The sequence below is a fragment of the Homo sapiens genome, chromosome 6, assembly GCF_000001405.40.
Source record: "Homo sapiens chromosome 6, GRCh38.p14 Primary Assembly".
NCBI lineage: Eukaryota > Metazoa > Chordata > Mammalia > Primates > Hominidae > Homo > Homo sapiens.
In genome coordinates, this window is record NC_000006.12 from 156,469,866 (window position 1) to 156,541,954 (window position 72,089).

The 72,089-nt window shown below is 40.6% G+C and overlaps 1 long non-coding RNA gene across 2 annotated transcripts, besides 1 other annotated feature; it reads right to left on the minus strand.

Moving 5' to 3' along the window:
- Positions 1-23,360: 23,360 nt before the first annotated feature.
- LOC105378073 (uncharacterized) lies at positions 23,361-35,154 on the minus strand. Of its 2 annotated transcripts, none has more exons than NR_187999.1 (6): positions 35,115-35,154; positions 32,368-32,434; positions 31,186-31,286; positions 29,869-29,972; positions 28,980-29,171; positions 23,361-23,663 (listed from the first exon to the last, which is right to left on the minus strand). It is a non-coding gene; the product is annotated as an uncharacterized LOC105378073 (long non-coding RNA). The 2 variants fall into 2 exon arrangements; NR_188000.2 differs by lacking the exon at positions 23,361-23,663 and adding an exon at positions 27,881-28,158.
- Positions 33,179-33,693: an enhancer, noted in NCBI's record as "NANOG hESC enhancer chr6:156824178-156824692 (GRCh37/hg19 assembly coordinates)". NCBI's record gives its function as "activates a minimal SCP1, AML or CMV promoter by ChIP-STARR-seq in naive H9 embryonic stem cells {active_cell/tissue: H9 hESC(naive)}" and the evidence as "EXISTENCE:reporter gene assay evidence [ECO:0000049][PMID:30033119]".
- Positions 35,155-72,089: the final 36,935 nt, after the last annotated feature.

Below are 72,089 nucleotides of genomic sequence, written 5' to 3' on the forward strand. Positions count from 1 at the left end.
AAAAACAGACAACAAAAACAAAAATAGACAAATGGGACTATATTAAACTAAAAAGCTTCTGCACAGCAAAGGAAGCGATCCACAGAATGAAGAGACAACCTACAGAATGAGAGAAAATATTTGCAAACTATTCACCCAACAAGGGGCTAATATCCAAAATATACAAGGAACTCAAACAACTTAACAGTAAAATAAACAAGTAATCCCATTAAAAAGTGGGCTAAGGACATGAATAGACATTTCTCAAAACAAGACACACAAATGGCCAACAGGTATATAGGAAAATGCTCGGCATCACTAATCATCAGGGAAATATAAATCAAACCCACAATGAAATATCATCTCATTCCAGTTAGAATGTCTAGTATCAAAGAGACAAAAAATAATAAATGCTAGTGAGGATGCAGAGAAAAGAGAACTCATACACTGTTGGTGGGAATATAAATTAGTACCGCCATTATGGAAAGTAATATGGAGATTTCTCCACAAACTAAAAATAGAAATACCATACAATCCAACAATCCCACTACTGGGTATTTATCCAAAGGAAAGAAAATCAGTATATCAAAATGGTACTTGCACCCCTATGTTTGTCGCAGCATTATTCACCATAGCTGAGATATGGAATAAACCAAGTGTTCATAAATAGATGAACGGATAAAGAAAAGGGGTATATATAGACAATGAAATATTATTCAACCATAAAAAAATGAAATACTGTCATTTCCTGCAACATGGATGGAATTGGAGGTCACTATGTTAAGTGAAATAAGCCAGGTACCGAAAAACAAATGTCACACGTTCTCATTCATATATGAGAGCTAAAAAAGTGTATCTTATGGAGTAGAGAGTCCAAAGATAGATATCAGAGGCTAGAAAATGTTGTGGGGAAGGAATGAAGAGGGGTTGCTTAATGGGTACAAGCATATAGTTAGAAGGTAGGAATAAGTTCTAGTGTTCAGTAGCACAACAGTGACCACAGGTGACAACAATGTATTGTATACTTCATCGTAGCTAGAAGATTTGAAAAGTTTCCAACAAAATAAATAATAAATGTTTGAGGTTATGGATATTTTCAATACCCTTATTTGGTCATTACACATTGTATGCATGTATCAAAATATCACTTGTATCCTGTAAATATGTAAAAATATTATGTATCAATAACAAACATTTTAAATACATTTTTAAGGATAATTAGTGATGTGAGAAAATGCCCTTGATATATTTTACAGGGATTTAAAAACAGGCTACCCATCAGACTACATTATATGATCTGATTTTTTTTTTCAAAAAATAGTCTATTCCATAAACACCAAAAAGTGCAATCCCAGCAAATTACATGCATTCTTTGATACCTCTTTCCTTGCTGCATTTTGTTTCCTGCTCTGTTACCTGTACTTTTGTCAGCAAATAATTTTAAGTTGGCCTACATCTAAATACTTTTAAAACTAAATACTGTCTTTACTTGTTTATTGAAGAAAATATGGAATATAATAGACAAATTAAGGGAAGAAACTGTGCCCCCTGACCCACTCCTCTCCTCCCAAGGAGCACAAATGGGGCCTCCAGCTACCCACCGACTCAAGAGAAAAGTGTGGACACCAGCCTGAGCCCTCTCCTCCCCCTGATTTCACATCTCCAAGTCTTACTGCTTCTTCTTCCAAAATGTCTGGCATCTGTTCTCTTCTGGCATCACCACTGTCACCACCCTGAGCCACCTCACCTCCATTGCCTCTACCTCCCGCCCTTCCCAGCCCAATGCCTCCTTCCAACTCCACATCCCCTCACCCTCATCTCCAAGGCCACATGGACTCCAGAACTGGAGTGATCCTCAAAAGGAAATCAGGCCACATCCCTCCCTTGCTGAGACTCCTCCAGAGGCTCCCTGTGGCCCTGGGATAAATGCCACCAGACACCCTCTCCCCTCTATCAGGCCTGTCCTACAGTTCCCCTTTCTCTGAACCCTTGGATCTCTGGACTCCAGCACCCTAGCCCCGCCCCACCTACCCTGCACCCAGCTCTTAGCCTCTCAGGGCTTTCACAGACGTGCTGCTCCTCTCCTCATCCAACGTGATTCACATTTCAAATCCTAGATTGAATGCCACTTCTGCCTGGAGGCATGCTTTGACTCTACAGTCTAACTAGGTTCTCCCCCAATTATTCTGTCTAAAAACACCATATTGTTTTTCTTTACAGCGTTGATCATGCTTTTTCATTATTGATCTATGTGATTATTTGGGGAATATTTGTTTCCCCCTCCAGACTATGAGTTTTCTACAAACGAGGCCTTGCCTTTTCCATTATCAATGTATACCCAGCACTTAGCACCATGCTGAACACATAAAAATAATAATAGTGATAAAATTTATGTAGCATTTCTTATGCACCAAGCAGATTTTAAAGACTTCAAACACAGTAACTCATTTAACCCTCAAAACAGCCTCATAGTGTAAATGACATTAATTCCCACCTTACAGGTGAGAAAACTGAGGCACAGAGAATTAAATAATTTGTCCAAGGTCTTATTCATAATGAATGGTTGAGCCTGGAGTTGAAGCCACACAGTTTGGCTGCGAACTCCATGCTCTTTATCATTACACTGTACTGCTCCTCATGCTCGATAATTTTTTTCAGTAAATCCTGCCACCCTAAGGAACTACTGTTATTCCAGTCTTCTTCCCATGCATACAGAGAGAGAGAGATAGTGTTTTTTTCCCCATAGGATCGCATTCTGTACAACTTAGACTTCCACTACTTTTAATTAATACTATATAAGTATCAGGATTTTAATGGAGACTTATTATTCCATGATAATAATCTAAATTTATTTCATCATTGTCTTATTTTTTGAGCAAAGGGTACTTTTTCAATTTATTTCTATTTTATTGCTATGTTAAATGACTCTGTAATGACATTCTTAAACATAAATATTGTGTAATGCCTTTTGATAAATTCCATGAAGTAGTTCAAAATATATGAATTTCAAGGATTTTTGAGGTGTATTGAAAAATTGCCTTCCCAAAAGGATGTTGCAGGAGACCCATTCCCCACAGTTAGGCCAAATGAGGCCAGTAAAAGAATGAGTGTTACCCAAAACACCTGTGGGCAGAAAGTATTTACAGCATATTTGGGCTTTCTCCAAATTTAGGTTCTGATTTGAATAATATCAAAATTAATTTACATTCATTGATTAACTGGTTTAAGGAAATGACAACATAAGAGTTTACACAGATAACTAAAGAACTGACTCTACACTAGTATTTGAATAGTACTTATGCTATTAATGATTCTAGCTGCCACCTTTGGGGAGGGTTATCAATTTAGATTTAAACTAAAATTCAAGTTTAAAATTATAATCCAAAATCAGATCTTATTCTTTCCCTTTTCATGTAAGAAACCAAATATACATTTTTATCACCTGCTGCTAGTTCTATACTCTCTCTAAAATTAAGCATTATTTAAAAAGAATTTCCAAAATAGAGACCCAAACAGAAAAACAAGCTGTGTATGTAGGCTAGACCACAGCAATAACACTAATAGGAAGGTATAATTAGACTACATTTAGAGGGTCTACTTGCTTTTCTCCTATATTTCTTTCTGCAAACAACAGGAGGAATATTCCTTGATTGCATTTAAAAAACTGCACCTTTTTATTGCATTGCATTCCTGATGGACTGCAGTGACATCTTGGATCTGACAAGACAGATAGCTTATCCCAGCATCAGATTATGATAAAGTAAGTTTAAAGAAAGTCACCTAAATTCAATATATCCCATAGTAAGAGACAATATAGAAACCACAAATGGGCTGGGTGCGGTGACTCACGCCTGTAATCCCAGCACTTTGGGAGGCCGAGGTGAGCAGATCACTTGAGGTCAGGAGTTCAAGACCAGCCAGGCCAACATGGTGAAACCCCGTCTCTACTAAAAATACAAAAATTAGCCAGACATGGTGGTGTGCACTTATAATCCTAGCTACTGGGGAGGCTGTAGCATGAGAATCACTTGAACCCGGGAGGCAGAGGTTGCAGTGAGCCAAGATCACGCCACTACACTCCAGCCTGGGCGACAGAGCAAGACGTCTCAAAAAAAAAACAAAAACAAAAACAAAACACACACACACACACACACACATACACACACAAATGGAGTAAATTGGAACATAATCAATTAGTGAGGAAGGAAAGAATTAACCCAGAAAAGTTAAGAACTTGACTATTTAAAGTAAACATAAAACAAACCAGAGAAATGGAACACCATGAAAAATGGCATGCCTGTTACATAACATGTTACTTATTTAAATAAAAGTTAGTTGCACAAATGAAATTTTATTATTTGGAATTTTCAATGGCTAGATTATAAATACCAATCCATTTATATGACAAAGAAATACATTATTTATAATACACATGGATTATATCTGTATAGACTTTGTAGGGTTTCTAATCAATGAAATCGGTATTTAGACAGTTTCTGAATTCTTAGAAGTAGAAAGATTTTATTTTAAATGTGCACACCAGCAAAAGAAGCTCCCTGGCACCCCTTGACTTATATTATGACTTCTCATTCAACTCCTCCGTCCAGGTGGCAGCAACTTGCAAGTGAGTTGTACAAATAGAAGGTGCAGGTTAAATCATCCAGAATAGAATAAAGATCTGCTTTCTGGGTATGAAAAAGCATTGTGTTTAAAAACTGTGTGTTAAGAATGATTAAAAAGTTGAATCCTTTTTTAAGAAAAAAAGTCTATATATGAAAGAGTTGTCAGCAGAAATTTGGAAAACCCTAGGAACTGAAGCCTAGAGAGATTTAACTGGATGCTTAAACTCTATGAGTCATAATGGATGTAGATAAATCCCCTGTGTCTATAACAGTCATTCAGGTAAAACTGTCTTTAAAAAAAAAAAAAAAAGGCGAGGACAAGAAAGGGATGAAGGGAAAGGAAAAGCCATGGTTTCCCTGAGATCATATTTTAGTGCCTCTATTTCTGACCACATAGTTTTAAAAAGGGGTAGAACGTCAAGGCCCTGGGGACAACGTGCTGGAAAAAGAAAGACTTCTGAAATGAGTGGGTGCCGCTGAACTCTGTGTGGAGGTGGGAGCCAGAAATTTCTGGTAAGGGCTGTGACTGTGGCTCCAATAACACCTGACCAAAGTGTCTTGAAGCCTGCCACGCTGAGCCTGCTGCAGAGTGTGAAATGCTAGAAATACTGACACAATAATTGCTTTACAGAGCTTGGAAACTCTGCAGGTGAATTAAAGTTAAAAACTGGAGTTTTTCTTTGACTAAGACAAGCAGTAATTGATAACATGGATGATTAGTAAGTGATCTTGCTTAGGCACCTGCCTAAAAACTGTCGTGGTGCTCAAACTGGGCTTTCAGATTACATAGTTTAGTGTTTTCATTATTTTAGCTACAAACATATGTTTTTCAGAAGAAATCTTATGCAGAAAACCATGATAGGTTCGTTAATGAAAAAGAAAACGGCCCAGTTGAGAACTGAAGGCCCAGGCTGGGTGTGGAGGCTCATGACTGTAATCCCAGAATTTTGGGAGGCCCAGGTGGGTGGATCACTTGAAGCCAGGAGTTCGAAACCAGCCTGGGCAACATGGTGATACCCTGTCTTTACTAAAAATACAAAACTTAGCCTGGTGTGCTGGCTGGTGCCTGTAATCCCAGCTACTCAGGAGGCTGAGCCAGGAGAATCACTTGAACCCAGGAGGCGAAAGTTGCAGTGAGCCGAGATAACACCCCTGCACTCCAGCCTGGGCAACAGAGCAAGACTTTGTCTTAATTAATTAATTAATGGAAGACCCAGAGCTCATCCACTTGGCCCCAACTAGTTCAACAGTACCCAACTTGACTCCACGAACACAGTTTGAAAGCCACTAATCTGGTCCAGAACTTTCATTTTATGAATGAAGAAAAGTCAGAGAGACACAGAGAAAGACATGTTCAGTGCGGTACCCAGGCCCACACAGGTAGAACCAGAGTTGGAAGTTAGTAACTCTAAGCCCTGGCTGAGTGTTTTTCCCTATAACACAATTCTGCTAACAAAGGTATTTCTTCATGTCTTGTTTCAGTTTCTATTTCCTCTTCTTATCCACATGTAGAGATATCCAATTCATATATGGGCAATATTTTCAATATTTTAATATGGAAGCTTATTTTGAAAAATGTTAAGCAAATACATGACAAATTCTTTGAGTCACAAACATTTCTGTGACAACTCACCTTGATACTTGACGGAAAATCCATTGACGAGGTGCCACAGACACGCTGGTGAGGAGACACTGTGGACCTCAGCAGGGCTTACCTTGCAAATCCAACCTATTTTAGTGTCCAAAATTGTCAAACTTAGTTACTTAGCTAAAGAAATAAATTAGCATCTTTTTTCTAAAAGTATAAAGACAGTGAATTAATGTCTTCAATATGCTGAGGGCAAAATAACTGACAACCAAGAGAACTGATACTCATCTGCTATGGTAAATGTGTTGCCTCCAAAGTCCAGGTGTTGCCACTGTGATGGTAGTAAGAGGTGGGGCCTTTAAGAGGTGATTAGGCCATGAGGATTCTTCCCTCCTGAATGTTATTAAGGCCCTAATCAAAGAGGCTTCAGGCAACGTTCGGCTTTCTTGCCCTTTCGCCTTTAGCCATGTGAGACCCTGTTTCTCCCCGCCTCAGGATGCAGCCCTCACCAGGCAACTGAACCTACTGGTACTTTGATCTTGGACTTCCCAGCTTCCAGAACTGTAAGAAACAAATTTCTGTTCTGTATAAATTACCCACTCTGTACTATTCTATTATAACAGTACAAATGGACCAAGACATCATCCAAATTATCATTTAAAAGTAAAGACAGCTGGGTGCGGTGGCCCACACCTGTAATCCCAGCACTTTGAGAGGACAAAACAGGAGGATTGCTTGAGGCCGGGAGTTCAAGACCAGCCTGGGCAAGATAGTAAGACCTCCACCTCTACAAACATAAGAAAATTAAAATTAATTACAAAAAAGAGTAAAAACAACATAAAGACATTTCTAGACATATGAAGACTAGGGGAATGTACCATCCAAGAACATTGTTTAAAAAAATAGAAAGAAAGAAAGAGGCTGGGCATAGTGTCTCATGCCTGTAATCCCAGCACTTTGGGAGGCTGAGGTGGGAGGATTGCTTGAGACCCTGTGAAAGGAAAGAAATAAAAGAAGGAAGGAAGGAAGGAAGGAAGGAAGGAAGGAAGGAAGGAAGGAAGGAAGGAAGGAAAGAAAGAAAGAAAGGAAGGAAGAAAGAAAGAAAGAAAGAAAGAAAGAAAGAAAGAAAGAAAGAAAGAAAGAAGAAAGAGGGAAAGGGATTCAGCAAGAAAAAAAGCAAATGTTGAAAATGTAGTATAAAACTTTGCTAAAAAGTTAATAATTCAATTCAATAGTAGCCATAGAAATAACAACTAATCACTCTACATGTGTTGAGCCTGTTATTGTAATTGGCAGAAGGAAATAAAGAATAACTGCAGCCTATGGTTAAGCAAGTACCTGTAAGATTAAGAGTAATCACTAAACACCAGAAATGTACTTTGCAACTTTCAAATAATCTGAAGCAAAAGAAATATTAAAAACTGTATTAATACAAAAAAAAGGTAGGAAAAGGAGAAGGGAGGCAAAGAAAAAAGATAGTGAACAGGAAACACAAAATAAGATGGTATAAATAAATTTGAATACACAAGTAATCATAAAGGTTGTACATGAATTAAGCTCATCAATCAAAGACAATATTCTATAGATTTTTTTAAAACTCTGATAATATACTGCTTCTAAGAGATATATCTAGAGCAAAACCACACGGAAAAATAAAAATGAGGGACTATAAAAATATATACCCCTCAAACACTACATGTTCTCACTCATAAGTGGGAGTTGGGCAATGAGAACACATGGACACAGGGAAGGGAACATCACACACCAGGGCCTGTTGGGGGTGGGAGGCAAGGGGAGGAAGAGCATTAGGACAAATACCTAATGTATGCGGGACTTAAAACCTAGATGACGGGCTGATGGATGCAACAAGCCACCATGGCACCTGTATACCTATGTAACAAACCTGCACGTTCTGCACATGTATCCCAGAACTTGAAGTATAATAATAAAAAAAAAATATGTATACCCCTCAAATACTAGACAAAATAAAGTTGACATAGCAATGTTAATATCACACAAATAGATCTAAAGTCCAAAAGACATTCATACAAATACATAGGGATAGTGTATAGTAACAACAGACATAATTCAACATAAATATAATAAACATGAAATTATTGTACTTATCATTTCTTTAAAATATATAAAGAAAAATTGGTGAAATTACATGGAAATACTGATGAATGTATAATCATAGGGGGGAATCAGTACCAGTTAGAATGTAGAAGTTTGGCACAGCAGAATTAACGAGCTTGATCTCATAACTATAAAGAGATTTCTACACCCAAAGACTATATTATCTTTTTATAAACATATAGAACACTTACCAATATTAACATGATACCGGGATTTGAAAGAACTTAAGTCATACATATAAACCCCACTGATAGCCATATAATTAAATTAGAAGTCAATGTTGCAAAGTGACAAAAACATAACTAAAGTACGTGTTTGTATACCTTAAAATGAATTTTTATATAAAGTCTGAATTGATAAAAAATTACTACATATTAAAACATGGACAAAGCTAATTTACTATTTAAAAATAAATTCAATAGCATTAAATTCATTTACTAGAAAACAGAAAGATTAAACTAAACCCAAGAAGCTAGAAAAATAACTGAAAAGTAAATCTAAAGATATAAAAGCTAGAAAATAATAAGACTGTAACAATTAAAGAAACAGAAACAATTTATACAAAGGATAACATAAATTCCAAAGCTGATTCTTTGAAAAGCTAATAAGCAGACAGATTGCTAGCAAGTTGGATCAAAAATAGAAGATGAAGGTAATACAAAAAGGAGACAAAAATACAGAGTAGATGTTAAATATTATAGGAGAGCACTATAAACGTTATGAAATAAATTTGATACTTAAAAAAAAGACACATTTCTAGAAAATTTTAAATGTCTAAAGTTGACCCCAGAAGGAACAGAAAAGGTGAAAAAACAAATAATCATGGAAGAAACTGCATTGGTAATAAAAAGTTCCTCAAATCAAGACTCTGGAGCCAAAATATAAGAGAATTTCCCTAACCTTTAAGAAACAAAGAAACAAACAAAACTTTTATCATCCAGTAGATTCTGAAAACAGAAAACGAGAGAAATTATCCAATTTATTTTATGAAGTTAATAAAATGAGAATATCAAAACTGGGTAAGTCAGTATAAGAAAAGAAAGTTATGCAGCAATCATTTTAGTAAGCATAAACGGAAAGACCCCCCAAAAAATCAGAAAAATTAATTCCAGCAGTGTATAAAATAATTATTAACTTTTAAATATACACCATATTAAGAGTTTTTTAAAACTCATCATTTCAATAGATGCAAACAAAGAAAAGTAACACAATTCAACCAATTGTCAATAATTGTTGACAAACATGCTTAGCAAACTAAAAATAAGTAAGTTGTCTTTCTAGCAGATACACTTTACTGGGAAGTTACACGAGCATTATACCTAATGGTAAGACTTTAATACACATTTCTACCAAAATCAAAAATGATACAAACGTGGTTATCACCACTTCCATCCACCATTATGCTAGAGGTCGCAGATTCTTAGTAAAGCAATAAACTGTATCAAGTTTATTCACAGGTGATATGATTATCAGCCAGGCTTGGTGGCTCACACCAGTAATCCCAGCACTTTGGGAGGCCAAGGTGGGTGGATCCCCTGAGGTTGGGAGTTCAAGGCCAGCTTGGCCAACATGGTAAAACCCCATCTCTACTAAAAATACAAAAATTCGCCGGGCGTGGTGGCGGGCGCCTGTAATCTCATCTACTGGGGAGGCTGAGGCAGGAGAATTGCTTGAACCTGGGAGGCGGAGGTTGCAATGAGCCGAGATCTCACCACTGCACTCCAGCAAGGGCGACAGAGCAAAATTCCATCTCAAAAAAAAAAAAAAAAAGAAACCTGAAGGATTTCAAAGTTAAACACATCAGTTATTTCTATTTTCCTCCAAATAAATCTATAAATTCAAAATTAAAGTCCCAAGCAAGGTTTATCATGGAACACTATGGAAGATGCTTAGATTTGTTTCTAGAGAAAACTGAAAGGCCTAAAATAGGCAAGAGAGTGTTGAAGGCTAACAAAGTTGGGAGACTTCCTTACCATATATCAAGAATTATTAAAAAACCATAATGATTAGGAAACTTGGATATTTGTGTAGGAACAGACAAGTGATCTTATGGAAAAGAATAGAGAGCCTAGGTAGAGAAACATGCCTATGTAGAAACCGGATTATTGTAGAGGTGGCAGCACAACTCTATGAGGGAAGGATAAACAAGTTACTAAAAGGTACGGGGATAATTGATTATAACTGGAAGGATGTCAACCCACAGCTCACACTAAATACTAAGTTCAATTCAAGACGATTACAGATCTAAATGGGAAAAGCAAAACTCCTAAAAGTTTTAGAAGAAAATATAGAAATAAACATATGTGGACTTGGAGTAGAAAAGAATTTCTTAGACAAGATAAAAAACATAAAATCAAAAAGAAAAGATTCATGTCAGATCGATTTGAAATAAAAATGTCAGTTCAACAAAAAATATAATAAATTAAAAGACGAGCTGCCGTCTGAGAGAAAATATTTGCAACATATAATTGACAAATCATTATAAATGAAAAAAATATAAAGAACTCCTAAGAAATTCTTTTCCAGAAAGAAAAAAAAAGGCAACCTAATGGAATGTGAGGAACGGTGAATCACCAAACAATATGAATAGTTAATTCATTGAAGAAGACAACCAAAAGTTGAATAAATATGTGTAATGATGCTAAGCTCACCAGCAATCAGGGAGGCATACGTTAAACAAGGTATTATTTCCCACACATACAATTGGCAAACATTTTATAGTCGGACAAACAAAATTCTGGTGAGAAAATGGAAAAATAAAGCTCTCCTATTCTATAAGTGGGAATGTAAATTATCAACATTCAAAGAGCAATTTCAACATATCTACACTCATGACCCAGCAATTCCACTCCTGTGGCTATTCCCTAAAACAGTAGTTCCAAATCTTTTTTTATCTCAGGAATCTTTTACATTCTTAAAAATTATTGAGAGTCCCAAAGAGCTTTTATTTAGGTGGGTTATATCTAATATTGTAATATTAGAAAGTAGAAATGAGAAATTTTTAAATATTAATGAGTTTGAAAATACCAGTAATATACCTATTACATGTTAAGATAAATAACATTTTTATGAAAAATAATTATATTTTTCAAAACCAAAAAATTTAGTGAGATTTTTGCCAACCTCTTTAAATCTGGCTTAATTAAATACAGCTGAATTATCAGATTTGCTCCTGCATTTAGTCTATTAAATTATGTTGTTTTTGTTGAAGTAGATGAAGAAAATTTAGTCTTGTATTTGGAATAGATCTTTTACCCATGCATAATTTTGTAACATCATGGATTGATCATTTAGGAAATAATTGGTTTATTGAGTTACACAAATCCTCCAAGTGTGGACATACTTTATCATATGATATCAGAAAGTAATGTTCTTTGTTAATATTATCACTGATCTCATCTGAAAAAGTCCTTAAGTACTAGGAAGCCATCAGGCTATGGTGGCAGGTTTTACCAAAACCCCAATTTTTTTCTTAAGAGCTCAAATTTTATCATTGGAAACAAACATTGCCAATTTTCCTTGAAGTGAAACTCTCACTTCACTCATTTTTGAGAAAATGTCTGTGATACAGTCTGAATGTGTCTCCCAAAATACATGTATTAAAACTTAATGCCAATGTGATAGTATTAAGGGGTAGGCCCTTTAGAAGGTGATTAAGTAATTAGGGTGCAGGAATATAAATAAGATTGCTTCAAAGAGAATAAAATACTTAGGAATCCAACTTACAAGGGATGTGAACGACCTCTTCAAGGAGAACTACAAACCACTGCTCAATGAAATAAAAGAGGATACAAACAAGTGGAAGAACATTCCATGCTCATGGGTAGGAAGAATCAATATCGTGAAAATGGCCATACTGCCCAAGGTAATTTATAGATTCAATGCCATCCCCATCAAGCTACCAATGACTTTTTTCACAGAATTGGAAAAAACTACTTTAAAGTTCATATGGAACCAAAAAAGAGCCCGCATCACCAAGTCAATCCTAAGCCAAAAGAACAAAGCTGGAGGCATCATGCTACCTGACTTCAAACTATACTACAAGGCTACAGTAACCAAAACAGCATGGTACTGGTACCAAAACAGAGACATAGATCAATGGAACAGAACAGAGCCCTCAGAAATAACACCGCATATCTACAACTATCTGATCTTTGACAAAGCTGAGAAAAACAAGCAATGGGGAAAGGATTCCCTATTTAATAAATGGTGCTGGGAAAACTGGCTAGCCATATGTAGAAAGCTGAAACTGGATCCCTTCCTTACACCTTATACAAAAATTAATTCAAGATGGATTAAAGACTTAAACGTTAGACCTAAAACCATAAAAACCCTAGAAGAAAACCTAGATATTACCATTCAGGACACAGGCATGGACAAGGACTTCATGTCTAAAACACCAAAAGCAATGGCAACAACAGCCAAAATTGACAAATGGGATCTAATTAAACTAAAGAGCTTCTGCACAGCAAAAGAAACTACCATCCGAGTGAACAGGCAACCTACAAAATGGGAGAAAATTTTCGCAACCTACTCATCTGACAAAGGGCTAATATCCAGAATCTACAATGAACTCAAATTTACAAGAAAAAAACAAACAACCCCATCAAAAAGTGGGCAAAGGATATGAACAGACACTACTCAAAAGAAGACATTTATGCAGCCAAAAGACACATGAAAAAATGCTCATCATCACTGGCCATCAGAGAAATGCATATCAAAACCACAATGAGATACCATCTCACACCAGTTAGAATGGCGATCATTACAAAGTCAGGAAACAACAGGTGCTGGAGAGGATGTGGAGAAATAGGAACACTTTTACACTGTTGGTGGGACTGTAAACTAGTTCAACCATGGTGGAAGTCAGTGTGGCGATTCCTCAGGGATCTAGAACTAGAAATACCATTTGACCCAGCCATCCCATTACTGGGTATATACCCAAAGGACTATAAATCATGCTGCTATAAAGACACATGCACACGTATGTTTATTGTGGCACTATTCACAATAGCAAAGACTTGGAACCAACCCAAATGTCCAACAATGATAGACTGGATTAAGAAAATGTGGCACATATACACCATGGAATACTATGCAGCCATAAAAAATGATGAGTTTATGTCCTTTGTAGGGACATGGATGAAATTGGAAATCATCATTCTCAGTAAACTATCACAAGGACAAAAAACCAAACACCGCATGTTCTCACTCATAGATGGGAATTGAACAATGAGAACACATGGACACAGGAAGGGGAACATCACACTCTGGGGACTGTTGTGGGGTGGGGGGAGGGCGGAGGGATAGTATTAGGAGATATACCTAATGCTAAATGACGAGTTAATGGGTGCAGCACACCAGCATGGCACGTGTATACATATGTAACTAACCTGCACACTGTGCACATGTACCCTAAAACTTAAAGTATAATAATAATAAAAAAATAAAAATAATAAAAAATAAAAAAATAAATTTAAATGTGAGATTAAAAAAAAAAGAAAAAAAGAAAACTTACCTTGAGTAGGGGAATATATGGCTCTTAGTAACAACATGGGAAGTTTCATTATTACAATTCAGTCACAACAAGAAAAGCCAACAGTACAGAAGCAAGTTATATGGGAGGAAGACATTGTTTTTCTAGGCCTTCAGTATAAACATTTCAGGGCTGGGCACAGTGACTCATGCCTATAATCCCAATGTTTTGGGAGGCCAAAGCAGAAGGATCACTTGAGGCCAGGAGTTTGAGACCAGCCTGGACAATATGGAGTGAGACTCCATCTCTACAACATATATTTTTTTTTTGAGACGGAGTCTTGCTCTGTCGCCCAGGCTGGAGTGCAGTGGCACAATCTCAGCTCACTGCAAGCTCCAACTCCCAGGTTCATGCCATTCTCCTGCCTCAGCCTCCCGAGTAGCCGGAACTATAGGTGCCTGCCACCATGCCTGGCTAATTTTTTATGTTTTTAGTAGAGACAAGGTTTCACTGTGTTAACCAGGATGGTCTGGATCTGCTGACCTCATGATCCGCCCGCCTCGGCCTCCCAAAGTGCTGGGATTACAGGCGTGAGCCACCGCGCCCAGCACAACATATTTTTAAAACACAAGTTGGGCATGGTGGAAAGCGCTCTAGTCCTAGCTACTGAGGAGGGTGAGGTGGGAGGATTGCTTGAGCTCAGGAGTTTGAGGTTACAGTGAGTTGCATTCTAGCCTGGGCGACAGAGAGAGACTCTGTCTCTATTTTTTTAAAAAATGTAGCATCGGGCCATAATAGCAGAGTTAGAACCAGAGAAAAAGATACAAAAACTGACAAAAAGTTTGAAAGTGAGAGTTATCACCCTAGCCAATCAAAAAGATACGCCTTTTAAGGGGAGAAAGCAGAGATGAAGGCAATAACGCATGCCCTGCAAACCATGTGCAGCAAGGTACAGCAAGTGGTGAACCCCTGAGATACGAATGTGAGAAGTCTCTAAAAGAAAAAATTTACCTTGAAAAACTAAATTACCATTCTGAATGGAAAAGATAGCATTTCCAACCTGAAACTAGGGAAATCAAATAAGATCTCAGGAAATGTGGCAGAAATAGAAACTGCAGTTTAGAAGACGGCCGTTAAAGAAACACATTTCAGTGGCCAGGCACGGTGGCTCACGCTTGTAATCCCAGCACTTTGGGAGGCCAAGGCAGGCAGATCACTTGAAGTCAGGAGTTCAAGACCAGCCTGGCCAACATTGTGAAACCCATCTCTATTAAAAATATAAAAATTAGCTGGGTGTGGTGATGGGTGCTTGTAATCCCAGCTACTCAGGATGCTGAGGCAGGAGAATCACTTGAACCCAGGAGGTAGAGGTTGCAGTGAGCCGAGATTGTGCCACTGCACTCCAGCCTGGGTGGCAGTGAGTAAGCCTCCATCTCAAAAAAAAAAAACACATTTTAGAATTTAAAAACCTCTTGCAATCTTACTAACAGCACATCAATACATTAAAAAAAACTTGTTCTAACATAAGGCACCAAAGTTTTATTTTTGTATTAGTGTATTTTTAATATCAAAACTGTCTTTAGAAAGACATAAATAATTCCTTTATAATTAAAGCCAACTCAATCACACACACAATTCCTTACACAAAGTTTTCTTCATGAACCTTTTTATGACACTCAGACCTCAACAACATGCTTGGACTTTCTGCTTTGTCCTATACTTCCTCTTTTTTAAAATAACCAGTCATTTGACATTAGAACAAAAATTTATCATAAATTTATTTTCTTTTCTTTTTTACCCTCCATACCAAAAATACATCTTTATACCCATAACTTTCTTCACATCTTTCCTACTTACTGGTTCCTATTTTGTTTCTTTTTTTAAAAAATCCATATTTTGAAACAACTTTTACATAACCTCTAGATTTGAAAAATAATTATTTTTTTCAATAAAGAACATATTTCATGCCCTTCTTATAGTGTTTGTGATCAAAAACATCTTTTGGGACATATTTTATATAGACAGTTATATATATTAATTAGAGCTTTAACACTTGAGAACCTTAATTTTTAGCAAGCAATTTAGAACTATTTGTCACATGGTAGTATTTTATAGATGAGAACCATTTCATAAATTTTAAAAACATGTTTTCCCATAGCATAATTTTTATGAGTATTAATAGATGCAAATATATTTAATCTTTTTTCATTATACTTTAAGTTTTATGGTACTTGTGCACAACGTGCAGGTTTGTTACATATGTATACATGTGCCATGTTGGTGTGCTGCACCCATTAACTTGTCATTTAACATTAGGTATATCTCCTAATGCTATCCCTCCCCCCTCCCCCTACCCTACAACAGGCCCCGGTGTATCAATGAGATACCATCTCACACCAGTTAGAATGGCGATCATTACAAAGTCAGGAAACAACAGGTGCTGGAGAGGATGTGGAGAAATAGGAACACTTTTACACTGTTGGTGGGACTGTAAACTAGTTCAACCATTGTGGAAGTCAGTGTGGTGATTCCTCAGGGATCTAGAACTAGAAATACCATTTGACCCAGCCATCCCATTACTGGGTATATGCCCAAAGGATTATAAATCATGCTGCTATAAAGACACATGCACACGTATGTTTATTGTGGCACTATTCACAATAGCAAAGACTTGGAACCAACCCAAATGTCCAACAATGAAATTTAATCTTTTTGTAAAATGTAAGAAGCCAAGAACAAACATATTTATGTTCAGTAATTCATTTTAGTTATTTTTATCTGATTTGGAAATGACCCAGGCAGTTAATGAGTATCTATTATTTAATTTAACATAACTTTAATATTTTAAATTATATGAAAAGCTATAGGTATTCATCCTATTTACATTTATCTAATTTATTTAATTTTTAACAGCTTACCTAGATTACATATGAAAACTGAGATATTAGACAAGCTAGTCGTCATTTCAAGTTATTTCCCATTAACCATTTTTATAGCCTATGAATATCAATTGCTCACCTAAGTAAGAAACTTAAAGTTAAATATATGGGTATTTTGTCAATAATTTAGAAGATACAGTTGTTTTCCTTACACCAACAATATTAAATTAGTCTTATGTATTAAAGAATTACACAAAGATCATTCTGTTTTAGGCTAGGTTCATAGTTTTATCACCTTTATGTCAAACCCTGACATCTTATAACATCTAACAGAGACAAATATAAAATTGACTGACCAGTAAATCCAGGCAAAAATGTATGCTGACAATTCTGAAAACATTTCTGTTTTTTTTATTTTAGACATAATTTTATTTTGAAATAATTTCAAACAAAAGTTTCAAGAAGAGTACAAAGAACTTTCTTATAGCCTTTGCCCAGATTCATCAATTGTTAATGTTTTGCCACATTTGCTCTATTATCTTTCTCTCTGAATCATTTGAAAGTAAGCTTCAAACATCAAGCCCCTTTATTTTGTCAGAGATGAAAAATGATTCCTCTACCCTCTTAGGTTTTTTCCTTGGAGGCCTGCAAATTAAACTGATAAAGGACAGATTAGCAAGAAAAATAAACATTGAATGATGTTGGTAGGCATGGGAATTCACAAGGAAATGTGACTCAAGAAGATGATTAGAATTTTGGACTAATATAACACCTTTTATTTATTTATTTTTGAGACAGGGTCTCACTCCGTCACCCAGGTTGGAGTGCAATGGTGCAATCTTGGGCTCAAGTGATTCATCCACCTCAACCTCCCAAGTAGCTGAGACTTCAAGTGCACGCCACCACAGGCAGCTAATTTTTGTATTTTTTGCAGAGACAAAGTTTCACTATGTTGCCCAAGCTGGTCTCGAACTGCTTAGTTCAACCAACCCACCCATCTCAGTCTCCCAAAGTCCTAGGATTCAGATGTGAGCCCCCATGCCCAGCCCTTATATACCATCTTAATTGGGGATGGGGAGGATCAGAGGACACTTCTGGGAGAACCAATAACTTCTTAGAAAGGGTTTGGGGAAAGGGCACTTACGGAAAAACAAATGATTTTTTTGAAAGACAAATGGGCCTTTAGGAGAGTAGATAGGAGATATGATAATTTGATGACAATGTCTACTTGGGTGAGGTGACAATTTCTCATCTCCATCTAAGTCACTCTCGGGGAGGGGATTTATGGCAACTGAGTTTTTTGTTGGTAGGTTCTGCTTTTAGACAGATAAGAGATTTCAGGAACTCAAATGCCTTCGGGCCCAAATAATTAATGACACAATGGCTTCTTCTGGACCCCTTCAACTTCCATACTGCAGCCTGTGTTGCCTGAGAACTTAGGTAAACACAGAACATTGTCAAAATCAGGACATTCAATGCTATTAGCCCAGAGCTGAGCACCCTGTGCCTGTTCCTCAAGTGCCTCTCGGCTGGCATTTTTTGTTTAGAAAAGAGGTTGGCTAAGCTTCTTGCAGCTATGTGAGGACTCTGTCTTAGCAAAGATTTCTAAAGTGTCTACTCTGTGCCAAATAGTGTTCTAGACACATGACTCAAGTGATGTTTGATAGCCACATGAGGTTCTCCATCAAACCCACAGACCTATTTTTATTTTACCAATAACTTTTAAACCAGTTAGTTATTGTAGATTTACTTAAGTCACATGAACCAAAAAGCATTTGGGTTAATTACTATATATTTTATGTTCTATATGAGTGTTCATTTATTTAAGCCAATCTGAATACAATTTCTTAAGGCCTTTTTGGCTGACTATACTGGATTTTATCACGTAGAAACAACATACAATATAATACATGTACATATGCATAAACACACCTAAACTTATATACACACACAAAGATCTTATGGCTTTCCTTTCAGAATTTTTGTCATAATATAGTAATATAAACTCACCAGTTTAAAAAAGACAATTGGATCCAAATTATATTTCTCATAAAATTGGGACTTGTTCACATGTTTAACTTTTTTATTTTATTTTACTTTATTGAAACAGAGTCTAGCTCTGTAGCCCAGGCTGCAGTGCAGTGGCCTCATCCCGGCTCACTGCAACCTCCACCTCCCAGGTTCAAGCGATTCTCCTGACAGCCTCCCGAGTAGCTGGGATTACCGGCACATGCCACCACAATTTTTGTATTTTTAGTAGAGATGATGTTTCACCATGTTGGCCAGGCTGGTCTTGAATTCCTGACCTCAAGTGATCCGCCCACCTCAGCCTCCCAAAGTGTGGGATTACAGGTGTGAGCCACTGTGCATCACATGGCTAAACTTTATTTGTCCTGATAGGTAATCTAATGAAGGCTGTGGACCAAAATTTTGGGTAAAGCTGTTTCTGTGGCCGGTGGGAGAAAAATTTGCAGCAGTTTTTGTTTGTTTTCTGGCTTTTTCCTTTTGCTTCCTGCATGACACATGTAGTGAAATTTTTATGCCATATAGACATACTTTATATTATTGCTCTGACTTCAATATTTTGACCAATTTGATCTGAGACCCTAACTTTTATAAACATTTATCTAGTTCTTTTTTATTAGCTATCATCCGAGGCAATTTTTAGTCAAGCAAACCTAAATTTATATTTCTTAAAGGTGTCTAAGTTGTTGGTTACCATGGAACTTTTGTAATTTGTAAAGCAATTAATTTGGAAGCCCTTTAAGATTTTTATTTTATCTTGGCTGGAGTACCATAAGCAGTGAGTCTTATCTCACCATTAGAAAATTCAACATATTCAAAGTAGACAGGTAAAAAAAAATAGAGAGGTAGACAAAGAACTTAGAAGGCTCTACATATTAAGTCTATAGTTGCAGGGTTTTTTGAGAGTTTGAATGATGATCACTGAGCTCTGAATTTTTATTGATGTGATTTTGCCCATCAGTTTAAAAATATGCACAAGAACAGGCCATAATATGCAGCCAGGTGGAATCCTAAAATATCTGGCATGCCTTAATGTTTGAAAATCCCATACCATTTCCTTTTAGCCTCTTGATAGGTTAATAAGATAATGATAATCTCATCTTGAATTGTGGCTCCCATAATCCCCACATGTGGTTGGAGGACCTGGTAGGAGGTAATATAATCATGGGGGCTGTTTCCTCAATGCTCTTCTTGTGATAGTAAGTTCTCATGAGATCTGATGGTTTTATAAGGAGCTTCCCCCTTTGCTCAGCTCTCATTCTCCTTCCTGCCATCATGTGAAGAATGACGTGTATTCTTCCCCTTCCGCCATGATTGTAAGTTTCCTGAGGTCTCCCCAGCTATGTTGAACCATGAATCAATTAAACCTCATTCCTTTATAAATTACCCAGTCTTGTGTATGTCTTTATTAGCAGCATGAGAAAAGACTAATGCTGCAGAGAGTGGGGTGCTGCTATAAAGATACCTGAAAATGTAGAAGATACTTTGGAACTGGGTAACAGGCAGAGGTTGGAACAGTTTGAAGTAATCAGAAGAAGACAGGAAAATGTGGGAAAGTTTGGACTTTCCTAGAGAGTTGTTAAATGGCTTTGACCAAAATGCTGATAGTGATGTGGACAATGAAGTCCAGGCTGAGGTGGTCTCAGATGGAGATGAGGAACTTGTTAGGAACTGGAGTAAAAGTGACTCGTGTTATGCTTTAGCAAAGAGACTGGTAGCATTTTGCCCCTGCCCTAGAGATCTGTGGAACTCTGAACTTGAGAGAGATTATTTAGGGTACCTGGCAGAAGAAATTTCTAAGCAGCAAAGCATTCAGGAAAAAACAGAACATAAAAGTTTTGGAAAATTTGCAGCCTGACAATGCAATAGAGAAGAAAAAAAACATTTTCTGGAAAGAAATTCAAGCCAGCTTCAAAAATTTGCATAAATAATGAGGATCCCAATGTTAATCACCAAGACAATGGGGAAAATGTGTCCAGGACATGTCAGAGACCATGGCAGCCCCTCCCATCACAGGCCCAGAGGACTAGGAGGAAAATAATGGTTTCATGGGCTAGGCCCGGGGCCTCCATGCTATGTGCAGCCTAGGAACTTGGTGCCCTGAGTCCCAGATGCTCCAGCCATGGCTAAAAGGTGCCAAGGTACAGCTCGGCCCATGGCTTCAGAGGATGCAAGCCCCAAGCCTTGGCAGCTTCCACATGGTGTTGAGCCTGTGGGTGCACAGAAGTCAAGAATTAATATTTAGGAACCTCCACCTAAATTTAAGAGGAAGTATGGAAATGCCTGGATGTCCAGGCAGAAGTTTGCTGCAGGGGCAGAGCTCTTATGGAGAACCTCTGCTAGGGCAGTGCAAAAGGGAAATGTGGGTTCGGTGCCCCTACGCAGAGTCCCCACTGGGGCACTGCATAGTGGAGCTGTGAAAAGAGGGCCACTGTCCTCCAGACCCTAGAATGGTAGATTCACCGACAGCTTGCACCATGCACCTAGAAAAGCCACAGACACTCAACACCAGCCATGAAAGCAGCCGGGAGGGGGGTGTACCCTGCACAGCCACAGGGGCAGAGCTTCTCAAGGCCATGGGAGCCCACCTCTCACATTAGCATGACCTGGATATGAGACATGGAGTCAAAGGAGATCATTTTGGAACTTTAAACTTTAATGACTGCACTGTTGGATTTTGGACTCGCATGGGGCCTGTAGCCCCTTTGTTTTGGCCAATTTTTCCTATCTAGAATGGCTGTATTTACCCAATGCCTGTACCTTCATTGTATCTAGGAAGTGACTACTTGCTTTTGATTTTACAGGCTCATGGGTGGAAGGGGCTTGCCTTTTCTCAGATGACTCTTTGGACTTGGACTTTTGGGTTAATTCTGGAATGAGTTAGAATTTGGGGGACTGTTGGGACGGCATGATTGTGTTTTGAAGTGTGAGGACATGAGATTTGGGAGGGGTAAGTGGTGGAAATGATATGGTTTGGCTATGTCCCCACCCAAATCTCATTTTGAATTTTAGTTCCCGTAATCCCCACACGTGGTGGAAGGGATCCAGTGGCAGGTAATTGAATCAGGGGGTGGTTTCCTCTGTGCTGATAGTGAGTGAATTCTCACAAGATCTGATCATTTTATAAGGGGCTTTTCCCCCCTTTGCTGTGCACTTCTCCTTCCTACCACCATGTGAAGAACGTGTTTGCTTCCCCTTCTGCCACAATTGTAAGTTTCCTGAGGCCTCCCCAGCCCTGCAGAACTGTGAGTCAGTTAAACCTCTTATGCTTTTGTACAAGCAGGTGTAATCATTTCAGTATTATTTGTATAAGAACAAATTGGAAACAATCCAAATGTCCATCAACATGAGAATGAATAAATAAAATAGTGTACATTTATTCAAGGGCACACTAAATAGCGTTTAAGGCTGAATGCACTAAAGATATATCCATCAACACGAATAATTTTCAACACCATAATGTTGAATCAAAAACAGCTGAAGAATAAGTATAGTATCATGCCACTAATAAAAAGTTTAAAATTTAAAAAAAACCATATCATACACTATCATATATTTTATAATTATATTATAGTAAAAGTACAAAAACATATCTGGGAAGGATAAATATTGAATTAATCATAATAGTGGGAAAAAAATGAGATCAAGGAGAAGTTTGTAAGGGCAATTAATTGCCCCAATGTTTTATATCACCAAAAAATATCTGAAGCAAATATGGAATCATGTTAAGACTTAATCAAGATGTGTGGTAGATATGTATGTATACTTTACATTAACAACTATTCATGTGTGGATGCTTGAAATCTTTCATAATTTAAAAAACATCTTCTAAAATAAATTAACTTTAGGTTTATGATTTTTTAAATGAAGAGTCTTCTCTGCTTTTTAAAATCACATTAATAAACATAAAATATAATTAAATTGATGTTCCTTAAATTTAGATGTGGAGAAGAATTAAAATTTTAAAAACAGAAAAATTATATTGATAAAAGGATTCTCTTCAGAAATCGAGGCAGAGGAACAGGCATTTCCCTGACATCACCAGAAACGTTATACAAGCGGAGAGAAATACTCTGGGATGATTACCAACATTGACACTGTTCCATTATTGATCCCAGCCCACAGGCTACTTGTTTATTAGTGAAATTCACCATGGTTAACTCACATTGATGACTTTGGAAAAAAAGAGAAGCATCCTGGGGGAGGGAGATGGAACAGGGATGAGAAGAAGTTGCCTCATTGTGAATGAGGACCCAATGGCATAGTAGGAAAACCATCATGCTATGTTTAAGCCCTGAAAATTTTCACAAAATATTAATAGGAATTAATCTTCTTTCCTACTATAATTTAAATTCAATGAACTTTAATCTTAAGTGTGAAGTCTAAACTCTTTCCTAAGTAAGAAGTTTTTTGCATATATTGATTTGCCACACGTATATCTAATTTTTTGTTATTAAAGAGATAGTATTATATTCTTCAAATATAACTAATGATTCCTTGATTAATCAAGAAAAGAATAAGCAACCCTTTTGATTCCCTTCCTTATCTTTTTATCTAGCTCTCATTTCATTATTAATAGGACAGTTCCCAGAATGTGGGCAGAAAAGGGGAAAGGATATTAAACATAATTACAGGAATTTTGACATAAGTAGAAATTGAAGCTATTAAATATTTTAATTTTATGGTAACATATTGATCTTATGTATTCGTTTTCTGTATTTTATTCTATCCCAGCAATTCACTTATAGTTAATTTTGGTATTAAGTATCCCATCATATTTATAAATGCCCTGCATATTATTTACAAACACCTTATGCCAAAGATGGAGCATTTAAGATGTGGATCAGTTGATGAGCTCTATAATCCGGCTCAAACTATATCATCCCTGATACTGCAATCAGTGTTGTCCTCCTGTTAGTGAAGCTCAGTTCCATCAGGATGCTTATCACCTGCAGCAACTCAAGAAGAATCAGAGGGTAAATGAGATTAAGACAGTGTACTGCACTTGGTCTAGTGGGAATATGTATATTAAATAAGTAATTGTCAAAGTAACATGATATTTAAAGTGACCTTTTTCCTGGGACTCAAATCTAAGGACAAAGATAAGTCACACATACACACACACACAGCTGAAAGTGGACCAGATAAATCCTCAGGGCTTATTAAGAATCATCCAATCTAGTTTTACAAAAGAATACTGAGAGCAGAGAAGGCTGAGAAAGACACTGGCAATTTACTCAGGGAGGGGTGAGTACCATGACTTCTCCCTCCAGAAGTAAGCAGGGATTCTATAAGAATGTCTCCTAGATGTTGGGAAACAGGCATCTCCACACCTTGGCTGGGCATCTGCTTAGACAAAGGGCTGCTGATCGGCCCTCTGTTGGGTGGGGATAGGAGAGAAAAGAACTGGGAAGACAACAGCAAGGCAGATTGCCACACAAAGGAGCAATCTGTTCCCCGCTATTGTGTGCACAAAGATGCATGACTCTTCCTTGCATGGCATCAAAGAAGGGGTCCCACCTGAGCCATGTTGCACATGTGCCATGTCGGGGGCTGTTCTGGCCACCCAGGCCACTTTCACACACAGCAGGAGGCTGTGGGGCGTTCCACAGAGGAGGGAGCTGAAAGAGGGTTCTAAGAGGTCACAAAGAGATGATCTCCCATAAAGAAAACTGCACAGTGGGGACAGAGCCCGCTGAAGAATTCATAGCACTAGAGAGAGCCCACAGTTGTGTGTGTGTGTGTGTGTGTGTGTGTGTGTGTGTGTAAGTTAGGGCTAGCATTAGCCAGTGGAACCAGCATTAGCCCAGAGAGGAACTTCAGCTGAAGCCAGAAATTCAAGAGGACCCCTCACTCCTCTCTCCTGGCCCTTTTTTCCCTCCCCAACCCAATGGAGCTAGGGCCAGAGGACGGGGGAAGAGATGTGAAAGAGGAGGGGCCCCTGCTGAAAACCTCAGGCCCCAGCTGGGGATGAGGGTTGGGTGGAGGAGAGTAGAGAACACGTTTTAAACTGAACTGGTATGGATTTTTAATAACTGAAAAGGATTAGAGACCTAAGAAATCTGCCTGAGATGTAACTAAGGGATGAAACTGATAGAGTTAAGAAAAATTGATTAAGGTGAAAATTAAAATAAATAAACAAAACAAAACCATGTCTTGTTCATCCCTGTACCAAGTTCAGACTACACAATAAATGAATTGCATAGATTGGCTGGGTGTTGGGCAAGAAGCCAGGGTGATGTGGGAGCATGTAGAAATGGCCAATGCAAGGGAAAAATTGTAGGATGAGGAGGAATTAACCAGGCAAAGGTTGGGAACAGGCTGAAGCCAGGAGAGAGGAGTAAATCCAAGGAATCATGGCCATGGCTGATATGGCTGTATTGCTCCATTGATCCATTAGCTCAACCACATTCAACAGATAAGCCAACTGTTTGCTCAATTATTTTTTGATCCTATATTCCTCTGCACTCTACCTTCACCCTCGAAGGAGTCAACCACATTCAGTGCCAATTTTTAAAACTAGCCCGAGTTGGAGGAATTGTATGTAATGATTAAAAGCACAAGCTGTAGAGGCAAAATGCCCAAGTTCAAACCCTGACAATGCCACTTAGTAACTGAGTCCTCCAGTTTTCTCATCTGCAAAATGGGATAACAATAGTATCTTCCTTTCGGTATAGTTGGAAAGATTAAATGAGGTAGCTAGTACAATGCCTGTCATTTAGCAAAAGTGCAATAAATGACATTACATGATTAACTGATTAATGTATGGCAAAGCCCTTTAAAATGTAAATTACAGCTCTCTAAGGCATCATGCTTGAGTTTTGACTGTATTTAAAGCCATGAGACAATTCTCTCGTGGACGTAAACTTTCTGAAGAAAAACATTAAGTATTTGTGTGCAGGTGCTGCACAAAACTCATAGAGCAGAGAGAACTCTTGAGAAAAATTCCAATTTGCTTGACAAGGAATTTATTCTCACATGGCTATTTGAAACATTTTCAATATATGAAGCATAATCAAACACATAAATACATATATAATGGCCAATAACCTATAAGCAGATACAAATAATACGCTTTGAAGTATACATAATGAATGTATTTCACAAATGGAACTTCATTTTAACATTCTAATGAAATCAATCTATTGCTAAACTGGTATCAGGGTTACTTGAATCATAACTACGCACATAGTAGGTGCTCAATAAATCTTTGTTGAAGATAATGGCAATGTAATGACTCCTGTATATTCAAGGAGATTTTTTTTTTTTTTTTTTTGCCTCAATAAATGACTTCTTTCAAACTGGTTTCCAAGTGTGTTTACATCTTACATGAATTCCATTAGTACAGGGCCACACTGAATCACTGTCATATGTAACCTAAGGACAAAAATCAGAATCATTATTTATTTTTTCCTGAATCTTGTTAAAAATAAAACTGCACCATGAATTTTGAACAAATCTAATGCATAAATACATATTTTGGGTGATTCAATGCCAGCATATCCAATTCAAATGCCATCGTATTATAAAACCAACTGATGGCCATCATTCGTGTACACTCTCAATACTTGTGAGTTACTTCACATCCCTTTCCATTTTTCCTTAAATGGAAGAAACTGAAACCTAATAACCAATACTTCCTTCTACCCACACTAAAGAAAAACCACTCTGAGCCTGCAAGCCAACAGTCACGAAGTTGCCATCATTTTATGAGCTCTGTTGCCTCGTTCAGGCGTTCAGTCTTGGTGGCCCGGAATTAGTACCTTGATGCCCTTCTCAAACAACTGGAAGTATTTCCTGCAGAAAGCCCACGATCTGCCTAAGAAGGGATCGTCACCAGATAAAGCCATGATGCATATCTCGTCAGTGAAAACAGTTGAATAAAAGCAAACTTCAACCTTCAAGAAAAAAAAAATTGGAAGCAACATATATTTTGCTTTGTTTCGTTTTGTTTTGTTTTGAGACGGAGTCTCTCTCTCTCCCCAAGGCTGGAGTGCAGTGGCACCATCTCGGCTCACTGCAAGCTCCGCCTCCCGGGTTCACGCCATTCTCCTGCCTCAGCCTCCTGAGTAGCTGGGACTACAGGTGCCCACCATCACGCCCGGCTAATTTTTTTGTATTTTTAGTAGAGACGGGGTTTCACCGTGTTAGCCAGGATGGTCTCAATCTCCTGACCTCATGATCCGCCCGCCTCGGCCTCCCAAAGTGCTGGGATTACAGGCGTGAGCCACCACGCCCAGCCGGAAGCAACATATGTTAAACAGCAGAAGTGTACACTTGTCATCTATCCACTGCACACTTATAAGCTCTTGCCATTTTTGACACATGGAAGTATGCCATTTTATAGAAATAGAATGGCCCCAGTCTAGAAAAAAAACTGGAGGAGGGGAATTAGAATAAGAGAACTTCAAAGTGACATGCAGTTTGGTCTGCACGATTGCAGATGATGAAGGAGAGAGAGAAAATATATAGAAACGTTTTTATTTTTCATTTATATAGAGTTAGCGGTACAAGTGTAGCTGTCACATGGATATATTGCATAGTGGTGAATTCTAGGCTTCTAGTATACCCATCGCCTGAATAGTGTACATTGTACCCAGAAGGTAATATTTTCTCCCTCACCCCCTTCTGACCCTCACACTTTTTGGAGTCTCCAGTGTCTATTTTTCCACTCTATATGTTCATACCCACTGTAGAAACATACTGAGATGGGATTAATAGATGGGCCACAAGGCTAAAAGATAGGTCAAAAAGCTTGATTATAGTACAAGCCAACTCAAAAGTGCTGATTGAGTTCTTAGGTCATCAGAATGTGCCAGATAATGACACTGCTCATTTCCTAAGGGTTTACTCTGCTGCAGGCACTGGGTCGAGCGCCACACCTCAGCTCTTGGTGTAAATTGTCCCACTGAATCTTTGGAACACTGTCATCAGCACAGAGGCTCAAAGCAGTTGAGAGGGAAGAGGGACATTTAGAGGCATAAGCTGACACACCCTGGTAAATGGGGTCCAGGGGACAAGCTCCAGACTACTTCCCCCAAGAAAGGTATCAAGGCTTCATGATTTGTGGGATTGGGATTGAGGCAGAATCAGTGTTGTGTACCCATGAAATATTGGGACAATTTTTCTGCACACTCTTTGATTGACAAGATGCCTAATTTCAAAAACACTACCATGAATTTAGAAAATACTTTAATGAAATCTTATTTTCTTAGTGTATATCTGAGACTGGTAATAGACATATGATGTCATACATGTAGTGACTCAGGTGACAGACAATGCCTGATACATGCAGAGTGCCCATCTAGCCAAGCAATAGGGCCCAAGGGTGCTGGTGGATAACAGAGTGGAGACAGAAGTCCCAGATGCCACGTTCTGGCTGGGTATTCTTGATCACTCTGAGCCTCAGCTTTCTTCTTCTGGAAAATGACGGTGGTAATACCTCATAAGTTACTTCAAAGATGAAGTAAGATGGCATGTATTAGGTTGATCATGGAAAATTGCTTACATAAACAACCATTTTTTACCTACAAGAATGGCAGTTTCTATGGTTCAACCTATTACACAAAGCATACTCCACACAGTCTGACACATTAGAAGGATTCATTAAATCCTAGTGGGGTGGAATGATGAGGAGTTACACGTTCATGGACCCTTAGCAATAACTCCTTCCCACTCCTCTGCCCACCCAAGAGTCTATGGCCATCAGTAGAGAACAGGAAGCTGAAGAATCCACTAGAAAAGACTTTATGCGGCCAGGCGCCTTGGCTCACACCTGTAATCCCAGCACTTTGGGAGGCCGAGGCAGGCAGATCACGAGGTCAGGATATCGAGACCATCCTGGTTAACATGGTGAAACCCCGTCTCTACTAAAAATACAAAAAATTAGCCGGGTGTGGTGGTGGGCCCTGTTGTCCCAGCTACTCGGGAGGCTGAGGCAGGAGAATGGTGTGAACCCAGGAGGCAGAGCTTGCAGTGAACCAAGATAGCGCCACTGCACTCCAGCCTCGGTGACACAGCAAGACTCCATCTCAAAAAAAAAAAAAAAAAAAAGACTTTATGCAATTGGTTTTCTGCCACAGATGACACTGTTGGTTAGGTAGAAAGTTGAAGTGGTTAATAAGGGCTCGGTGTTGATTGAATGTATTGCATGGGTCACCTCTTCCTTGTGGCTGTGCAGGTAGGGGTTGGCACCATCAACTAAGCACATTTCCATTGCACTTGAAACTCAGGCAGGCGAGAGGAGGACTGAAGCAGGGCAAGGGTGGTAGTACCTCTATATGGCCTCACATGGAAAAAGCCAGCCAAGGATGGGTGTAGAAGTTCAAGATTTCACAGCCTGAAGAGCTCATGCAGGACACATTCTTGGGATGCTTTTGTTGTAATCAAATCTGTCCTCTCTTTCCTCCTTCATAGCAAAAATTGTCCATTGGTGGATCACTATTGGATTCTATTCCAGATGGTAACTTAGTGAAGGGAGAGGAAGAAGGAGGGCATCATGCAGGAGGGCAGGTAGCTGGGTTCTAGGCTATTGATTGACATAGCTCCTGCTATTTTATTCTAAGGTTGGAAGGTTGTTTTGTCCCACTTTTTGAATATTATCACAAGTACAAATTCAGGATTTGTATCAGTCAGGCACCACCTGCCAGGACTCAGTAAAGCTTATTCATTGACAAATACACAAATCCCTTGATTTCTTCCTTTCCCTGCCATATAGAAAATGCATTTGTCAACATAAAAAATGCTGGGAAACAAATCTTCATGAATAGAAGACTTTTGCGTTAGACTAAGTTTTATTTATGTTTAATAGTCTTCAAGGTCTTACAGTATATTCTTAATAAGCTTCATAATTTTCTGATATTTCAAAAACCCACAAAGTGACATTTACATAATAATCCTAAAACTTGCAGAAAATTATAGTTGCTAGTATAAAATCATTTAAATATCATAACCTTATAATTTACCTTATTGTTAGTTCGGTGCAGTAATAATTAAGAGATTTATTCTACATATACAGTACTTTTTGAGAGTCTGTTATAAAAATGAATATCTAATTCATGTCATTAAACAGCTTATAGTTTAATTTAGTTATTTTCAAACAATGATACGTGAGAAAATATAGAGTCCATGGCTCTACCCACTAAAAGTTCTGATTTAGCCTACCTGGGAGATGGGTGCAGAAATCAGCACTGACAAGGAGGGTGCAGGGTTCATAACACTCTTGGAGAAGCGCTGATTTATGAGCTAGAGAGAGTTGACTGAAAAGCCTTGGGTTACACAGACACATCACTGTTAGTGCTTTGAGCTTTTCCCTGAGTTCTCTTACATCATGCAAAGTAACACTAGGTGATAGACACTAACAGCAAAAACCCCTCTCTAAGAAGCTCCTACTTGATTACGGAATGAATGCCATATTAGGACTTACTCATAGCAAAGCTCCAGTTCAGCAATTCTATGTAACATGAATAGATATATTTTAAGTCCATTTAATTTAAGCCCATTTCATTTCACACTCTCCTTTGGTGGACACCAACAAGAGCCACAAACCAATGCCTACACAGACCTTCACACTCCGGAAGACCAATGTGAATTCTCTCTTTCCTAGCTCTCTAACCCTATTCCTTTAGCATCTCCTTCTAAGGTTTTGATAAGGTTTAGCTCTGTGTCCCCACCCAAATCTCACCTTGAATTGTAATAATCCCCAAATGTCATGGGACAAACCCAGTGGGAGGTGATTGAATCATAGAGACAGGTTTTTCCATGCTGTTCTTGTGATAGTGAGTAAGTCTCGTGAGATCTGATGGTTTTATAAAGGGAGTTCCCCTGTACATGCGCTCTTGCTTGCCACCATGTAAGACATCCCTTTGCCCTTCCTTCATCTTCTGCCATGATTATGAGGCCTTTCCAGCCATGTGGAACTATGAGCTCATTAAACCTCTTTTTTTTATAAATTACCCAGTCTCAGGTATGTCTTTATTGCAGCATGAGAACGGACTAATACCGGTTTATTTCCCAAACCACTGATTTCCCAAATCATTTCTACTGCTCCTCTCTGGATCCAGACCACATTCTCTAAATCTTAAGATAACTGACAACCAGAGCTACCATTAGCCCATACAGCAACTTTACGTGAATTAGAAAATGGTGCCCCTTCCTAAGACACTTTACTTCTTGTCGTAAGTTCTGATTTTGTCAGGACAGGTAACTGCTCTCTGCCAGAAGTTTGTCCTAATAAGTATACAAATATTAAATGCCTCTAGTTTGCCATGCTCTGCCTGCACACCACGTAGGGTGGCCCTGGAAATGCCTCCAGTTTGCCATGCTCTACCTGCACACCACATACGGTGGCCCTGGAAGGTGAGCTTTGGGGACATTTCCGTTGTTTGTTGAAAATTTTCCACTCTAGGTTCAAACACTGATTATTTCTCCCTATCAATGAAAGGGAGGTAGAATAGATCTTTGGATGGTGATATGACTTACATCTTCAAGCAGAATTCTATTTTTTCCCTCACTTGCTGCCTTGTGGGTGGAGTGTTTGGAATAAGTTGGATTACTGGGAAATTAGTCTTTTTGTAGGCATCCTATTTATGGGGAAAAAAGGATAGTGTCAGTTCAAGTTCTCACCATTTAACTGGAGAAAAACATAGGGTGGGTAAAATCTGCATATACACAATGGCAAAGTAATATTTTGTCAAGAAGTAAACTACGGTACACAGGGATGAGTAATAATGTCTATAGATGTGCCTTAATCTACAAAATGAAGTGGAGAATTAACGCAATCAAGCTTTCTTTCTTTTCTCCCTCCCGTTCTCTCCCACTCTCCTCACTTTCAAAGAAAAGTACCATACGAATAATTGAGGCAAGAGGAGTTTTTTTCCTTGAATAATTCAGGAAATTGCCTCAATTTTCCTCTTCACTTTTCACTACATTTACTTGTGTAGATTCAGACCACATCTACATAATGAGACTCTATTGCTACAGTACAATCAACAAGGTATTTTTTCTTTTGCCTTAGTTCTTCAATTGATTATGTGACACTTAACTGTATCAACCATACATTGATCTGATTTCTTAAGAGAAAAAAAAAGGATTAGCCTGGCCATCACGGCCTTGCCTGCCCCACCCACCTTAGCGCTAGGTGCCTGCACCAGGTGGTTGGTGATTTCAAAGCAATGAGGAGGATTCTTTCTACTAGTATATGTTATGATGTTATTCACAAGGTTGGTCTGTTCATTTGTAAATAAGTAGGATCTCAATTTTAATTCTGGGAAACTGGAAAGGAGATGATGTAAGAATATCTGCAAGTTTCTTTTGAAAGCCAACAGAAAGTTGATTGTCATAAGAACCATTATAGATTCTGTAACAGAAATTTGGTTTTGAATTCAGAAATGGCTTCGGGTCACCACCAGACACGTCTCTCAATTTAGTGAGCCTGGCTTATATCAGTAATTTTTCTGAAGCCAGACCTAACAAACTTATAGAATCCTGTTTATTTAGATATTTTTTCGTTATTTCAAGTGTTTCAACATGTTTGATACATTTACAAATATTTTAATGTTTTTTCACTCTTGTTGCTATACAGTTTATGGGAACTTTCCCATTTTACTGTTTCTGAGTAATCCCTTCTCACTAATGAAGCGCTCACAAGACATAAACCCAAACCTTGCTTGATCCACAGGTTTCCTCTGGACAACACATCCATAGTTGTTGGCTCCAAAAGCAGCGTTTCCTGCAGAAAATCAAGTACATTTCTCCCAGATGCAGAGTGTGGCTTCATGTCCCATCCCTGGTTTTATTAAACGTGGCATGAGCCCTGGATGAAAATCAAGCCTGGCCTAGCAGGGGACTGAGTCATTAAATATCGCCACTGTTAACATCCACATGGCATTTGTGTGTTTACTCTGAGACAATCGATTCTCTGCCCTTGGGTTCGAATTGAACCCTTTGCCTTCCTCTCATTGTCTATTGCTCCCTCCAGCTCTGTTTTTCCCTTAATTCATTTCTTTTTCTCTTTTTTTGTCTTTCCTTTCTCCACCTTTCTTTGTTATAAACATTTTTTCTCTTTCAGTCTTTACCTTTTTGTATCCTCAATATACTCTTTTTCCTTTAATTTTCTTGTTGTAAAAACATTTTTTGCCTTTGGCCCAACCCCAGTACACACAGGAATGCTCTCCAGCCTCTTGGTCTCCTATTGGAAAAGTTTATCTAGCCAGGAGTGCTCCTCCGTCAACCCAAACTCATCTCTCCCTGCCAACCGAGGAAGCCCTTTCTCACCTTGTAGGTTCTCACCTCAGCTCTCAGAGGGCAACAGCCCCACACACTCCCAGTCTTCCTACATGTCATGTGGATTGTTAAGGGCATGGACTTGAGAGTGAGATAGAGCTGCACTGGAGCCCCAGCTTTGTGATCATCAGCAAGTTACATAAACCCCCAGGCCCTCAGTTTCCTCCTCTATAAAATAGGGCAATCCCAATTATTGCTGCTGTGAAGATTAAATGAAGCAATGAATGAGAGCACTTAGCATGATCCTGACCTGCAAGCTAAGGCTGGGTGAACACTTCAACAGGCCAGGCAGTGGCCTAAGCTCAGCGCTGGAGTTACGTCATCTCACGGCAATGCTGTGGGTTACGTATTCCTTATCCACATCCTCTCAATAAGATTGACGAAAACCAAAGTAAGTGTTCTAGTGAAGATCTCCATGACAATTACGACCATAATCACTGGCCCCTGGTGAGCGATGGCTCTGGACCAAGCCCACTTGTAATCGAGGAGAAGTGAGCCTCATGGTTACTAATCTGCATCCCAGGGCAGTGTCTGTCTCAGCTACTTGGCAGACTCCTCTACCTGCTTCAACCCTTGGAAACTAGATTTGGGTGCAATGAGGAGGGGCACAGCAGCCTCCTCATGTGCTGACAGAAATGTGGCACCAGGCTGGGTGCGGTGGCTCATGCCTATAATGCCAACACTTTGGGAGGCTAAGGCAGGTGGATCACTTGAAGTCAGGAGTTTGAGACCAGCCTGGCCAACATGGTGAAACCCTGTCTCTACTGAAAATACAAAAATTAGCCAAGTGTGGTGGCAGGTGCTCATAATCCCAGATACTCGGAAGGCTGAGGCAGGAGAATTGCTTGAATCCGGGAGGTGGAGGTTGCAATGAGCCAAGATCATGCCATTGCACTCCAGCCTGGGTGACAGAGTGAGACTCTGCCAAAAAAAAAAAAGAAGAAGAAAAAGAAAGAAAGAAAAAGAAGGAAAGAAAGAAAGAAAGAAAGAAAGAAAGAAAGAAAGAAAGAAAGAAAGAAACAAACAAACAAAGAAACAAAGAAACAAAGAAACAAAGAAAGAAATTATATCAAAAAAAAAAGAAAGAAAGAAATGTGGCACCACACTAGGAGCAGCAGGGGAAGTCACCAAAAGTCTCAAAACTTGCAGAGCAAAGAAAATGCAAGTGTAATTGAGGCTTAACCAGGCGCTGCTGCTTGCCTGGACTGCCCTGTCACTGTACCCACCTTCTATGGGGGCCACCTCTGGTAGACCCCCAAGGACTTAGTAGGACATAGTTTGCAGACTTCAGCTACAGGCAAATGCAGACATTTTCAACATCACTCACAGTAAGATGTCTTTGGAAGTTTAACCTCTGGTCCACTACGGCCTATCCTAAATGAGTAATCAGACCTGCAGGTATTAATTAAACTTATGGTTCTATTTATTGTAGGACTCTGGGGATTGAGCAGGCAGCAAATAGCAATAAGTACTTCTGAATGTTCTCTTTGGCTTAATTACTGTACCATAGTTAGTCCATCAAATTGATGTACAATCAACAAGGCTGTACTTACTCTATACTGCTCATTTAGTGTGAGAATACTCGGGAGCTGCCAACAACTTTCTCTGATCTCGTCTGAGTCCACTGGAGAATCAAAGCAGGACCAGCCCGTGGAGGCTTTAATCTAGCCTATCACAGATTAGTTTGGCAGGGAGTGCCTCTTCTCCCAGCCAGCATCTTTCTTTTTAGGCATAACCTTGATTGGTGCTGGATGTTCCTCTGTTCTAACCCCATCATCTGATGCAGCCCCAGCAGAACAAAGAGAAGAGCAGGTTTTCCCAGCATCCTCTGGTTTCCAAGGGCTTCATATACCACTAACAGGGAACATTAAAAGTATAGATTCCTGAAACCCAAAGGGACCTTAAAGGTTATCTAATTCAATGGCCTCATTTTATACAAGATGAAACTGAGACTAGAGAAACAAAATGGCTCAACTAAGGTCACACGATGTCTGAATAAGGGAATTTGAAGTTCCAATAGAGACCCACTCAAGCTAACTGAGTTTAGTAAAGGAAGATTCATTATAAGAGTACAGGGGACTCTCAAAGATTCAGTGGGACCTTGCAAGAAGTGGAATGCCACCAACCTCTCCCCTCTGCTTCCTCCTGAGTGTCTCCCAAGCTCTTAATTCTTGTCCCTTGTGACTTCAGATTGCATGTGGCTCTGAGTTGCCATGGTACCAAAATCCGATCCCATCTTCCAGCTTCAATGCCTGACACACAGGTCTCATGTCTCTTTAAATTTTGCAAATTGTTTGATTGGCTCATCTTGGGACTAAAGTTCAGGCATGACGATGCAATTAATTGCAGCCGAGAGCATGTACCACCTAGGCTCCCTCTTCACCATGGACTGGGGATGGGGGAGTTCCAACAAAGCAATAAGATATAAACGGACACCCACAATAGTAGGAGAGCCCACACCAATATCCAGATTTTCCAACTCTGCCTCCAGGACCCTTCCTACCGTATTATGCCAGCTCTAAATTTCGGGCCAAGGATTACCCTTCACTTGAAGGAAAACAGAGTTTGCAGCTAGGATTACTTAGGAAACGGTGGTTCTATAACGGTGGCCTTACAGTGGCTGCCTGTAAAACATCAAGAAACCGTTGCAGCAGTTACCTTATATTTTGATTCCCCATCCATAATACAATTAGAGAGAGAGAAACAGAGAGACAGCAAGAGAGAACATCAAGAACAAATAAGACTAATCAAAACACAAACACCAGGCTTCCTTCTCCATAATCCCATGAAAACCACGTCTCAGTGGCCTTAGCGGAGCCCTTACCTGGGTGAATAATTGAAGAGATGAGAAAAATGCCTTCACATCACCTTTCTCTCCTAGAAGAATCCAATCATGATTTTCACATTTGATCCTCTAGTATCTAAACTACTTCAATTTGCTGTTATTGTTAAGGAAGGAACAAACTGTGCCATTTTAAATTCAGATTTCAGTTCTCTTTCTATTTCCTCCCTCCCATCACACTAGATTTCCTTCTACTTAGTGAATGAAGCCAGGTATAACACATTCATTCATATTTCTCTCTTGACCTAACTCTTCCTGGACTTCCTCTTTCCAGAAGGCAGTCTTATCTTACAGGTAAAATAAGAGACAACTTAAATGAACCCATGCAGATAGTAAAAGCTATATATATATATATATATATATACATATATATAGAGAGAGAGAGAGAGCACTTGGGTTGCTATCTTCAAAAGCAAAGTCATGTCAATGGCAAAGGTACTGAGCCGGTGGTTAGGAGAACTGAGCTGTAGTCCTGGATGTAGAGCAAACTAGTTGTGGGAAAAAGACAGTGTTGCTTTTGGAGCTGAGTGTGGTATTGTGCAGTGTGCAATCAGTGATCTCTGTTTTCAGACATGCCCGGCTACACCATCAGGAGCCCTGGTCACTCTAGAAGGTCCTGTTCACTCCCCAGGCCACACCAATAGGAATGACCACTATATGGCCAAGAGAGCCTGAACCAGAAAGCAGAAACTCTCGTTCAGCTCCCAGCTCTGGGATCCACTACCTTACTCAGGCCATTTACCTTCTCCCCCTTTTCCTCACTGAAAAACAGGGAATTTGGAGCAGAACAGTAGATCGTGGGCTTTCCAGATTTTAAGCTCCTTTGAAAAATGTGATGCACGCTACAAATCCTCTCCCCAGAGAAATGCACACACACCTTAAGGGCTATGCATGATTTCAGGAGGCTCATTTAACCACCTAAAGGCTGTCTTTGAACTTGGTTTGTTTATTCATTTGTTTCTTTGTTTGTTACTCTGTTGCCCAGGCTGGAGTGCAGTGGTGCAATCACAGTTCACTGCAGCCTCAACTCCTGGGCTCAAGCCATCCCTCTTCCTCAGCCTCCCGAGTAGCTAGGACTATGGGCATATGTCACCATACCCAGCTAATTTTCTTTATTGATTTTTTTAAAGACAGAGTCTTGCTATGTTGTCCAGGCTTGTCTCAAACTCCTGGACCCAAGCAATCCTCTCATCTCGGCCTCCCAACATGCTGGGTTAACAGGCATGAGCCACCATACATGGCCTTGAACTTGGTACTGACTCATAAACCCCAAGTTAATTTCCATTGAACTAGACAACCTTTAAGGCATGTCCAGCTTTGGGAGTCTGTGAATACCAATTATCCCCAAGTCTACCTACGGCATAAAAGAATTTCAGCACTTTGTGCAAAGTGAGAGATCATCAACTCTATTCTCTCCTTTTACAGATGAAGAAACTGAGGGCCAGAGAGCCTGCACTGGTTGTCTATGATCATAGACAGAGCCTATAGAGCTGGGACTAGAGCCTCCATCGTTCAGTGTAGGTTGCATGGCACTCTGAGGTGGGTGCTGCAAAGCGTTGGCAATGCCTGACTACTGGAGGCTCATGAAGATACAGCTCCTCGTCTGGCAGCTCTCTACTCGCCAGGCCCTTGTGGCTGTGATCTCCTGACTTGAGAGCTGATCAGACATTGTCCTGGAGTTCCCTGCATTGCAATAAGAGAGTGGATGCCACCTTGAGACATTTTGGTTGCAATACCACCCAGCACTGGGCGTCAATGAGCAGCCAAACATGGTTTCATTTCAAAAGGCAGACGGAAGCAGTGCTCATGTGTGGTTCCTAACGGCACCATCGGAATTCCACTGATGCCAGCCAATCCAGGATAAGAAAATGCACATCATCTCTTATTAGTGAGATCTGTAGCTTGAGAAAATACCAGAAAGTTCGGTTATGCCCTGCCTCACCTGAAACCTCAGCTTTTTGATAACTGCACTCCGGAGTTGTGTCACATTCCATAAATCACACGTATAGAGGAAGGCTTGAAGCATTTTCTCAAGTGTGCATAAAATCTGGAGGTTTTTTTTTTTTTCTTTTTTGCCAGTCTCGACGAGCAGTGGGTGTCTGGGTGGGTGGATTGAGTGACACGTTAGTGAGAAAGTTCCCTCCCCTTGAAGAGCTCCTCGAAAAAGGAGTCAGAGAGATATCATTTGAGAAAGTGACAGGCAGATCATGTAGCCTCGGCGCCGAGGAAATAGGGTTTAAATCTGTCAGAATCCTGAATTCAGAACAGCGCTGGTACCGAGAAGGGAGTGAACCGAACCTCACTAACCTCTGTCAGCGCCGGTTTTTTATTTCATGCAAACCCCCGGAGGAGCATCTCAGATCACTCCTTCCTCTCTTTCAACATCCTGCAGCTAAAAACGAGACCCCAGCAGCTACACGGCAAGAGGGGCATTCTTCACCTCCCATTTGTTCCCGAGGAAGTCTCCCCCCATTCCTTGCCCTCCCTGCACTGGCTGCAAAGGTCTCCCAATTATCTCCTCTACCTGCCACATTAGAAAGTACAGTACGTGAGTTGCCAGAAATTCAGCGAGTCTGAGGACATGCCACAGTGGCACAGCCATGACATGAGAACAGATGGAAAACTTCTCAGGAACAAAATGTGCACACAAAAAATGGATTCTGGCTTTGAAGTGGATATTCACGGTGCAGCTTTCAAGTCTTCTGAAAAGCCCAAACTCAAATCTGACCTACTTAGGCAGTGTTCTTATTTATGTCTCAGACGAATGAGCTGTATATTTAGCAAATGAGAACTATTCATCCCCCATGCCCATTTCTTTATGTTTATAGAGCAGAGCAAATTTTGCTTTTTAATTTCTCCCCAGATTGTCTCCATGAAAGTGGATATCTACGTTAAACGCTGGTCAAAATCCGTACGTTCCAGGAATTCCACATAAGTGCATTCACATTTTCATTGAGTGTATGGGTTAATACCATTTAAAAGAAAAAGAATGAGACTACAGTTGATCTATGTTTGTCATCTTAGTTGGCAGATCAGCTGCTTGGCCTGTCTATTATTAATGCTGCAGTTCAGATTTACTGATGGTCCAACATGCAAACAGTGTAGATTTCTGCTAGAGAGCCTAGGTGAGCAAAGCGAAGTATAGAATTGAGGCTATTACCTAGCTGTCTCAAGCCAAAATAGACATTAGTTTCAATTATCTGGGTTTCCGGGAGAAAGCCTTTTAACCTTCATTATCAGGATAATTACTTCAACTCTCACCCTTTGTACATGCAATCAAAACCATAAAGTTTTAATCCCTGTGGCAAACAGTCACCTCAAATCTGTTTTACCATACACATGCAAAGCGCACACCTTCTAAAGAGGATGTGCATTCTTGTAGCTTTGTTTAAAGGTGTCCTCCAAAGAGGAACTGCTCTTCAGCAAAGCGGTTGACACAGGATGTCGCATCACTCAGCAGTGAGTCAGACCCCTTTGGATTTTGTCAGAAACAGAGAAAGCCAACTTTAGGAATCCAGGGCCCGGTGTTTCCATGCACGCTAAAACATATTCTTTTTCTTCCTGATAAAAGTGTTAATCCTACCCTTTCTTCATTTTTTAATGTTTCAAGTTTTTTGTAGAGACGGGGTCTCTCACTATGTTGCCCAGGCTGGTCTCGGACTTCTGACCTCAAGCGATCCTCCCAGCTCGGCCTTCCAAAGTGCTGGGAATACAGATGTGAGCCACCTTGCCCAGCACCACCTCCTCTTATTGAATAGGGAAGGGTTGGATGAATAGCAGCTGAGAATAAAAAAATAATGTATGGAGTCTTATTATATGACGTATTTTCTCTTTCAATTCTCAAAACGAGTTTATGTTCAGTGTTTAATAGTACATTTTTATCAGTCCAGCTCTCATCTTTTCAATTAAGCAAATGTGTACTGCAGCCCCGGGGCGTCGTCCTGGCTGTGTCTCCCAGCACCTGCATTCTCCTGAGCTGCAGCCACCGGAGCCAGAGTCTCCTGCACATGGTACTACGGCATCAACATCATCATCACCATCACCCTCGCCACGAGGACCCTCAGAAATCATCTGACCTGAAAGTGTGACTTCAGTGTACACACCTTCCTCTCCCCTCACTCCTTGCCTGGACCACATCCCCTTCCTAAGAAGTTGCTCTGGCCTGAATAGAAAGCCCTCTTCCCTCCTCTCAGGAAAAGATGAGCTCCATCTCTAGGTAACACTGCTGAGCCTGTGCCTGCAAAGTTGGCATCCCCTACTCAGTCTACTTAGCTCAGCACAGTTAGATGAAAATAAATGCAGACATCAGAGTATTTCTCTTACCTGCAGCTGGCTCCCGGGTCATGCTTTGTCAGAGCTGGCACCCCGATATTGGAGTTTCCAGCCTCCACACTGAAAGAAACAAATTTCTGTTGTTTAAGCCACCTAATCTATGGGATTCTGTTATGGCAGCCAGAGGAGACTATGGGAAACACCCTCTGAGTTGCCCCACCCACCTTACCCCTTTGGAGCCCCACATTTTCCTTCTCCCAGTTATCGCCCCATCTGAATATTTGGACTTGCTCTCAACTCACAGATTGACCAGGAACCTACTATGTGCTTGACATTTTGGGGCCAATTCTTGTAAGACCCTGTGCCCTCCAGTTAAACAACTGATATTGGCATCCCTGTGAGATGCTTGTGGTCCTGCTAACATCAGCTGTGACTCTGGGTTCAGAGAGCAAAGTAAATGAAATACAGCTATGTTGGCTTCTGCCCCATTAGGAAAGGGAAAAATCAATGTTTGCCAAATGTAGAAGGACAAAATCAATAACGAAAGAAATTTTATTTTCAACCTTCTAAGGGAGTATTACGAAGAAGAGAGAGTGAAAATTATTATTATTTATTGATGTATATAGCACCTTCTGAAAGCCTCAAAGTGTTTTATAGAATTACAAAGGGCCTTTGCCCTTTTCTGCGTACAGATCACTCTGTTCTGCTCCTGCGAAGCCCTCGCTAGAGGGGCGAGTGCAGGAAGCATTAGAGCAACATGATGCCACAGTGACAGGGGGATTACTTAAAGTTGGCATCCTATTTATTTAGAAAAAAAAACAAAGGAATAATTAGTAGTGCAGTGAGGTCAGCACACCCTCGTCTTGCAGAAAGTTCCTGAGGAAGACACCTCCTCTTTTGATATTTAGATGGCATCATAATATATGTTGTTTGGCAGAAAGAGAAAAACCTCTCTCCACCCTTCTCCAACGTTCCTTCCTTGGAACAAGCAGCACATTTGGGGAGAATCAGCCACCTGCTGCCAACATCTTAATGCAGTTCCTGGCAGAGGAGTTTTGATAGATGGATTCAAAGCCATGAGTGTAAACGACTGAACAAAACTTTCAGGGGGGATAAGATGTCAAAGGAACGAGGCTACAGAAAGCAGGGCCTTCCGAGGTTGGCAGCTGTCTGAAAAATTCACAAAGGGAATAGTCAGAATGAAATCCTATAAGGGCAGAGCGATTTCAACTTTTCAAGCTCCTCTCACCTGTTTTTTCTCATTTGAACTTTGTAATGATCTGTTGAGAAAGAGAGGGCAGGAATCATTAACCCCATTTTACAGAGGCTCATAGAGTGTAGGTGACTTACCCCGATTCATTCAGCTATTTACTGGCAGAGCTCAGAATGAAACCTGGTCTCCAAGATTCTTAGAGCCAGAAAGAAGACCAGAGATCAAGAAGCTCAACTCTTTACCCCAAACAAGAATCCCTTCCACAGCACCCCTGAGAATCCGCAAATCTGGGAATGATGAATTCATGACGTTGCAAGAATTGCATTCACTCTTTTAATTATTATTTGATCTTTTAATTATTAAAACACAGAAATCTACCTCCGTATGCTGTCCCCTGATTTCTCCTAATTTTGCCATCTAGTCTTATCCAATCTGTCTCACTTCCATGTAAGGACCCTGCAGATGAGGAGGGCTGATAGATGAGCACTATTACTGTCCACTATTTGACAAACATCTTCAGTTCCCTCAAGAACTGTTCCTATATTGTGGTTTTCAGATATTTTCCTCTCCTACCCTGGACAGTTCCAATTTGTCTCTATTACACATTAAAATCATATGCTCAGAACTCAACAAAAATTCCAAATATCATCTGACATCATGAGAAAGTAAGATTATTTCCTTTAGTTTTCTGCATACTACAGAACATGCTTTGAGGGGAATCTTCATTCACACTGTTGAATTCAAGTGATCTACTCAAAATCCAAGGTCTTTTCAGAGGAACTGCCAAATTTTCCAACCACCAACACCCCATCCTGTATCTTTGCATTCAATCTCTAAACCTCAGTGGAGGACTTTACATTTAGAAGTATTGAACTCTCTCTTATTCATGCCCATTAGCTCAGCCTGTTGAGCTCTTGCGACTCCTGATTCCATCTTCTAGCACACTGTCCTGTGTAGATTTGTAGATCAGCCCTTCTACAACTTCTTTCAAATTAGTAATAAATCAATTCAATGAAAGAGAGCCCAGAGTCGAGCTCTATGACAGGCATTAGTGAGTTCCTTATTGGTTGGCATTAGCTCATGAATCCACACACTGGTTATCCAGCTAGCAATTAACTTCCCCAACTAGTGTTCCCTGCACGTACTTCTTGTTAGGCAGTGCTCTAGGGTCAGTCACAGGTAATAGCTACTTTAAGAATAAGAGGGATGAAGTGTGTAAAATCTCCCTGAATTCGCTGTTGCTACCCCCTTTGCTTTCTGTCCCTGGCTCCATTGCCACTCCAGCTTCTCCCCAAGCCTGATGTCCCCGCTCCTGCTCCTGTAATCACCTTTCCTTGGGGTTTTGATGTTCCTGTGTCACCATCCCAATGAACCACCTTACCCAGTGTAGACTTCAGCTTCTACTTGAAAGCTCTCCCTTGAAACCAGCTGGCCTTACTCCGTCACTCCTTTTGTCTCTTACAGCGTCCCTTATTCCTGCAGCTCACACACCTTCATCTTGTCTACACAAACTTTATAAGAAACTAAGTCAAAATCTCTAATAAAAATCCAAATATATCACACAGTAGCATTCAGTTATCTATTAAGTTTGGTTACCATATCAGGAAAAAAAAAGTACACCTCTATGTGGATTGCTGGACCATAGTTTGTGTGTGTGGAGTTCACCTCCATGTGACCTTGGCTCCCCTTCTCCTGGAAGCTTCTGCTGCCATCTACATGGTTTCCACACAGCACAATGTGATCCCACACCCAGGCTGGTTGATTGGTCCAGGTGGCCAACTGCCCCAGACTGAGCCAATTACATTTCTTCTATAGAAACTAACCCTGAAACTGAAGCAAAGAAGCTAATTTCTCCTGGGTTACCAGACTCAAGATGCGGTGCTTAGAAGCCATTGGCTGCCATGTTTACTGTCCTGTGGACCAGGAAGAAGTTCCCTACCTGTGAGTGGAGAGAAGACAGACATGGAAGGGTTGAGAGGCACAGAGACAGCCAACCATGCAAATCCTAAAAACTCAGAGCCTGGTTACTGTTTTTTCTGACATGAACCACGTTCTTCTCCTTGGGTCCTAAGAGACACCCAATATTTTTAAAACAAAACCCCTTTTTATTTTAGTAGCTTGAGTTGAGTTTCTGTAATTTGCCACCAAAGAGTCCTAAGGGATATAGAGACAAGCACGACCCCCACCCCCAGGGCCACCCCACTGCTCCAACCTTTCTGGACTGTACCAGTGGAGTCCTCCAAACACAGTCAATCCCAAAGATGTCTGGGGCTGCAGGAAAAGAAATATCATTGAATAAATGTATCTCACTGCATCCTTTCTGGGCCATTGGTAACAACAGATAAACAAAGCCTTATGTTCTTTCACATTCTTGAACAGCACAATTCCTTTTTATCATGCTGTTTATTCCACAGTTTGCTTTCTTTTCCTTTTTCTTTCTTGATGGCCTCCTATTTACAGCACAGGAAAGTCCCTCTACCAGGCCACAGTCCAAATCATGGACTATTATAGGCCACAGGGAGAGAAAGCCTGGCGAGACAGAGGCAGCTGAGAGTATCTGCTTATTTTAGTGACTTCAAGTTGAACAGTGAAGGGAATTTCCAGTTGAATAGCCCTTCTGAGCACAGCACAAATGTTTCATGAGTCTCCTGTTCACAGCCCAGGCAGGTCCGCTGGTAAATACCTGAAACAGTCTCTTTTTTAATTATACCTCTTGGTTAAAACCAAACAGCTTCTATGAGGGAGAAAGGAAAAAAAATGAATGAACTCTGCACAGTCCTAAATTCAGTCAACTTCACAAACACAGACACAACAGCTAGATATAGAAAGGCTTCGGCCAGGCGCAGCGGCTCACGCCTGTAATCCCAGCACTTTGGGAGGCCAAGGCGGGTAGATCATCTGAGGCTGGGAGTTCGAGATCAGATTGACCAACATGGAGAAACCCCATCTCTACTAAAAATACAAAATTTCCCAGGCATGGTGGTGCATGCCTGTAATCCCAGCTACTAAGGAGGCTGAGGCAGGAGAATTGCTTGAACCCAGGAGGCAGAGGTTGCAGTGAGCCGAGATCGTGCCATTGCACTCCACCCTGGGCAACAAGAGCAAAACTCCATCTCAAAAGAAAAGCTTCAACCATTTGAGGTCAACCAACTGTGTCCGAGTTCTGCCCGTGGAATCTCCATGTCACGTGGGAGTCACCAGCCTTCCAGTTCAGAAGGAAGAAACTCTCCCTCCAGCCCGCTTTGTGCATCGCTAGGCAATATGAACATGAAGACCATCAGACTCAGGAGCCATGACAATGTCCCTACAGTGTTCTTGAGAATATGCCAGAAGAGACAACAACAGGGCTTAGGTTCTAAGTAACTAGAACCAATATATATTATAAGTTCCTTAGGGTCATGATCCCCGTTTGGTTTACTATTTTTCACCTCTCCTAGCTCCTAAAATTGGAAGCAGCTACATAATTTGCAGAACCCACCGCAGAATACAAATGCAGCACGCCTTGCTCAAAAATGAAGCATTTCAAGACAAGGACAGCAGAGCATTTAAACAAGGCGTGGGTGCCTGTTTGACTGCATAGGTTGCATATCCACGAACCTTGTCCATAATACCTTGGCCACGCTTTGTGTAGAACAAATGCTTATTAATGAATCAATGAATCGAACGACCAGGACCAGAGGCAGAAGGGAACTAAAGGGAAAGAGGATGCTCCTCCTTAAAGCAAGCAACCCATTTGTATCTCTTTGGGGCTTCTGCTTGGAATCCTTGTAAGGAAGGTTTCCAGTATTACATCAAGTTTGAAAAATGTCGTTAAGTGAAAGCATTATTTTTGTAGAATTTAGAGCACGGTGTCACTCACAACTAGGTTCTTACTAAATCAAATCAGGTATGGATTGAATAGACGAAGCCATCAAGACAGAGCATCACAGAAAATACACAATCCGACATGCAGAATTTAAATCTCCTTTAGAGCACACTGCTCACTTATAAATGATCCGTGAGTTCATGGGTTGCTCTGCCCCCTCCCCTCTGCTAAACAACATCTTCCCAATGTAGTTTCATGCCACTTCCCCAATTCGTTCCTTTAAATTCTCATTTCTACCCAAGGCCTCAGTCCCTATTATTAGCACCTCATATCGAAGTACCTGTCTGTAGGACTGTTGCAACAAAGTGTTCAGTCCTTCGAGAAGTTGCATGTTGCAGTAACCTTGGTCTGCTCTTTAAAAGCAAAGGATGGGGATGCTGACCAAGCATTTTCTGAGAAATGAGTGTAAATTGCAGGAAACAGTGTATAAATTAAAGGAACTGCCTAATATAATTAGCCACACAGGAAATGTAACCGGTCTGGAAAACAAAAGTGTAATTTATGAGGAAATATCAATTGGAATAATGTAAATAATGGGGTTTTCACTGTAGTTTTTAGTTACTTATGGAACTAAGGTAGTAATTAGGCAAGGAAGTGCTTATCAAAATCTAGGAAGATTCTCTAAAGATTCTGCTTTATAATGCCACCCCACCTTCAGGAAAGATCCTTAATTAATGGTATGATTTTGGTAAGATCTATAATGGGCCCAGGTGAGTCTCCCCACTCCTCACATTGTGCTAACCAAGCCTAAGAAACACAGCCTAGCTCTTAGCCAGGATTCTCAGGGGAAAGCTCTCTACTATGATTTCATTTGACACTTAATTCCCACCCACCTTTGCCTCACTCACATTTCTCACTGTTTCCCTCTGAAGTGGTCAGATATTGGCAACATCTACTTGTTTAATATCATACATACAAATAAAAACCATTATTGGTGTTCTTGTATGCCTCTCCGTGTATTAATTTCACCAACCTCCTCTTCAGCCTCACCTTTTCTGTCTTACAAAGCAGTTAGGCTCTCCACACAAAAAAAAAAAAACAACATATATATTTAATAAGCCCAGGGGCTCACTACATAAATGGAAACGTAACACCAACCTCTAAGCAATGATGAATCGCATCAGCTTTAACTGGAGCTCAGACTCAGGCACAGATCCTTTTTAATTAAAGAAAAACAACTTGTATTTGTTAATATATTTTTTTTTACTATAAAAACCTGATGGTTACTTACCCTGAGACCTTAACTCTGCCCTAGTGTATCTCAAAGGAATTGAGTAGGGTAACCCAGAAAAACTATGGCAGTGAATGCAAACACCCTCAATGCCAGTGCTGCTTGAGTTCTCTAGGCCCAGATCACTAATGACAGCAAACTGACAAAATGACTAACGGAGCAGAAAACAAAAACTATGCTTCACATCTGTTTCTGTTCCACTGCTGTTTCTTAAATAGGAGACCTGCCACCTGTCCAGTGGTCCACTGGCAGCCACAGACTGACCTTCCTATCTTCTCTTTCTCTTCTTGTCTCCTGGGATGGGTCCTTCAGTCTGTGTACTCCACACAGACATGTTGCGCCAACTCACGAGAGCCCTCTCCCACCTTGGTGCCCTCCACCACCCCACGCACCCTCTTCTCTAGAGGCAGAGGCTGCAGAGCTGCTCACCCTCCTCCTGCGTGGGGAACGGCCTCCTTCCCCACCCTGCCCCTGCCCACACCAGGTGGCCTGAGAGGTCAGGAAAATGATCCTGCCTCCCCAAAACACTGCAAGTCTACACCCCAAATGAGCACTTTCTCATACTGAACAACTCTGAAGAAGAGAATGAGAAAGTAGATTCTAAATTGTTTTTTTAATTCCTTGGTCAACATATGGTTGAAGTTTAAAAACGGAGCTCACAAACTTTTCTGGTCTCATCCATGGGTCTTTTATGACCCTGATAACAAGGGGCGATTGGCTTCTTGGTATTCACAGTGTTTTAAAGGTAGAGATAGTGACATATATTTCGACACAAAGCAAAAAATATAGCCTCTTCCTTATTCCTACTTCTGGCCATCACAGAGATCCTTCTTTATAATTACTTGGGCTATTGCTATTACGGCCATCATTTTCGCTGTTTACTATTATGGGTATTTAGAGGCTCATAAAAAGTGAGCTTCCTCAATGCTTAGACAGCACGAGAGATAAATCAGAACACTGGCTGACTGGATGAAACCTGACTGGAAACAGCTGGATTGCTCTCTTGACTAAATATTTACAAAAGGCATGATTATATCACTGAGTGACACTGTGCGAATATAACAATTTATCAATCATCTTGTTTAATGCCATTCCCTGCAGGAAGGGCTGCATTCCCACTTAACAATAAAAATCTACTGTATGCTAATCAATTTCCTTATTTTCACTTAAGGTTATTTCAGACACGTACGCCCCTGTGCTTTTATAACAACACATTTCACACAGAGACCAAACAAATGTTTTATAGGCCAAAAAGTGGGCAGGGGGTGTCAGGTTAACTATTAATCTCGGCTCACATGCAGTCTTTCGGGGTGATGGTCAGGAAGAGTGGACACGTGAAGGCGTGAAGATGTCGTCTGGGGATCTGGTTACAGAAGATGCTGCTAATTCTGAAGAATTTAAGAAAAATGAAATGGCAGACACCGGTAGCGTTGTGAATTTGAATAAAGAAATGTGAGCCAGTGGTGATTTGCCATAGAAGTAGCCACGGTGAAGCAGGTCCACTGTCACCATGCAGAGCACTGCCCAGTAATGAGCTTTAGCAGAAGCAGAGGGACGCATGGTCCCTGTCCTCCAGCGCCCATCAGCCTCATGGGAGCAGCTGGATGGACCCAGGCTGTCTTGCACAACATCACAAGTGCAAACCTCTACAAAACAAGTTAGCAGAGGAATTCTGGGAAGATGGCTGTGGTATTAACAGCACAATTTTTGACTTCCAGAATTGTCATGTAAAACAGAGCAGGTAGATAGCAAAACCAACAAAACACATGAACAACATCTGTAACAAAACTAGACGACAAGGTTTTGGCTGGGCACGGTGGCTCACACCTGTAATCCCAGCACTTCAGGAGGCCAAGGTGGGTGGACCACCTGAGGTCAGGGGTTTGAGACCAGTGTGGCCAACATGGTGAAACCCCATCTCTACTAAAAATACAAAAATTAGCCAGGCGTGGTGGCAGGCACCTGTAATCCCAGCTACTTGGGAAGCTGAGGCAGGAGAATCGCTTCAACCCAGGAGGCGGAGGTTGCAGTGAGGCAAGTTGGTGCCAGTGCAGCACTCCAGCCTAGACAACAAGAGCGAAACTCTATCTCAAAAAAAAAAAGAAAGAAAAGAAACTAGATGACAAGCTTTCTCTGCAAATCCCAAAATACAAGTGAGTGTCCTAAAGTCCTGACTGCCCAATGCCAACATGTCATTGGCATCTGTGAGGAAGAAAACAGAGACAAGGAACAGGACAGGCTTGTGAGCAGAACCCCAAATGAACAGCAGGGATTCCCAGGGAAGTGTGCTGGGCTGATCTGAGAGGAGCCACTGAGTCCAGAAGGGGTTTTCTTCTGCATCATGGGCCAGCACAGGGGCCTGTGGCTACCAGGTCAGAGGGGCTCAAGTCATCTAGCTCCTCTAAACCCTCCAAACTGACCAGCCTAGTATCCCTCCCAGGAAGGGGCCCACGCCAAGGAGATGTCAGGAATGCAACCACAATCTTGCAGCAGAGGGACAATAGAGGCAAAGGAAAGAGAAGGTGCAGATAAAAGCGGGGCACGGTGGAAGGAAAACGGTCAGGAAATAGCAAGCCAGTTGCCCCTTGTTTCCTATCACTATACAAAAACAACCTAAGAGGGAGAGGCACAAAGTTAGCAACTCTAAGAGCTTATTCTTCTAAAAAATTGGGAAAACAAAATCCACATAAAAGCGAGCAACAGAAAAACGTACAGGTCAATTCCAATACAAATTGACTGTAAGAAAAAATCAAATTAGTATCAGAATGACATCCCTAAAGACAGTGAAAGCATGCCAGAAAGACATACTAAAAAACAAAAGAAGATCAAAACTACAATATACTTTTTCAAAATAAGCTGAAAGACGTTAAGAAAATGATATGATGTGAAAGACCAACATCTATCAGAATTAGAAAAACTCAAACAAGGGGATAAAACTCAAGAAAAAATTATACATAAAAGAAAAAATAATTTTAGAAATAAGACAAAAGTATTAGGAACACAGGCAAATAAACACAATAAATAAGGCCTTCTCAAGGTATAAAGGAGGGGATTTAAAAAAAAAAAAAAAAAAAAAAAGGCCGTGTGCGGTGGCTCACACCTGTAAATCCCAGAACTTTGGGAGGCCGAGGCAGGCAGATCACAAGGTCAAGGGATCGAGACCATCCTAGCTAACACGGTGAAACCCCTGTCTACTAAAAATACAAAAAATTAGCTGGGTGAGGTGGCAGGCACCTGTACTCCCAGCCACTCAGGAAGCTAAGGCAGGAGAATGGTATGAACCCAGGAGGCAGAGCTTGCAGTAAGCCGAGATCATGCCACTGCACCCCTGCCTGGGCAACAGAGTGAGACTCTGTCTCAAAAATAAATAAATAAATAAATAAATAAATAAATAATAAAAAAAAAGAAAAAGAAATTTTCAAAAAATTTTTTTTAAGTTTCAAGACATGACAAATACTGGAGATAACCAAAGAAATCTGAATGTGAATAATAAAAGTCCCTGAAAAAAAGAAAATCAAAGCAAGAGAGCAGAACAAATAATAATAATTCACAAAAGCTTTCCTCAAATTAAAAGAAAAAATGGTATGAGATCACATATTGAAATACCTCTGTGTATACTTGAGAAAAATCAACTCAGAATTATTAATATTAAGACATATTCTAATAAAACTGCTGGACTTTAAAGAAAAAAATCATCTGGACATTGAACAAAATGAGATTATGATTTATAAAATGATGAAATTAGGTTTTCATCAGATAATTAAATATCAACTCTTGTGCCAAGAGAAAACAGAAAAACATATTTAAGATACGCAAGGAAAGAAAATATGAGTGAAAGATTTTATACCCAGCAAACCTGACCTTCAAGTAAAGAAGGTTCAAACTCTTACCGACATGCAAAACTCAGGAAATATTCTGTCCATGAGCCCTTCCTAAGGAATCCATTAGAAAACAAGATTTAGAAAAATAAAATGACTAGAGGGGCTTTCAAAAAAAGACTTGTGATGAACATTAAATATGTAATTACTTGTAGAACCAAGAGTAAATGGGAACCAACAGAGAGTGATTGTAATATGTAGTAGCTAAATGATCTGACACTGTAGATATAGAACTGTAGATATAGAACAGCCATTTTTTTTAGTGGGAGAACAATGAGTATAACATATTTCCTGTAAATTAGCAAAAACTTACAAGTCTCTGGATTCAGAGACTTAATCAGACTCAGATTTTATTCCTTTAAAAAGATTATAAGGGCCTTTATGTTCTTTCATCAATAACCAACATGATGTCAGGTTTCATTCTTTTTTAATGAAAACCATATGTAACTATTTTTAGTAATTCTATTAAACTGTTTTCAGTAATCAAAATTTCTGGTGGTATTATCAGTATTGCTATTCCTAGGTCTTTTTTAATGTGTAATTTGAAGTTAAACAAATGATAATCTAATACTATCATCTCCTGTGTCCTTCTTGATGTGGAAGAAAAAAGATACAGAGATAAGGTAGAAGAGTTTATGTAAAACATAACAAATCCTGTAGTGCTGAATTTGAATTAGAGGTATTAGTCCGAACATAAAAGGTATTTTAAATCAAAATACAAGCACCCACACACAGGTTTACTGCCTAGCTCTGTTCACTTGAAAAGCCTAAAAAGAATGAGCAATCCAGGAACAATGAGTATTTTTGGTTCCTAGGTTGTGGTCTTGAAATGTTATTTTCCAATTTTTTTTTAATTTGTATTTTTTCAAGAATTTCACTCTTGTCGCCCAGGCTGGAGTGCAATAGCGCAATCTCAGCTCACTGCAACCTCCACCTCCCAGGTTCAAGCAATTCTCCTGCCTCAGCCTCCTGAGTAGCTGGAATTACAGGTGCCCACCACCATGCCCAGGTAATTTTTGTATTTTTAGTAGAGACGGGGTTTCACCATGTTGGCCAGGCTGGTCTCGAACCCTTAACCTCAGGTGATCCACCTGCCTCAGCCTCCCAAAGTGCTGGGACTGCAGGCCTGAGCCACTGTGCCTGGCCGTCATTCATTTCTTGGAGAATAGGTGGGGTAAGAGATGTAAACATAAGAAGATGAGCCCACACCCGGACACACCAGATAGCAAGAAAGCCATCAGGCATATTGAACTTCCATCAAGATGACAATTGCCATGGACTGAAACTCAACGTATGTATGTATATCCATGGTAATTTTATTTTTTTTTTTTATTTTATTATACTTTAAGTTTTAAGGTACATGTGCACAATGTGCAGGTTAGTTACATATGTATACATGTGTCATGCTGGTGTGCTGCACCCATTAACTCGTCATTTAGCATTAGGTATATCTCCTAATTTTAATGATTTATTTTATATACTTGCAATCATTTATTTAAGTGGCTTTTTTTTAAGTGGTCACCTTCTGAAGATGACAGAGAACCAGTGAAATTCTTCAAAAAATAGTTAAATAAAAGTAGAGAATCAAGAACTTATCCTGCCTTTCCTGTATGAACTTCATCACTGGGTAACCAATAATAGATGAGGATAAATATTACCTTACAAAATTATTCCAGCTAGTAAATAAAAATAAAAAAATAGAATTAGAACATCACCATTTTGCAACCATATAAATTAATGGACTTAGGCATTGAGGATCAACATTTGCTAACATCAAAACAGAGCAGAATCAGACATTATGTTCCTCCCGATGAAAAACACAAGGCCATCTATAATCTTGCCAATGTGATCAAACCTGAGTCTAATCCAGCCTCCGAATTGAGCTGGCAATTTATAGGGAATACAGAGAACAAAAGATGTATCAAAATGTCCCATGCAATGATATTTATTCATGTTTACATTGCTACTTGTTTCAATGAATGCTCATCCTCACCGGATTTTTTTTCTTTTCACTTTTAAGTTCAGAGGTACATGTGCAGTTTTGTTATATAGGTAAACTTGCATCATGGAGATTTGTTGTACAGATTATTTTATCACCCAGGTATTAAGCCTAGTATCCATGAGTTATTTTTCTTGATCTTCTCTGATATGCTTTGGCTCTGTGTCCCCACCCAAATCTCATCTTGAATTGTAATCCCCACATGTCAGGGGAGGGACCTTATGTGAGGTGATTGGATCATGGAGGCAGTTTCCCCCATGCTGTTCTCATGCTAGTGAGTGAGCTCTCACAAGATCTGGTGGTTTAAAAGTGAGTGGCACTTCCCTCCTCTGTCTCTGTCTCTGTCTCTGTCTCTCTCTCTCTCTCTTTCTCTCCTGCCACCACATAAGACATGCCTTGCTTCCCCTTCACCATCTGCCATGATTGTAAGTTTCCTGAGGCTTCCCCAGCCCTGCAGAACTGTGAGTCAATTAAACCTCTTTTCTTTATAAATTTCCCAGTCTCAGGTAGGTCTTTACAGCAGCGTGAAAATGGACCAATATACTCTCCCTCCTTCTATACTCCACCCTCCAATAGGCCCCAGTGTGTGTTGTTCCCCTCTGTGTATCTATGTGTTCTCATCATTTGGCTCCCACTTACAAGTGAGAACATGTGGTATTTGGTTTTCTGTTTCTGCATTAATTTGCTAAGGTTGATGGCCTTGTCTATACAAGCAGAAAAACCTTGACCCTGGGAAACTCAACAGCACAGTTCTTCAATATATCAATTTTAAGGAAAAGAAATGGATGATCTATACACTATAAAATGCATATCAAATAAATGATGTCTAGGATGCATAACTGAGTGACGAGACCATTTTTAAAATGCAAGGGAGTGATAATGCTAGGAAGGCCAGGTAGTGATTACTTTTCATGGGAGGGGGCAATGGTGGGGACAAGGCATATGGAGGCCGTCCTAGGGTGTCTGGCAAAGCTCTATTTCCTGACTTGCATGGCATTTACAAGGATATTTGCTTCACTTTATAAAACTCCACTAAGCTACGTATTTGTTTGATGTGGTTTTCCATATCTATGTTTTATTTTACAATGAGCAAGCTTAAAAGAAAACAATAATCTCAACAAAAAGATACAAATACTATTACTGTGTAAAGAATACTAACCTTTGAGTCAGACAGGCGTAGATTTAAGGCCTGATTTCACACACACGCGTGCACACACACACACACACAGGGTGGGACCCTTGACTTCCCTGAGTCTCAGCTTCTAGTATGAAAAATGGTGATAATAGAACTTAATAGTGCCAGCCATCTAATAGATACTCCATACATATTAGCTTTACTATTTTCCCCTTTCTTGTCTTCTTAAGTGTTTCCTGGAATGTTTAGCATGGCTGAAACCACGTAGGGTTAGTTAGCAAAGAATGTAAGAGGATTCATGGAGGAGTCCTGAGCAGGATTACTAAATGACAGAGATGGGCTATTCACCAAAGGATGTGGTGGTAACCCAGTGGGGAGGGAGGAGGGCACGTGGAAAGAGCTGCTGAGCTACACATATTGAGCTCTGTGAGTGAGTTTGCCTGGAGGAGGTGACTGAGGGGCATTTTGCCAACCCAAATGCCCAGAGTATGGGAAGCAACACAAAGGAGGGAAGCAGTTTCCATGCACGTAGAGTCCATCGTCATGAGTGCAGTGAGAAATGGTGACCGCCCCTTGGCCTCAGTGACACAAGAGGGAGTGGGTGTGGCTTATGATGCTTCTAAACCCATGTTTGGGCATGGTTTCCAAAAGCCTGTTAACTACCAGAACGTACATCCTGTAAGTTTCCCACTAGCCCTTCAAATCCTCAACAGGGAAAAGAGCAATTTATTCCTGCATTAGAAATAGATTGTTCACTCTGGGATCGCTCCTGACAGGGGAGGCTTCTTTCATAGAACACTGACACATTACGAAGGTCTTCACCTCACACACACAGCCGACCACACCAGAGACTGCGACCCTAATCCAAGCTACAAAAGCTACAGAATAGGCCCACTGGAAAAGAAATACAGGCCCGCGCAATAATATTTACTCATGTTTACATTGCTGCTTATTTAAATGAATGCTCATCCTCACTGGGTTTCTTTTATTAATGGCAAAAACCACGATTACTTTTGCACCAACCTAATAGAATGTTACACCCTTCCTGGCAATTCCTATATCCTATAAGCAATCAATGAATAAGCTTGATATACAGGGCATGAATGAAGAAATCAGGGCTGAAAGTTGCCCTTTAGACATCAATGGCAAGAGAAAAACCAACCCAACCAACCCAAGTGAAGAGGCAACTAGGGAAAGCCAGATCTGTTGAATTAATTTAATTAATTATTTGGAATAACACGTAACTCCATTTAGCTCTTTTTGTGCACTAGGCGCTGTGCTAAGTGCTTATTTGCATTAACTCCTTTGACCTTCACCAACAACCCTTTGAGCTACAAACTCTTACAGGCTCTGTTTCACTGAAAGGAAACTGAATTCAGAGAGCTTGAGTAGCTTGCCCAAGGTCACACCACTAGTAAATGGCGAGACAGGATGAAACTCGTGTCCTCTGACACCAAAGTCGTATACTCAGTTCTCTCTCTGATGTCTCCGCTAAGGAAACCTGTGTGATACTAATTCAGGTTGTTACTCTGCTTCTTCTCATTGGTTTTTTTTTTTTTTTTTTTGAGAGTCTCGAGATAAAAAATGCCATTTAGATGTTATTCAGTGGAGGCATCTGAACCTGAGTGGACCCAACCAACCACCCCAAATCCAACTGAGATACTAAAGTGGGGTGGCAGCAGACGGCATCTTCCAGGCCACCAGCTGCACCACTCACTTCCTGGAAGGAAGAGGGCACAGAATGGGGAGCTTGAGGCCTGGTTCAGAGTCCGGTACCAGCACTGACCAGCCATGACTTGGATAAGTGACTGAACCTCCCTGATTCTGCTTTCTCATGCATAAAATAAAATTCTAAAATATTCTGCTTCGAGGTAAATTGTATTTCAATGGGTATAAAGTTACGATTACACAAGATGAGGATGTTCCAGAGAGATGCTGGACAATGTAGTATGTAGAGTTTGAAATGAGGTATTGTATACTTAAAAATGTGTTAAGAAGGTGGATTTCATGCAGTGTTAATACCATAAAAAAAAAAGAAGGGACACAAAAAATTTGAAGAGGTGATAGACGTATTTATTATCTGCATTGGGGAGAGAGTAACATGAGTTGTATACATTTGTCCAAACTCACCAAATTAGATACATTATTATGTGCAGTTTTTTGATATACTAATTATACTTCAATAAAGTGGAGGAAAAAATTCATGAAAAATAAAATATTCCACTCCACACTGGTTGTTGGAAAGATGAAATAAGATCGTGAGTACATATCAACCTGCAAATGCTCAAAGTTTGTCTTCCTCCTCCTTTATCCTGCACCGCCACGAACTTCACCCTCATACACAGCACGCCCATCTCTGACTGGAACACTGTCTGAGTAAAAGGCCGCTATTTTGTTTTGTTTGGTTTTGCTCCTCTTAAAGTATCCACACATCATCCCAAGTTCAGCACATCTGAGAATGTTTATCCCTACAGCATTTTCAAAATTGGTCCAAAATCTCCATCAGAATCTGTTCTGGAAATAGTGTCATTCCTCAGATAAGTTGTGGTCATGAGAAGACACAGAATGTTACAGACAGACTTCTCCCAATGCCGTCTGGAGACTGTCCCTTTGAACAAGAAAACTGCTAATTCAAAAAAGTCCCCTGCCTCCCACGGTGGAATGTAAAAGAGAGACACCAGCCACTCAGATGTTTCCTTCGGCTTCCTTTCTGTCCAGTCTGGGGGAAAGAGGGATTCTGGAGAGCAAAGCATTTCTTCTTTTTGTTTTCTTTTACGTTCCGGGGTACATGTGCAGGACGTGCAGGTTTGTTACATACGTAAACGTGTGCCATGGTGATTTGCTGCACCTATCAACCCATCGCCTAGGCATTAAGCCCAGCAAGTCCATATTTTTCCTGATGCTCTCCCTCTCCCTGCCCGGCCCCCCGACAGGCCCCAGTGTGTGTTGTTCTCCTCCCTGGGTCCATGTGTTCACATTGTTCAGCTCCCACTTATAAGAGAGAACAAGAGCAAAGTATTTCTTTGTTCTGCACCCAGCACCCAGCTGAAGAGGAGGAGCAGGGGGCACTGAGAAGGGGCATGTCCCACCCTGCCCAGGGTCTCCGGCTGGCACACATTTCCTGGTGATGGGCCAACACCTGTCTTTCCAAGACCTGGTGCCCTCAGATTTCACCAACCTCAAGAAAAGAAAGAGGAAATGTTAAATGCTGTCTAAGGTGTCTGCTTTACCTTACTAAAAGCCTTTATAGGAGATTATTAACTTCAAAAGAAAACTAAACTTATCCTTACTTCTTTCCCTCCCAAGCCCAGAGAAGGCCCACGCTGGGCCTGTCTGCATCATCAGGGGCCCCTGGGAAGGTGGCCAGGCCTTGGTTCCCATGCCTAGGTGCTAACTGACTCTTACACCCACTCTAGAAAAAGAAAGGGGTTTTTTCCTCCCTCAGAAGTACATGGCTTCTCTGGGTAAAAATACAATTACTATAGACTTATAGGTAAAGAATTGGAATAAAAGAAGTAGAATATAAGAAACTACACTGCAAATGTGTTAGCTTCTTAAGGGTCTCCAAACCGCCAAACTTTACCCTTAATGAGAAAATCCTGAACCCAGACAAAACTTCTCCAGTTCTTACGACTTGTTACCAATAAAGTGTATTTTTCAACATTTAGATGATAATATACAATGATTCCTACACAGATTTAACTGAGCAAAGGGCATGTTTCCATCCCTCCATTTGCATGTATAAATTTAATTGATGTGTGTAAATGTAAATGATGTTATTTTTAAATTGTATATTTACTATCAATGCATTGGTTTGGAGACTCTTTTACCTTAAATGGAGTTTTCACTCTTTGCCCCTCGGGATTTCAGGTCTAAGCCGTAGTCACCAGAGGATTCTCATGCCAGCGTCCCACACCTCCCAACCCTTCTCTAAAAACCACCATTTTCATCACATTCTCAAATCTCCCCTCATGGCTCTTGGACTTAGCTGTTTCTCATAGATGTCACCTCAAAATGGCCTTAGCTGCACTGCTCTAGTTCTGTGATCTCCCATGACCCAAGCTTGGGACTCAGGCCTCTGCCCAAGGCTGTCACTAGATGTTACACGTCCCAGTGCACCCCTGGCCTGGCAGAAAGCACAGGGGCCTATTCCTCAGGCTCTCGTAGGCCTGTCCGGAAGAATTCCAGTATTGGAAGGGGTGTGGTGTGGGCATGTTGTACCCCACAAAGAATCCTGGCAGAGAGACAAATCCAGGAGGGCACCGCTGTGGAGAGGCCATGCAGACTCAGCTCCAGCTGGCCCTGAAGGGGTGTGTGCTCTCTGCCCCCCGCCTTGTCACTGGAGAGCAGGAACCTGTCATAGGCCTCTCAGGAGACCCATTGTTGCCCTCCCAAGACCTAAGAGTGTTCGCATAAGTAAGTGCAATGAAGCCTCTCTAGTCCCTGCTCACAGTCAGCCTTCTGGAATGGCTCCTGTGCCCTCCTGCCTTCTCACAGCCTGGCCTGTTGGTCTCCTTCACTCTCAGGGACCCTCTGGTCATTGGTCATGCCTGAATCTTGCTCTCCTGCCTGAACAAGCTCTGCTGCCCTGTTTCCCCTGCTGCCGTTAGCAGCACTTTCCAGTTATGTCATAGGAAAGGAGATTTTGAGGCTGGCTTCCATTGGAACGGTCAGCTTCTGCCCAAAATCTGAGCAAACCGTCCTGAGGACCAGGCCCATCCTGTGTGAGACCATAAGACATTCCCAGTGGCCCCAGCCTTCGTCATTTAGTCAGGGCCTGTGATTAACACCACAGAGGCTGTTTGTATAGATCCTTAAAAACAAGCCAGCAAGATGCTGAATTACAGGGCAGTCCACCCCATCTCTCTGCTCCTTGACATTGCTATACTATAAATTAACGAGGTGTGTCCAAATGAAAATTCAAAACCAAATACATTCGTTAACAATCTAAAAATAGATGATTCCCTATGTGATTTTAAAGCCTGTAGGCTCTTCGTCCAATGTTGATTCTGTTGGTTTTGCTATAATAAAAACAAGAAAATAATCTTTTAAGGTTAATAGCTCTGAACAATTAGTATAAATAATCACACACTTGATATTTTCTGCAATATTAATTTCAGAACTGAGCCTCTATTTTGCTGAGCCACAGTATACAGCTAACTGAGATTTATTTTTCATTCTCATTTCATCCATGGAAGTGAATCATGATGTTTACCATCTTAGATCAATGTTCCCACAGCCATCTTGACTCTACTGGCCTGACTTTCAATGGTCATGTCCACAGGAGGCCACAGAGTCTAGCTGTGCTTTATCATCCAGACAAGAAATAGTCTTCCCCTCCTTAAGGCTGTGCAGAAGACACTCAACAAGTGCTCATTGGGCACACAAGTGGAGCACGACAGTGTTTCAGGTGCTTTAAGAACACTGGCACCCTGATTTTCTTAGTCTCAGGGCCTAGCACAGTACCTGGTCCACAGGAGGTATTCAATACTTAATTGTGCGTGTTGGTGTAGACACTGGCAGCACCTACACCAACAAATAGTCCCAGGTTAGAGACTATTCCTGCCCACCCTAGCCGCGACTTACATTTCCAGTTTCCTGTGGAAGCAGGATGAAGCCAATGGACTTAGGTATTGGTCCTGTTCATGGGGCCATAATAAAACCCCAGACTGAGGACTAAGGCCCAGTGCTTATGTCAGATTCCCTTATCCTTTATCTTTGGAAGGTAAAGGAATCCTATAAACCTTAGAAGAAATAAAATCTGACCAGATGAGCTTTATCCTGAGAATGTAAGGGTAGTTTAATATTAGTGAATCTATCATTGTAATCCATCACATCGAGAGGTCACTTAAGAAAAACTTCACCAAATGCTTTCAATGACAAAAAATCATCTGGCAATATGCTGCCTAGATTCTATTAGAAAGATGAAGAAAAGAAGGAAGGATGGACTAGTGGACACACAGACACATCTTCAATGTAGTCAAGATGATCTACCTTATACTACCAGTTACTATTAATTGCAAACATTAGAACTCAGAGAAGAATGCTTGCTATCACAATAACTATTTAACACTCTGCTATAAATTCCAATTAAACGATAAGATAGGAAACAAAAATATACATAATATAAGAGATAATATTTTATATGACATGTTATCAATTATATGTTTTATATTATATACATGAATAGATACAATACAGTGATTTATAAATATTACACACCCCAAAATACCAAGATGTTCTCGTAAACTTTGAAACTCACTAACTGCATTCAAGAGTTGTTAATATAGGTCGGGCACAGTGGCTCACACCTGTAATCCCAGCACTTTGGGAGGCTCAAGCAAGCAGATCGCCTGAGGTCAGGAGTTCGAGACCAGCCTAGCCAACATGGTGAAGCCCCGTCTCTACTAAAAATACAAAAATTAGCTAGGCATGGTGGCATGTGCCTGTAGTCCCTGCTACTCAGGAGGCTGAGGCAGGAGAATCGCTTGAACCCAGGAGGCAGAGGTTGCAATGAGCCAAGATCTGCACTCCAGAGCCTGGGCAACAGAATGAGACTCCATCTCAGAAAAAAAAAAGAGTTGTTAATATAAGATAAAGATTCAATAATCAATAGCTTTGTGAACATCAGTAAGAAACAGAGCTTATAAAGAAAATAGAAAAAAATATATATTCACAAAGCATTCATGCCACTGCACTCTAGCCTGGGTGAAAAAGCAAGACCCTGACTCAAAAATGTGTATATATATTTTTTTTTTCCACAGAAAAATCCTAAAAATAATCTTAACAATAAATATGTGGTATTTATGAGAAGAAAATTTAAAACCTCCCTGATAGACATAAAAGAATTAAATGAGTAGAGTGACCCAGCATGTTGCTGCATGAGAAGACTGAGGGCTGTAAAAATACCAATGCTTCTGAAATTAATCTTTCCCTCTATCAGAATCAAAACCAAAACATCAATGGGAAGCAGGAAATGGGAAAGTGGAAGAAGTGAAAAATACATCTGAAGCAATGAAACATGCCAATGGCCGGGTAAATTAGGAAGAAGAGTAATAAGAGAAATCTTACTCTGCCAAACATGAAAACATAAAGCCAATTAAAACAATATGATCCTGGCACAATAATCACTCTGCAGTGACGATTTGTTGATTACCAACAGAGAAAAAATGGAGAGCCATGAAACAGCCCTCGTACATATGTGAAATTAATGATAAAGAAACCATCACAAATAATGAGGTGGGGAGAAAGACTATTCAAAAATCTGTACTGAGAGGATTAGCTATTTTCAAAGAGATCAAGTATGAGCTGGAGTTCACCCATCGCACCAACATAAAATCCAGATGTATAAAAAAGAGTTAAATGTTAAAGACACAGAAAAACAGAGAAAGCAAGGAGGAATGGAGGAAAAGAAAACTAAGGGAAAGGGAGAGAAGAGAAAAGAAAAGTCACAAACTCAAACTCAAGGACTGTCTAAGCATAAAAGCAAGGGAAGAAATATTTTTTAAAACAGACAAATAGATCCGACTACATAAAAATTTTCACAAAATATTTTCATCATATTTTTAGATGAAAATCATTGCCAACCAATAAACCAGACAAAAAAACTGCCACTAGTCTGATAAAAGTTATAGATCTCTTATAAATCAATAGGAAAAAATACCAATAGCCCACTTTTAAAAATTCAGAGGAAATAAACAGCACCTCAGAGAATGAAAATTCAAATTTCTAAAAACTATACTAATTGGTAATCAATGAATATGCAAAATTTTTTAAATTGTGTACCACTTCACTCTATCAAATTGGCAAAATTCATGAATTCTAAAATAAAACAGTAATTTTAATGTAGTAAATGTGCATGCCATAAAATGGACATTCTCATACACCCCTGAGAAAAATGTAATAGACACAAACGTTTCAAATTGCAACTTGAATATACACATAAATAGCTTTTGGCTCTAGTAATTACACTTTCACCAATTTATCCTAAGAAAACAATCAGAGATATGGACAAAGATTTATGTACAGGAACGTTAATTATGCACCACTATAAATATATAGTGGTGAAAAATAGGACCCGATCTACAAGGGGAAGAAGGGTTAAATTTCTTATGGCTTCTATTGACTATACAATGGAATATAAGCAATATAATAGAGCTATGAAAAATCTTACTTTATAAGACTATAAAATGGATTACTCAGAATGTGTGTAAAGACCAAATATGTACACAGACACACAAAGACATAAATTGGAAAGAAATACACTAAACGGTAAACAATATCTATTTCTGAGCAGTTGGATCATGGGTAACTTTAATTTCTCCTAATAATTTTCCATATTTTCTAAATTTTCTAAAATAAATATATATTTAAAACATTGTCATGAGCTAATAACCATTCAGTGCTTATTCCATGCCAAGCCCTATTCAAAGTATCTAGTATGTATGATCTCAATTATCTCCACAAATCTATGCATTATCTAATGCACTCATTATCTAATGAGTGTTTTCATTATTCCCATTTTACTAATTAAGAAACTGAGACCCAGGGAGAGTAGATAGCTTACCTAAAATCACATTCACCTAAAGTGGCAAAGCCAAGATTCAAGCTCAGATCCTGTGACCTCCACACTAACCATCAGCCTACACCGGCAATTCTCAAACATTCCAGGATGGGACCCAGAAAAATAAAGATAGTAAAAACTCTCTTAAAAATCACTGAGGCCCACAGACAGCTTTTGTTTATGTGGGCTATCTCTATCAATATGTCTACCAATATTTACTGTTTAAAATATTTAAAACTGAGAAATGTTTTATTTAAAAATAACAATGAGAAACCCTTTACATGTTAACATAAATTATATACATTTAATTTTAAAAATCACTCTAATTCCAAAACAAAAAATTATAGTGACATTGTCTTATGTTTTTCAAATCTCTTAATGTCTGGCTTAACAGAAGAGAGCTGAATACTCTTCATATCTGCTTCTGCACTTAATTTATTGCAATATTACATGTCACATAGCATCTGAAAAACTCCGCTGTAAATTCTTGAGAGAAAGAGAGTGAAAAGTGTTAGAACTATTATCATAATGTTCTGGATCTTGTGAACCTCTTCAACAAGTCTTGGGGACCTCCAAAGATCCTGGAACCACACTTTGAGAATCACTGATCTACACTGAGTTTTTGAAGAAGGATAAACTGACTCTCTAGTATTTACAGCACACTATGCACTCATCACCCCTTCTGATGTTTGAAGGGCACCAAGGCAACAGTCCATAGAGGAGGGAGAGGCATTGTGCTCTGACCCGACTCCTTAGCCCAGAGCAGCTTCTAAAATGCCAGTCACCTCCAAACTACTAGCTGAGCCGCAACGAAAATTTGGGTCAAAATAGAGTTCTGGAACTCTGTTAACCTTGGACACATCAGATCAGAGGAGACAGAGACAGGAGATTAGACAGGCTGAGCAGAGAGAACCAGCCTCAAGGTGCAGGCGCTGCTGTAGACAATCAGAGGAAATCCATGTAAGAAGCTGAGCACTGTACCACGAAGTAGGTTGTAACAAGTCATTCGTTCATTCATTCATTCAACAAACATTTCTTGATCACCCACCAATTAAAGGAATTGTGCTTAAGGCTGATGCTACAAAGAGAAAAGGAAAATGCTGAATGAGAGTTAGATGGATGGACATAGGCACAAATGGAGAAACGATCCAGTCACTGCCCTCAAGGAGTTTACTGTCTATTGGAGGAGACAGACATGTAAACAAGAAATCAGCATGCGGGCAGCCAGTGCTTGAGCTGAGGTGTCCAAATAACAAAATGTGATTTTCAGCAATTGCCCATGTACACCATCACCTTGAAGTCTCTGGAAGAAGGCAGGTGGAGGAAGTAAAGATGGCAGGCCCTTCCAGAGGGAGAAGGAATGCTGGCGGGAGCAGGCCCATGCCTGGAGGCCTATGTCCTGGCTGGATGTGCGGGCACATGGATCATGGTAGGAGCCCGGTCCCTAGAATGAAGTCTGGCCTTGTGGCTTGGTTACAAGGCTAGGGCAGAGACCTAGGTACCAGAACTATGGCAGAAGATGGGAGAATAACAAGTAATCCATTCAACCTGATCTGATGGTAGGTTATCTGAACCCCTGAACCAGGGCTCCTAACATCCCTTGGCATGTGTCTTAGTCTGCTCCAGCTGCTGTAGCAAAAACACCATAGACCAAGGGCCCTAAACAATAAATATTTATTTTTCACCATTCTGAGGCTGGAAGTTCAAGATCAAGGCGCCAGCAGATCTTGGTGCCTGGTGAGAGCATGAATCCTGGTTCGCAGGTGGCCAACTACTTGTTGTATCATCATATGGCAGAGAGCAGAGAAGCTCTCTTGTTTCCCCTCTCTCTCTCTCTCTCTCTCTTTTGGAGACAGGCTGGAGTGCAGTGGTGCAATCTCAGCTCACTGCACTGTCACTGCAGCCTCGACTGTCTGGGCTCAATCAATCCTCCTACCTCACCTCCCTAGTAGCTGGGACTACAGGCATGCACCACTGCACCCTTTTAATTTTTTTTTTAAGAGATGGAGTTTCATCATGTTGCCTAGGCTAGTCTCAAACTTCTGGGTTCAAGCCATCCATCTCATCTGTCTCAGCCTCCTAAAGTGCTGGGATTCCAGGTGTGAGCCACTGCACCCACCCTGGTTTCTCTTCTTATAAGGGCATTAATCCCATCATGAATGCTCCACCTCCATGACCTAATCCCCTCCCAAAGACTCCATAGCCCAGCCTGCAGGGGAAGGCTAAATGGCCAGGGCAGACAGGGGAAAAGGCTGAAGAGCAAGGACCAGACTGGGGTTTTCCTTTCCTGCCCCAGCCTCCTCCACCTACCTCCCACTAGGCAGCTCTAAATTGTTAACCACTGTTAGCCTAACCATTGCTAATATTAAGTCACATTAAAATAAATGAAACAACCATTGCATGCACAGCCCAGAGCCCGGCATGTAGCTGGCTCTACCACATCTAAATCCAATCATTCATTCCTATGACAGCAAATCCCAGACACTGCAGACGTCCACTAACAGCACCCTACTGTACTTCGATTCCCAAAGCAACAAAGGCTGTCAATGTTCTTCGAGTTGGGGTATAAATAGGGTGAGACAATTTTCAGTGCTATGTGGGAAGAAGCAACACAATATTCTCAGCCTAAAAATAGTTGGATTTGTCACAGCAGTGTTGTTTTGTTTTATTGTTTTGTTTTATAGAAAGCCAAGTCAGTTCTTTTGCATTTCTAGGTATAGAAAGGATTTGCAAACTGTAAATACAACCTAATGAGCTCAAATGCTCACCTGTATAGCACTTTTCACACCAATCTCCCCAGGTACCTCACCCAGAAACCAGAGCACCACAGGTGTTTGAGAATGTGGCACGTTAAACAAACATATCTCAGGCCACAACCAAAAGCAGAACTCCCCAGCCCACTGAGGCTAGAGAGGAAAAAGACTCCATAAACAGCTACTCCCACATGTATGAGTCGACAGTGCTGGCTTGCTGCTACATTCCAGACCCCTCTCAGGGTCTGCCCCACCAGGAGAGGCACACAGGATGCCTAGCTGTATCAGGGATTCACTATGACAGTAACGAGAGTTGTATTCTCACTGCTTTGTGAGATGGAAGACCAATCAAAACCATGACAAATAAATACATAAAAAGAAGCTGATCATCAATGGGACAAGGGAAAATCAACTGCCCCAGCCCATCTGGCTTCTCAGATTTGAAGGCTTTATTAAACTCGGTCAGCCTGCCCACCAAAGAAAGAATATATGCTATCCAAACAAATTTTTTTTGGCTGGGCATGGTGGCTCACACTTGTAATCCCAGCACATTGGGAGGCCAAGATAGAAAGATCTCTTGAGCCCAGGAGTTTGCCTGGGCAAAACAGCAAGACCCCATCTCTACAAAAATAAATTTTAAAAATAATTAGCCATAATGACACACGCCTATAGTCCCAGCTACTTGGAAGGCTGAGGCAGGAGGATTGCTTGAGCCCATGAGTTTGAGGCTGCAGTGAGCTATGATCATGCCACTGCACCCCAGCCTGGGCAACAGAGCAAGACCCCCTCTTAAACTAAAATAAATTTTAAGAGATAGAGGCCCCACTGAGTGAGAGTAAGGCTATGGAGATCAAAATATGCCCCCAGGTGATACAGTCATGGACAAAACATCCTGAACCTCGTATTTGAGCTGTGTTTATTTTAAAAAGAAGGGTGATGTCCAGGCTGCAACTAATGAGAATTGCTGCAAACTAGAAGATCCCACTACTTCCATTATATCTTTCGGCATGACCACAGTCCCCAAATCTCGGCCTCTTAAAAGCTTAAGCAAAAACATAGAGCCACTTACAGCAGGGAGGGAAGACAGAAGAGAGAAGGAAGAGAAAAACCTGAAGATCAAAAAGATTTTCCTGCTTTTGAGTGACCTTTATCCGCTCTCTTTCCCAAGGTAAATTTCATCTCTGCTAATCTCAGAGGCTAATATTAAAACTAAATATGACAAACTGCTTCATATAACATTTCTCTCTATGTGGCCATCCTCAAGACTGTATATTTACCTAAGAAACTCCCACCGGACTTCCAAATTGAACTAGATCTAACAGCCCAAGAAAACAGGATTACCGCTATTTACATATGACTTAATCACACTTACAGACTGGTTGTCCTTTAAGCAAAACTCCGTTTTGGCAGATGTGCATAGAAAAAGCCATCAGCTCCAGGACCTATTCAACATGCTTTCAATTAACTAAAGCTGCAGCACAGTAAATAATACTTCAGGAACCTCAAAGAGAATGCATCTTCCAAAGGGCCCCATCTTATTGGAAGTGGAGGCATATTTAGGCACTGGAAACACTTGGCTCAAAATAATTAAAGGAGAAAATGGACTTGGAAAACCTGTTTACTTTAGATCTACTTCCCGACTTTGACATGCTGTATTAGACCTAATTAAAATTGTGGGTAGATACTCGAGGAAAAGTTTCCTGAAAGATGCAGGAAACCACATTAGATTAGAAAGAATTTAAGTATTTTCCTTTATGCAGAACTCTGGCTTATATACAAAATTTGGAAGAGTGAAACCAATTCTTGGAGTACTGAATTTAGAGTGGAGGCAAAATAGGTTAAATGGGCCTATCCAATTGCAAGAAAAATCTAGCAAAAAAACTAAAAAGTAGAATTAACAAAGGGAAGAAAAAGATGAACCTATAGAGACAGTAAAAGATCAGGGACTCGTGGGGAGGGAAGAATAGTGGAGCACAATTAAAACCACCTTGTATGATACTGTATTGGTGGATTCATGACAGTATGCATTTTTCAAAATCCGTAGAACAGTAAAACACAGAGGGATCCACAATTAAAAAATGGACTTTAGTTAATAAAACGTATCAATATGGGTTCATCAATTGTAACAAATGAAGCACACTAATGCAAGATGTTTATAATAAGGAAAGTTTTGAGGAGTGGTATATATGGGAAGTCTACTCTCAGCTCAATTTTTTTTGTAATATTCCATTCTCACATTGCTATAAAAAAACCCCTGAGACTAGGTAATTTACAAGGAAAAGAGGTTTAATTGGCTCACGGTTCTGCAGGCTGTACAGGAAGCATAGTGGCATCAGCTTCTGGGGAGGCCTCAGGGAACTTACAATCATGGTGGAAAGCAAAGAAGGAGCCAACACTTCACATGGCCAGAGCAGAAGGAGGTAGGGAGTTGCCATACACTTTTAGACAACCAAATCTCACGAGAACTCTATCAGGAGAATAGCACCAAAGGGGGATATCTGCCCGCGTGATCCAATCACTTCCCACCAGGCCCCACTGCCAATATTGGGGATTATAATTCGACATGAGATTTGGGTGGGGACACAGATCCGAGTCACATCGTCTGTTTAAAAAAATAGGGGGTGGAGCACAGAATGGGAGAAAAGGAACACTGAAGTTAGGTTACACGACCAATATAGAATCCAGGTAGGAAAGAAAAATAAGCTATAAATCACTGTTGGTTAGGGTATAAAATGCCCAGGCAAGGCATAGAGATCAGCCCAGCCATTAGGTGCCTTATCCATTCTATTTCACCTTCTCCAGGCTTAGCACTGCCTCAGTATACACATGTTCAGGATCGGGAGGCAGTGCTGTTTTTGCTGTATACTATTAACAGAGCAATAGTAATTATCAATGAGTACACTTCAGAATAAGTCAACAAAAAACTTGTCTCCCAAAGGTATTTGGAAGAGACACAAACTTAAAATCTATTTTCCTTTGGCCCGAATGCTGATACTTACATTAAGAAACAGAAACAAAATAAGGAAAATGCCTGTTTGTTGTTTGCGTTGAAGAGTCAGTTTCGTCACATGCCCTGAATTTAAAGACCAGCAATTTAAATAGCTGACACTTCCCTACCTTCCCTGCTGGTTTTCTGACTTTCTTAAATTCCATATAGGCTGGTGCCATGAGCACTGATACATACTTGGGCCTAAATTAGCCAATTTCATTAAGCATTTTTAGAAATCTAAATTAAATATATGGCATGATTCAACATTTCCATTATTTTGACCTAATTTTTCTCTTAATTTCAGTTCAAAATTTATTATAAAATCTAGTTAGCCAGTTTTTTCTGTTTATTAACTATAATAGCTAACACTGAGAGCTTGGTTCAAAAACTAAGCACTGCCCTAAAACACAAGAAACAGCCAAATAGTTCTCTAAATGAGCAATTTCTGTCTTATTCTCACTGCAGGAGGAGTTTTAAGTGGATGAGAGGAAGCATTTTTCCCTTTCTCTTTCCTCTCTGCCTGGGCATGAGGATGGGGGTTGGGATGGGCTTTAGTATCCCTCCTATTTGGGGGACAAAGGAACAGAAGTTGGCCAGGCACCTGGAAGATGACCCTCCCTGGCTTTTGTTTGCAAAGTGTAGTCTTAGAAGAGAGGTTTCCCAGAAGATGCTGCCGGAGGAAGAGGTGGCTGTACCTGGGCAGATCCAGGTAAGGGGGAAATGAGGATGATGGAGAAGAGTGGGTTCTGCCAGGGACCAGGTCCATGCACGACTCTGATGAGGCTGGACATGGGTCCTGGAGAGACAGGACACTAAGAACTGATGCCTGAGGAGCCAGGGTAAGATCTCTACTTCCCTCCTGCCATAAAAGAACAGAACTGCCAACCTGGGCCAAGACGTCTCATTGACACTGTTGGTGGAAGACTATTAGAGCTCCTTCTCCTGCTTTCTGGCACTTTGCATGCCTGAAATGTTAGCTGATCCTCCGATGGGAGAAGGCAACCCGTGCCATGCTGGAGCTGGCCTCACCAGCTCAGGAGAGCCAATTATTAAACTTGCAGGAATTTTGTGAGCCAGTTGTTAAACCCAGCCGTCATTAAAACTTAAATCATATAAACTTACCATTAAATTATATTAAATACAAAGGCAATAAATACTCAACACTCATTGCTTCCTAAGCGTTTGACTACACTTTACTATTGTCCATGTTCTTGGTGTCATTTACCTTTCACTATTATCTACATGATGGAAATGCTGTTACAGGGTGAGATCGTGATTTATCATAAGAAATACATATTTGATCTGCATCCCAGATCCTGTCACAGAGCTCCTAAACCCTTGAAATTTCCTATGTGATAGGAGCATCTTTTCTTATTCACAGCAAGCCTCTCTCACCCACACGAGTTTATGCTAATGAGGTGGCGTTTGGAAAGCCTCTAGATAACAACACGATTGGGGCTGGTTGCCAGAGGAACCGTCCTTGTGATTCGAGGTTGGAGCTTCCGGCCCCACTCCCAGACCTCCAGCAGAGGAGAGGGATGGGAGAGTGACTTAGTCACCAAAGGCCAGTGATTTAACCAATCACACCTACACAATGTAGGCTTCGTAAAAATCCCAGGGACAGGGTTCAGAGGGCTTCTAGGTTGGCAAACAGGTGGAAGTGCTGGGAGGGTGGGGCTCCTCTAAGGGGCATGGAAGCTCTGTGCCCCTCTCCACGCCTTGCCCTGAGCAGTCCTCCATCTGGCTGTTCCCGAGTAGTATCGTTTTATGATAAAACAGAAATCCAGTAACCAAACTGTTTTCCTGAGTTCTGTGAGCCATTCTAGCAAACGAACAGACCCGAGGAGGGGTTCATGGGAAGCTCCGATTTACAGCCCGGGTGGGTCAGAGGCACAATGACAGCCGGACCTGCAGCTGCTGTCTGTGGTAGAGGTACCCTCGCAGGACTGAGCCCTGAAGCTGGGGGCTCTGATGCTGCCTCCAGGCAGAGTGTCAGGATCAGTGCAGGATGCCCAGTCTGTGTCCACTGAGAAGCATAGAATTTCTTGATGTGGGGGCAAAAAACCCCAAGTCTGGTGTCAGAAGTGAAGACGTGTAGGCAGAGCAGAGGTTAACGTGAGGAGTCGTCCTCTCCAGGGGCCTGTAGTTGTGTCTGAATAGCATAAAAAAATTGAAGAAATATTCTTCCAATAATCAAAACTATTATGCAATTCAGTAACAAAGATGTTCCCATCTAGTGATGTTGTAAACTAGTGAAGCTTTGAAACACATCTTCATTCTTTCATTTTCACACAACTCATTAACATAAATGAAAATATCAACCAACATCAGTATCAAAACTGTACTCAGGGAGCCAGTGGTTACACGTTTAGCAACAAACCTATCACCGAAGCCAACTGAATAATCCTATTGAATTGCACATCATTTTGGTGAATGGCAATGCCTTTCTGCTGAGTGTGTTCGGTTTTCGAAAAAAGAACCTTATACATTTCTTGCAAGCGTGGTGGAATATACTCATAAGGTGCCAGTTACACTTTACAACCATCTGATGATTCTGGTGTTATCAACCCCACTTAATAGATGAAGTAATAGAGCAGATAAGAAACATCACACAATATTGACTCTAGGTTCAAACCTAAGTTATTGAAAAGCTGAGTACAGTCACTTGAAAAATATACTTTTCATAACCATTTGAGAAAGTACTCCATAATTTTATTTTTTATTTTACTTTAAGTTCTAGGTTACACATGCACAATGCGCAGGTTTTTTACATAGGTACACATGGGCTATGTCGGTTTGCTGCACCCATTAATTCATCATTTACATTAGGTATTTCTCCTAATGCTATCCCTCCCCCCTCCCCTCACCCCACGACAGGCCCCGGTGAATACGCCATAATTTTAAAAGGAAAGCAACTGTGAACTCGGTTATACTTTACAATAAGTTTATATTTTATTAATGACATTATCAATATATGTTTGAAAAAGTGACATATGAAACATTTACCCATTCCACAGGCATTGCTTGGCACAGAATCACAAGCCCCTGATAATAATTCAGCAGTGACCTCAGAGTCCTCCGGCCAAAGGCTGGAAACTTGGGCAGCAATTCTTGTGGCTCATCTTAAAGATTCTTCCTGCTGAGGGGCCGATTCTCTACCACATACTTGACCCCCGACTTGGCTCCTTCCCCATGAACCATCACTCACCATCTTCCTGGAACTCAAGTTGGCTTCATCAGATCCCCCCAGCCTGATCCCAGAGTTGGCACCCAGGGATGTCCCTCCACCGTGGGGGCCTTCCACGCTTCGGGAACCTCTCGGAGTGGCTGGGGTTGGGAGGTATTCCTTACAAAGCCTCAGTGGTGAGAGAGCAGGCACTCCAACCTTCCAACAGGCACAGACACTCCAGCAAGCAGATTGGAGCCACCAGGAGTGAGGGAATTCAGAGGGAAGAGGGAAGAGGCCTCTGAGAACAGTTCTAAGCTGATAAATTACACAGTCTGACTCAAATGATATCACCAATCTCTGTCACAGACTGAATCCCACCACATCCTCACCTTCACCCTCACCCCAGAGAGTGCTATTCCCTGGGCCAAGATCAGGCCCAGAGACCTCCGAGGGTGGGCAACAGGGGAGGGCAGGAGAACAGAATGACTGGAAGCTTCTGCCCAAGAGGCCAAAGGGGGACTCTGAGCAGTTGCAGGGCAGGGAGGCCCTGGCAAAGGTGCAGCCATGAATCCAACAGCCAGGGCTCCATGAGCGAGGCTGGGTGACATGGAGAGTCAGCCTGGAGGGTCCAACCAAAGGGCTCAGAGGTACTGCTGTCAACAGTCTTCTGCAAGGTGCTGCCCAGGAGGCCTGGCCGGAGAACTGAGTGTAAAGAGACGATACAGGGCTGAGTGAGATGGCTCACGCCTGTAATCCCAGCACTTTGTGAGGCAAAAGCAGGTGGATCACTTGAGGTCAGGAGTTCAAGACCACATGGCCAACACGGTGAAACCCTGTGTCTACTAAAAATACAAAAATTAGCTGGGTGTGGTGTCGCACATCTGTAGTTCCAGCTACATAGGAGGCTGAGGCACAAGAATCACTTGAATCCAGGAGGCGGAGGGTGAAGTGAGCTGAGATAATGCCACTGCACCTCAGCCTGGGTGACAGAGCGAGACTCTGTGTCAAAAAAATAAAAGAAAGAAAAAAAGAAAAAAGAAAGAGACTATACAGACAGTGATCAGAATTACCTGGCACAGAAAAATCAGGTTTTCAGTTTTGCTCTCTTGCTGTCTTAAGTCATTAATTGAAATTTTGATAATAATGGACTGAAAAAAAAAATACATTCCATGGAATGCCTTAATCAATTATT